Source organism: Haemaphysalis longicornis, unplaced genomic scaffold, assembly GCF_048455015.1.
Source record: "Haemaphysalis longicornis isolate Haplotype H1 unplaced genomic scaffold, Haemaphysalis longicornis Haplotype H1 scaffold_6, whole genome shotgun sequence".
Lineage (NCBI taxonomy): Eukaryota > Metazoa > Arthropoda > Arachnida > Ixodida > Ixodidae > Haemaphysalis > Haemaphysalis longicornis.
The window spans coordinates 126,355,536-126,427,624 of record NW_027526407.1 but is presented as its reverse complement, the minus strand read 5'-3'; positions in this window follow the sequence as shown (position 1 = coordinate 126,427,624).

Here is a 72,089-nt window from a genome sequence, read left to right as displayed (position 1 = left end):
ATGCGTACACCCTTACATATACATTTGCTCACGCGAAACGTTAACAGTGGCAACTCCAGTATTGCAACGAAATGTACTACATATTTTTTTCTATGACCAAGCATTCCAGTCAAAATACAGAATTTGAGGAGGTATGCAGGGTTATTTACACAAGTAGTGATTCAAAATTGTTCCCTTTGATAGCGTTGTCATCGCATGAAAAGAATTCCGGTTTTTTTTAAGGCGTACATAAATAGTGTTCCATTCACTATCAAAAATAAGCTTTTCACAGTTAGTCCAAAACGTCTTGCAATAATGGTGTTTGCTTGTAAAGCCAAAACGTGCTCAAAAACGTTTTGTGGCTTACTTAGCGAAAACTATCCTGGGGTGAGAGGCGTACGGTAGTGGAGGTTTTTAATATTTTATCCACGAAGGGATCACTAACGTGCTCCGAAATTGCGATTCACGGTGGTGTTTCGGTTTTCGCACGCAATTAAAACGCATCCAGCGCGGTCAAATCAAACCCACAACCTTGGGCGCTGCACCAGGACGCGTTTGTATTTGATAGGCACCGTATTTTAATGCCTACAATTTTTTTATTGTATCATTACAGCCACGACTGTATAACGATCCGCTTTTGCGCAAAAATCCAGAATTACAAGATGTGGCAAATGCAATTGTCAAAAGAGCGTAAATAGAAAGATTGGCCGAGCCTACCTTTAAAACTAAAACTTAAGGAAAAACAACCTGTTGACGATAGAAATTCTCAAAAATGATGATGAATAGCAGAAAGAAAAAATTTCCTGAACTCAACTAAGGGCATAAAAACGTACATTTTATGCAATTCTTTATAAACCCTAGAGTGAATTAAATATATCCTGCAAAAAATATTCTCATAGCAAATACAAATATATGAGAAAAAAGTTGCCCGTGTAACACCTTGGCTTTGGACATCTGTGTATAACTGGTGGAACGCCCACATTTATCCTTATAATAGAGTAAACAGCGTTAATTTCTTCAGAAGAATTATAAAAAAACAAATAAACAAATAAACAACAAAACTGTTACAAGGAAACATCAGATGGCTTCAAACTGTCGTTTTATACATATTTAAAAATGCAGACTCAACAAAGAAAACCTTGAAAATAAAGTTGTAAACACCAAAAATTGCCGAGCATTTTCAAAAAGGGTCACGCTCCCATTTCCGATAAAAAAGCATAAGTCGCCGAAATGAGACATTGTGTCTTTAAAACAGTGTCAATCGCGACAATTTAAGGAACAGAATGTGAAAAACCCGAAACAGGAGAAATGAAGAAGTTCAACATATTTCTTGAGTAGAATGACAAAACAAAAATTTTGTAGTTGATGCATCTCTCCCCTAAACGAAAAAAACACACCCTCCCCCCAAAGAATCTTCCAAATAGAGTACGACCTTGCGAAACAGATCAGTAGAACATCCTGAATTTCCAAAAAATGCAGACCTGGCGCAAGTAACACCTATAATAGTTATCATAGTGTCAACAAAATTATTAGTTGAAAGAACTGTGAAAAAGCAAACATGCAAAAAAGCATTCCGAAACAAAAATTGTACAAAAATTATCTGGCGAAATGACACCAAAGCGTCTGATACGTTCATCACAAAAGCGAAGATGAAATTATAAAAAAAGCGTTGAAAAAGCGATAGCAAAATGCTTAAAAAGAGAAAAATGGGCCGACCCTGCTCTACATCGTGCATATGACAGAAATACATAATTGGAGGCGTAACACACCTAATCGGTATTTTGGTATATATTTACATTTTTGGAGAAAAGAAACATAAAAACAAATTAACCCAACACCTTTGGCTACCTATAGCAAAATCAAGTTGAAACATATTCAGCCTTTGGAAACCGGCATCAAACAGATAGGCGTTAGCCACAATTATCTGAATACCTGAATTTTGTATTTTTTGTTAGAGACAGAGAAAGAAAGTGAGAGCACCTAGCCCTTAAAATATGCCCTGGTCCCGGGATCTGCATCGTTACTTCGGAAATCTTTGACCTCGAATGGCTTTAACAGTTCGTTCCACTTTGTGGAGCTGGGTATCAGGATCTGGGCGGGCTGGCAAGCCCTCCACTGTCTCGTTGGTAAACGAGGGAAACTCTTGGGTTTTATATGGTATAGCTTGCCACGCTGGGGAAAGTGAGCGAAGAGGGAAAGCTGCTAGGTGGGGAAGAGAAGTGGTGGCGGGTGCGCTGGGTAACGTATTCATCTGAAGATCCCGCCAAGCTCTACCTTCCTCTCGGAAGAGGGGCCAACGTTGTGGGGGGAGAGTGCGTCCATGCGACTGCGACTGCGACTGCGACTGCAGTTAGCCCTTAACGGGCTGGAAGTTTCGTGTAATATAAGAAGGTGGGGTTGATTTGGAGGAAGAAGAAATTAGCCACCGGCGGCAAGTGCTCGGTCTGTCAAATTGTAACCCGTATCATCATTGCGGATGGCGGCGTGTTCCAGGCCCAGGTGATGCGGTTGTCAAGGACCATCGAGATTTTCAAGGAAAAGTAGGGCTGATAAATATATGTGGATAAATGTGGCCGACCCAGGAGCTGGAAATTGTTTGATCGAATGCTTCGGCACTTTTAGGCCGTACCATACTACCACCTTATAGCTGACACCTAAGACGTTAAAAACATGTGCATTATGTAATTTCTATCGGCAATTTATACCAACCCCCGTAAAGTGTTTCCACATGAGAGCGTAGTATTTTATTACAGAATTTTGGCGGTTGATCCAGCAATAATGGTTTGTCTACAGAATGGGTCTCTGCATAGCACTACAACCTTTTTACTCTCATGTATGCGGAATTGTAGAGCAAACAAAATTAACTCACAAGCCAGCTTGCAAAGAAGAGCCAGTGCCGGAACAAATATCTCTGAGTCCGTGGTCGGCGACCAACATAATTTGTCGTCCCCGAAAACAATAGCACATTACAAATCCTGCCATAGTAAGAATAGTCCCCCTAAATTCAGTGTCTTGCCTGGAGGTTTTCCCAACACAAATACCACAAACCCAAAAAAGAATAACCGCAATAGGGCAAACCCTTTCAATAAATACAGAAAATGGGGTTACTTAGTTTTCAACGAAATTTCAAACACCCCTACAGAAAGAATTTTTCCAAACTTTTCATAAAAATACTGATGAATTCGAGTTTTTTTTGTCTTACTGCTTCTTCAAACACATTACAGAAAAATTTGAGCAGATAAGAAAGGAAGTGCGTGACTCGAAAACAAGCCAATGACGTTATAATTGTTGTAAAAATACAACATTTCTTTATTATGTACAAGCTTATCCTCGTTATTTGAAAACGTTTGGGCATTTGATCTTCTTTGTGTTTCGCGCTTCATCTATTGTGTGCCAAACTAAATGTAGGAAACTTGACGGGGCTTCTGGCCAAACTAACCATTTTAGATTCTTTATAAAAAAGGATGGCTGATTCTTTTCTAAGCAGTTATTATTTTGCAAATGCACAAAAGTAATCGGTCACTGGAACTGTGTGTCCAACGCTTTTAAGGAAGTCAGAATGGTGACGCAAGACCTGCTCTGGCCTATTATCCTATGCAGACAGCGATCACTGCCTGCCGTACAGAATTCTGTCTTGGGATAAATTGTGGCTAGCTTTGTAATTCCTCTGTTGCCAACGATATGTCTTATCAGCCTGTGTGGGCAATCGAAGGCTGCAAAAATAAGTGTAAAGTCGCAATAAAATTGAAAATATGCACCCCACCAAGCATCTCAAAATAATGTAATTTTGACAGGTACCGAACATGAAGCAAAAACATACACAAATTAGTAAACAAGGAAGCTCGGCTCTCAAAAAGCAATATTTCGTTACCACGAAATCCAAATATATTTATGCCATATGAATTTCTTTGGTTCTTCTACGAAAGAAGGGATGATGATAATGATGATTGTTGGGTTTAACGCACTGACGCCAGGCAGGTGATGACACGTACCGTAGTTGGCGGTTCCGGATTAATTTTTATCACGTTAGGATATTCAACGTTCTCCGAAATCTCGAATGGACTTTAAATATCTAAAAAAGTAGAATGTAGACGTAAGAACACCATTTCATTAAAGTGACAAAGTTTCCGGTTCCATTCTGTAGGCTGAAAACAAACCGCACGTGTTGCTCTACATTGAGACATTGGAAAGTGAAATTTCTTGCTCGCTTGGTATAAACCATGCTAAATGCGGGTAGGCCTGTACACATTACAGGGGTGACCTTTGCTCAAATTTCAGTTGCAACAGTGTCCTGTACGTTTTTATATTACGCAGGTACGGTTATTTTTTACTGTTCATTCAATTACTGTGAAGGAAAGTTTGACATCTGCCTAAATGCAGCCATACGGCTACAAAATCTCCTAAAATCTGGTCGATTATCACTTAATTACTTTGTGTCATTTGCCTGACGACAGGGGCTCCAAATCCTATTCGAGAATTTCTAAATTCGACGGGGGGATTTACAGCGTCTGTGAAGGCAGGTATCTGGAATGTTTTGCCTCTAGTTCTCTCTATGATAGCGCTCACAGCCTTGCGAATGCAGCTATCAACACTGTCGAAGCATCCTCTCTCCAAGTGCTATAATCAGTGTGTCAGCCTCTGCTCCTCTATGGCTCATTTTGTTTAGGTTATGCAGATAAGCAAGGCAAAGCACAAACGTTCAAAAAATGATATGTAATGCCCACCCAAATATTTTTATTTGTGCGGAAATGCAACAAGTGGCTTCTAAACATTGGTGCATTTAGAAAATAGCGTCGTAGATTCAGTGGCAATACGCATCAGACGACTTGGAAACAAAAGCAATTTTTGGAAAGTCAAAAGGTGAGCCGCTATGGCTCGATGCCGCTATGACATCCAGCGACTCTTTTATTGTTTTCAATGTTTTATTAACTTTTAATAAAGAAAGCTTTACTAGACAAGCCTTTTTCCTTTGCTGATTTGTTTCGAGTTCCCAATATTTTAGTCATGATGTGTGATGTCGTCATTTATAAAGATTGTCCCGCTGTAATATGTCTTTAGCTCTTTTTCAAAATAATCTATCAAAATGCTAAAGCGATGCAATGCGTGCCTCAATGATTGCGCTCAATGATGACTCAGCACCCTTAAAAAAGCCCATTTCGCACATTGGGTTTCCCGAAAAAATCATGATGATGATAAACGCAGGAATATGAAGCGCACAACATATTTCCGGTTGCGGAATTGAAGTATGGATTCTAGAGCTATGAAGGCGACGTTGATTTGATAGCTCCATTCGGACATGTTTAAAGCAGCATCAAACTTTATTCTTCTTTCTCTTAAAAAGGGCTTTTGCGTTTTGCTCACATGTCACTCTATCTCTGCTCAGTTATTTCAAATTTGGGTATTCCTTTTGGCATTTGTACAAATTTTTCATATTTCTGGGTGTCTATCTTTGTTTTCGGAAGGTATGTGTACTGGTGCCTAATTTTAACGCAAAATATCAGAAATGTCGTAGTGCACAATTTTTCGCAGCAAGTCGGACTGAAAACTAAGTGTCCTTCCGCTCTGCCATGATGGATAACACGCGAAGCGAAGCACAGTCAAAGGAGCGCAGAAAACAAAAGACGTTTGTTGTACTTTGCGATTGAGCAAACGTTCTAGTTAATATAACTTCGAAAGGCTTCAGCTTGTTTTATAAGATCAACATAGTGCTGACTATATTATTTCGTCGTCCTATAAAGCTTACTGTCTGTATAAAAAAAGAACTCAAGCGCGCCTTCGACGACAAGGGATAGGAGACAGCGCAGGGCACATTGGGCAGTGTGGTGCAAGGAAGAAACCTCCAACTAGCTCCATGGGCCCACATCGTCGACGGCATGGAGCCCAACATCGCATGCAGCCCTGCCTTCACCCCCGCCATGCGCGCAAGAATAAAGACAACGATTTTTGGCGTGAACTTGCTGGACGAAGTTGACGCGGTGGAACGTCTGACGAGGGAGGACGCCGGTGCTTGTTCATTGAGCTGAAATGCATGGAGCGAAGTCATGGCACCCGCCTCCGCGCCGCCACTGGCTTGCTCTCAGTGTGGCTAACTGTACCTACTAAACTAAACCTAGTAAACTTAATTGAAGTAAACAGACACAGTAAAGGGGTTTCCGCTTGATTTCTATGTAGTTTGACGGTTAGTCTTGAGTCTCGGGCGTTTTTACAGCTGATACATTGCTTTTCAGTTCTAAAAAGGGCTAAAGGCAGATGATATAAAAACATATGCCCACGAGGCAGGTTCAAGCGAACGTTAGGAGAACATGCCACCGGCCTTTTACCTCAGGCGATCTCAGCAGATGAGGCTTTCGAGCAAAATATCAACAGGAGCTCTAAATGCGTGCGCTGTCTTCTTCTTGTTTTTTTGTTGTATCTGAGAGGCCGTCGCAGTGATACCGCCTGTTCATCGCTTGCCGAACTTGCAGGCGGGACCCGCGGTACTGGTAATATAAGTTATGGAGGCGGATCGCCTTTTTGAAACTACCATAAGCTTTTGCACATGACTATCTCAGGACCGTGTTTCCTTGCCGGCTTGAGCTATGATAATCACGCGGACTTCACTTGTTGCAAATTCATTTTTCTCAAATTGTTACAGATTTATAGTGCTTTTTTTACCTCGAGTAGGCGCGAGCCAAGTGTTCATCTATCGAACTCTTCCAACTCGGCCGTCCGCAGAGGTGCGTACGCGCCGTGGAGAAGAAATCGAAAACGCAGACCGGTTCCTTTGGTTTGCCGCTGTGTCGCCTCTCCGCCGGCGTCCCCTTTTCTGACACAGCTAGATTGGCGGCAGACGACGTTGTTTTTCCGCCACGCGTCAGGCGCGTGCGGCCGGGTGTTGCAGCTTGTCTTTTCGTGGCACATTTTCTCGTTGTATTGTGGTCTTAAATCGGCACCCAGTCATGCACTATGGCTTTGACGTGAAATTCATTGACAAAATGTTGGTCTGAGAGCGCTCAAGCTGATGGTTTTTTATACAGGAGGGAATCAGAACTACCTGGAGAGGTTGAGCATGAGGCAGATCGGCGGACTCGCCAAGTTGTGCCTCAGCAGCTTTTTATTGTTTTCCCGCTCATTTGGGCTTTTGTGGGTGCCGAATCTTTTGCCAATTACCTATCCCATTTCTGCTTACAAAGAATGCGGGTACGTTCTACAGCGAAGTAAGTGTGCAACTGCAGTAAACAGAGCTAGCACCGTTATAAGCAGATAGCAAAACTTGTGAATGAGGCATCGGAGGTGGCGAGGGATATAAAACTTGTGAAAAAGGCGTTGACCGTGTCGAGGGAGAGCGGACAAGTTTTGGCGAGAAACGTCACTGCACCGGAATAAAAAACGGGTGGTTAGCGTTATATAGTGTCGCTGCCAAATAAATACACTGGCGATAAACTGGATGGCATGCCTTGGAAAGAAAATTGCACTATTTCGATGATGAAGATCTGTTTTTAGGTGCTTAGTTCGCGCTGTAGAAAACAAAATAAGAAATGCGCTTAACAACCCCTGTATTCTGTGTTGTTAGGAAATAAAGAAAAAAGCCTGACTAAAAAGTCGAACATTGTCGATTTGTCCTTATGTATTGGGGCGCTGCTTGCGAACAATGCGAGCATGTAATAGATGCTCATTATTGCCGCCTTTTTCGGCAAATTATTTGCATTTCTACGTATATTTTTTTGCTGAGGTATATGTGCGCTTCCACGTAAAAATACACCGCAAGCCATTGTAATCAAAAACAAAAATTTAGCAGCAAAAAATTCAGGGATTAGTGTACCTAGTGTACCCGGTTTTCGTACAAAGTCAAGCAAATTCAAAGTGGCTGTCTATGTCTATCATACATTGCTTTCGTTGATAGGTTCGTGGCGCATTTCATGGCAGGGCGGTTCCCTGTTTATGCACGAATGTGATGTAGGTGAATCAGTGATAGGTGTTATCCCAACAAACACATGTTCAGAGGAATGTCTATTTTTGTGGAAATAACGGTTGGTGATTGCAAAAACTGTGAGTGTGTTTTTACACATTTAGTCTTCATAGTTGTGAACGGGTGGAGCGATCGAGGTATAGGTTTACTGTGGATGTTGTATATTACTCATTGTTAATTATATCAAGCAAGGCGTTAAGGCCTTATTTTAATGTATCAATTATTTGTAGTTAGTACTTGCCCATAATCATTAGAAAACAATACGTGCATTGTCAAAATATAGCAATAATGACGATGTTTCTAAATTTCTGCGTGCCGTCATAAGGCATTGAACAGCATAACAAACCCTGCTGTTTTTTCAGATAGGTATTACAAATTTGCTGCTTGTGAGCTGCGTATTAAAGGCAGTGAAACAGGATTTATATGAAACGAGAAATGCCAAAATGCTTTTAAGGAAATCTGCCTACAAGGACCTGAGTTTGTTTCGATGTACTACAGTCAATGTAAAAGTGACTTTCGCAAATACTCAAACTTTTTGAGAAAGTTTTAAATTATTAGAATGCGCCTTTTCAAAAAAAAAACTTTGTAAAAATATTGAAAATAACTTTATATATATATATTGATCTGAAATATAAATGCAAGTGTTATTGCTTGTTTGTTGTGTACCTACGGGTGACGGAATATTAGCCGCGAAGTTGAGCAAAAATTCAACGGCGGTAACAAATGTGGTTATGAATACCTGGTCTCGCGAGAATCGGTCTTGAACAAATTTCATTTGAGAAGGAAAGTACAGTGAAAAAATAACGATATTCTCTGTAAACAGTAATTGGGAGGATACCTCAGTTCAAGACCATTTGTATTTTTCAAACCTCAAGTGCGCTAAGCACAACACAAGCCGCTTATAATCGAAATTGGAGCTGGTCGGGAAGACGGGATTCATAGTTGTCTTTCCAGGTGCTAAGGGAATTTTAACTGAATAGGTTATATTGATTTTTTGAAGTAACAGAAAAATATTTTTTTTGTGGAAGGAATGATTGTGTGGCAAAGCACAGTGCACACTGCAACGATTGCCTTTTTGCAAAGCTCTCAAAATTAGAAATGTTAATCCTTGTTTCGGCCTAAGTATTTTGACTCCGGAGAAAACGTTCCACTTTTTATGTACCTAGTTGTGTATCTTTTCTGTCACCTGTCCTTTTTTTCACTGCCAGAGCGCTATTTTTTTAATGAACAGACAACTTTCAGTACGGTCTCTTGCATGTTTTTTTTGTTTTGAGGGTCACTTGCGACGATGAGCTCGCAGAATGACTCTCGCATGCAACTGCTGTAATGGCGAGCTGGCCTCAATTTCCCGTAAATATAAGCATTCATGTTATATAGCCTTGTCTTCTGTAGCAAAAGCACACTTTTTATAAAGAACGGAATCACCGTGAGTAGCTCTATTATCACAACCGACGCGTAACCTTGAGTAGTGTAGCGATAGGTATAAGAATAAAATTTTGAATGATGGCTACAGTGGCGTGGTGTCAGGGGAGCCGCCCATGAGGTAACACTGTTATAATACTGGTGCGGCTTGGCTAAGAGAAGGCGTCTTGTGGCAGGTTAGGCAAATGAAGCAAAGGACGCGTTCTTTTTTTTCCAGTAGTAAAACTTTTAAACGTTTTGAGAACCAAGGTATCACAGGGACAGGACGTTGATACCGGTAAACTTTCTTACGTTTTAAACCAACCTTTCTTGAACCAGAATTAGATGGAAAAGACGTTTATGAACGATAAGTTTCACCGCCAGAGCAGACTTTAAGCAGGCCTACTATTACACACTCATCGAAATGAAGCTTGCAGACGCCATAGTATCAAGGTTTACATTAAACAAAGCTTACAAACAGTGTATTGTTTTATTTTAAAGAACACGTGACGTCATAGATACGACCTGGTTACGCTGTGCGCATTGGAAACGTCAGAGATATAACCAAAAGCGATATATTTTTTTTCTTGGTCTCAACATCACGCTTGAATTTAAAACCTGCTGTTGAACCTTTTTGTGTGCATTCCTTTATGTTATATGCTTCTCCTTTGTTTTCGTGTGGCAGCTTCACGCAACATGTTTTGGAAAACTAGGAAAAAAGTGTGCCAAAACTGATAAAACACCGTCTGTTTCCTTCTCTTGAAACGCGTGCCTCTACTTTTTGTGATTTATTCATAAATTTTATTTACAACGATGTTTCCCAGAAACATCCTTGGGTTATTTCAGAGTTCGGGTAAGAAATAAAACTTTAGGTGCTCCGGAGCCATTATTCTTGTAGTTTTCTCACATATGTAACATTCAAACGGCTTTGTTAGATTTCACACAATGTAAGCATTTGTAGAGAATCCAAAAGCAGGGGTTGCCGCCTAACGGGGACAGGAAATTACTTCATTTGGTGTGTTTAAACCTCGTGAAAGTTGTCTGGCGCAAGGCACAATATTTTATGTTTTATTCAAGCGGCAGTTATATGAAGCCGCGTTTTAAAGCTGCGACCGGCCAGTGGCTGAGGTCACCTTGTGTACAATGAGGTGACATTTTGTTCCTTCTCTTGGCGACGGAGAGCGATAGGCTTTGCGACGGTGGCCTTCCAAACCGGAACACCTCGCTGACGTTGGGCTTGGCAGCAAGGACGCGCAAATACGTGAACAGCTTAGAATTTCTATACAGTGCACAGCAGTACTTCAAGCACCGAAACCAAGCATTTCCTACGCGAACATGCAAAGCTTACCAAACGTCGAAATTGCCACTCCCAGAAGTTTTATAACACTTTATAACAATTACAAGCATATCAGACGAATCAATAAATTGAACTGCCTTAGTGCACCGTTGCGCCTTTTTTTCTTTCTTTCACGGAAGGAACTAGCTAGTAGCCGACAATGAGCGTCTACAGCGTAATGCACTGGTTTTTCATGAGCCGTGATGAACAGTAGGGAAGCAATTATCTCTGCTTGGTGAAGGTTCTGGAGTACTAGTGGGCTCAGTTTTGTAACTTCTGTCGTCATCACAACCGTGAAGCTCAGTGCCACTTCTAAGTGGAATAAGTGGTATGCCTGTGTCTCAGTTTCGTTTTCCAACAAAATGGTCTGTCTCTTTTTATTCATAGACCACAATTGATTATCTAGGCCAGAACCTATCCACGGTATTCCACCACAAAATGCATAGTATTCAAAGTACAAGCTCTTGATGCCAAGAAACTGATTATATCTGGCGTCAGTTGCACGCTTTATATTTCATCTCAATACTAAAGCAACTAAAATACTCCAGCAACCTTTTTATGGTGGAAAATGCCAAAAACCGGATTCCAGAAAACATACTTCCGCAAGTTTCACAGTGCATTTGTTGAACCTTGCATGCAAGCTTATCAGTTCAGGGGAATTCGGTACCATGTTACTTCCTTCGCTTTGAGAATAAAACACATTAGAATATTCTTCCAGATTTTTTTATATTTGCTAGTTGTTCAGTAAAAAAATATCGTTTTGCTTACCCCAAAGAATCTGTTGTAACGCCAACCGAAGTTTTGTCGTGAGAACGTCTGTAAACGTCAACCTCCCTGGTTATTCTAGCTAAGCAGGATGTCGGCCACGTGTGATTTATATAACTAAAATGAAAATACTGCGAGCTGTTTTTGTTAAATTTAGCAAAGCCTACCTAAGTTTCGCGCAATTTTTGAAACACAGCCTTCCTTTTATATCCACAATAGTGTTCAGCTTCAATTTAAGGGGTTGAGATGTTTGCCGCGCAGACAAGCATTTTCTGAGCACTGAATAAATGCCACACCATAAAACAAAGTAAAGCTTTCAACGTTTTTTTTGCAAAGATTGTGCATTTTTTGTGTTTTTTAGTCCTTCTGCAATACACCGGGCCAATTTTTTAACTAATTACTGAATGCATTGTGTATCTTAAAAATAGTAAAAAAAGTATTGCATAAGACACCTCACGGTGAAAATGGTGGCACTGCTCTAATATGGCGTTTCGAACTACAAAGGTGGTGGAGGACTACCGTGGGATAGAAGCCAACAAAACCAAAAAAAATTACTCAAACTCAATTTTATTCTTTTTCTTCATGCTGTAGTCACTCAACTGAGACTCAAAAAACTCATCGCTACTCAAAATCACTCGTACTCTAGAACCACAAACACGACACCTGAATATTGTTGCCGCAGAAACCTCACATTAAAGCATTTTTCGATACGTTAAAGCAATGTTCCTGCCTGTTAGACATCGTCCATTCAGAAAAAGTGTAGGTGGGCACGTGTGCATAAAGTTTTGGACGCAAGAAGCGTGAATATGCCGTCTCACCCCGGTAATTATATTGAAATGGTGATTACATTCACATTTGTACTATGTGACACGCACGTAAAGTAAAAACTTGTGCAAACGACTCAGTGACCAACATTTACATAAAACTATCAAGGCTGTTTATTGCACTCAATACTCAGCTCAGAAGCAATTAAACAATTAAACATGCTCACCCTCGACTCCTTAAATGTAACACCCGAGTTCTATGCACCGATGCTCATGCCAGTGTTGAAGGTAGTTACTACAGAAGAGTTGTCAGTGGCGTTCATGTTCAAGGACATTGCTCAAAATGAGCACGATAGAGAAAGGGAAGGCGGAGAACAAAGCGAGTCACCAGAAAAATTAAGCGCGGAAGTCCTAACACCACTGCTTCAATTTCTTCAGCATCAAGTAAGCTTAAGAGAGAAGGCAGAAAAGGAGCAAAGGTCGACCGATCGGGGACTCCGAAACAGACAAGGGAAAGCGCGAGACAGTTTTCATACACATCAAGTTTTTATTGCTCATTTGAGAGAGTGTGCATCTTTTAAAAACAACGCAAACATCCAACAGAGGATTGTTGGTGCAGCTTGCTGATAGATGAGAAAACGGCGGCGCTCACAGCCAGCAGAGCAGGCTTCAGGTGGACGCGGCCAAACCACACAGCAGGTGTTTTGAGAGCAAATGTGCCATTCAAACAATTCAAAAAAGGTACGCGACATGAATGTGTCGGATAAAAGGAGACGTGAAGGCAGAAGAAGCCGTGATGGTTCAACCACAAGAATAGACAAAGTGTAGCATGGATGCCTCTGAACAGCATGAAAACGAAAGTGTGATTCCGCAACCTGCGGAAGCTTGTATAGAAGAATACTCCTTAGGCAACTACGCCCGACTGGTACTTGACAGGGGTAGCCGAAGATCATTCATTACAGCCCCATTGGCGGAATCAATAGGAGCAAAGTTTATCAAAAAAGAATGGTAGACGATTGGCCGGTTCGGCAATAATCAACCAGCGAAGATTTTGAACGTGATACAAGTAAAAGTAGGACCTCAGACCAAAATAGCGAATAACCTTTTTGAAGCCATAAAAGTCGATAGGATAACCCGTAACTGTCAGGCAAGACCAACAAAAGAAAAAAGCTAAAAAATTAAGAAATTACAGTTGGAGATTACGAACAAGACGAACAAAACAAGGACGAAGACTTCGAGTGTGCGTGTGTGTGTGTGTGTGTGTGTGTGTGTGTGTGTGTGTGTGTGTGTGTGTGTGTGTGTGTGTGTGTGTCTGTGCGTGTGTGAGTGTGTGTGTGTGTGTCGTGTGCGTGTGCGCGTGCGTGTGCGTGCGTGTTTGCGTGCGTGCAAGCGCATGGGCGTGTATGCGCTCTTGAACATAGTGCAGCCGTGAAAGTCACTGTGCAGCAACATAAAATTTCGTTAAGTACATTTCACTTGTCTCTGGTTTCCCTCTTTGTACAGCCACGTGTGAGAATTCAAGTGAAGTCACATCGGTAATTGTCGTCTGTGTCGCTCATAGCTATGCAGTCCAACCACATTTATTGTATTGGAGCAACAATATTTTGTATTTTGCCTAATTATATAATTAGAGAAGATTATGTAGCCAACGTCTAAAGCAGCAAACCTAAGCAAAATATTCCAAATAGAAAGTTGCATACGTTTTGCAAAATTTCCGAATAAGTAGTTTTCGTAGTATTTCTATGCTTACTCTTGCATGGCATGCAAAAACACGTCCTGACATGCCTGCTTTGGTATTGTGATTGCAGTGCTCCAAAACGTTCGGTGCACAAACAGCCACAGGCGTGCTGCCGAATAAAAAGCGACAGGTCAGCGACAGAAACGATAACCGTTGCCTTTTCTTATCTTTGTGACGAGCTGTTGCGAGCAGAGAGCATCACTGGCGTAAATGGCACAGCCAACGCCTACATCGGTGAACAGTCATGATTCAAGCGGAAGCGCGCCGATGGCGGTTTTCGGCGAAACATTTGGGAGCACTGCAATCAGGACGCGCAAGCGGGAAGGCTAAGTGGTGTTTTTTTATTGTTTAGTAAGCACAAAAACAGTAATACTGAATAGATAGAGAGACGAAATCTCTTTATTCAGACATTCCGCGAACGGTTCTGCAATTTTCAAATTGAAATTTTTTGCCTAGATTCGTTGCTCCAGATGTTGGCTAATTAAACGGGACAGATTATCTGATTGGGCAAGGTGCACAAAATAGTTTGACAAATTACATATAAAAGATACCAACATACATTTGGTCGCGTCGTGTTAGAGTGCATCGGCATATTTTTCAAACTCTGGCTGAAGCTAGCTGAAACACACTTACATAAAGTACTGGGTTTAACGATGAGATTGTTTAAAGGATTGATTAGAAAGCTGACTGGCCGACTGACTGGTTTGATATAATGAATTTAATAGTAAGTAATAATGCACCGGGAGAATAATTTGTTGTGAATATTACGAACTATTTACCTTTTGTGGTCATCTTTAATTAGCGGCGAAAAGAGCCTTCCGGTATGCCGCCTATTGGGCTTGTTCTATTTGCGAAATGGCGCCGTCCGTATTGTTCGGCATACCGCCGTTGGACGCAAATGTCCAGGATAGCTTCCGCTCTCGGCTGTACGAAAGCATAGCGTCAAAGTCGTCCCAAAATTATAAAAACACGATTTAAAATTATGGTAACACTAAACCGATTCAGGGATGTAAAATTGTACGAAGGAGCAATTGTCGTAGTTAACTGTTCCGGCAATCTTTTTGACTGCCTGAATCTCCCAGATGCTGGAACGAAGAAGTGCAAGTTGGAGCAATCCTCTCCGGATTCCGTGAACATCATTACAGACTCAGAAATGGCATGTTCAGCCGGAATACCTCAACGCTTCGCTAAGATACTACTCCCATCCACAATAAAGAATTTCAGCGTTATCTGGACACCTGGGCAGAAGGGGCTGGAAGAGACCGAGGCACCGACAAAGGTGCGTGTGAACTCAGAAATCGTTCTCCTCGCGAGCACGATTACTGAAATAATTCTGGTCGCGAGGGCATCGCTAATTAATTGAGGAGCCATTTCCGGGAAATATTAAGAAGGTCTCCTCATCCTACTCTAGAAACACGATACTTCATCGGGCCACAAGCGGTTTCAATTTTCACAAATCGCAAACTCTGTAGATTACATACCAACACAAGTATTTACAAATTTACGTGGACGAAGTTCTTTGATGGGAACATAAATAATGAGCTTTAAACACTGCTAACTTAGGGAACACATGCATCCCCTTCCGGGAAACCTAGCCATTTCCAAGTGTATGCTATGGGAAGAACAACTCGAACATTATGCCATAATTGCTGTATTCTAAGCACCCTCTTTTTTCCAATATTGCGATGCCCGAAGTAAAGGGGGTGTTTATATTCGACAAACCTCAATTTCCTCTCCGTCTCCGGCTCCACACCCCCTTGCGCGACCTATTTTCGTGGCCGTATCTCGGCGAGACGGGCAAAAGGAATATTGTTTTATTGGACAAGTACTCCACAGAAAAATATATACTGTGAATCCGCCGCTTTCGTATGATACCCAATCATTTTCATTACCATTATAGTGAGTTGTGCCCCTTGGGCCGCCAGTTTTAGTATCTCCCAGCAAATCGTCTTCTGTTCCGTTTAAGTGGTTGGTATTTGAAAGCTTCCTAAATGACTTGGCCACAATGTCCACTCGGGCCAGCTTCCACTCGTCTGAAATCCGCCTTGCTTTCGGTGCTTAGAAAAGGGGGTGCTTAAATTGGTATGAAATCCTAATTTTCCCTGAAAGTAGGGGACGGTGCTTATAATTCAGAGGTGCTTAGAATCATGTAAATACGGCATACTCCTTTTTTAAGAAAACGTGGAAGGCAGCTGGTGCTATCTCGTGACCTCGAGTTCACCGCGAGGAGATGGAGAGGGCACAAAAGCAGCTTTCGCATATTGTACCCTAGACTTAAGGTTACACCATCAAGCTTTCTACCATCTGTTACCCCATTTTCCTATGCTAGAACAACTCCTTCCACAACCAGCATCTTCACTCTCTCCCTACGCATAACTGCGTCGTTCAGTACAGCCTAAACAATATAGCATACCATTTTAAAACACTGGCACTGTTAATTTCTCGCTAAAAGTGACCACTACCCTATTTGTTTCTTTATATTGACCACCACCCCTCAGCTACAACATTTCCCGATCACACCTTAAAGGAGCCATGAAGAGAAAATGCAAGTTGTTTTTTCAAAAGATTTCTTGTTTTATAGTGCCCCCAGCGCTTGTCCGGATAGAAACGATGCTTTATTCACTGAGAAATTAAACAATTTAAGTTAAAATTTTGATTTTCCCGCTAAATCGTTTGTCTTCGGGGTCTGCAATGACTTCACAGGAACCGACGGCTCTGCAGCCTAGAATACCTTCATTCACGCATCCGCCGTACAGGGTAGAGACACGTATACGCTGGCGCCGCCATTTTGGGTTGCTCGCTCGCTGCCGAAGCAAGTCATTGTGTCAAAAACGCGCTAAAATTATCGCCGCAACGCGGTTTATTGAAGACGGTTGAATCATATTGTCTGTTTCGCGTTGCTAGGTCTCGTGGGAAACGAAAAGAATAACGCGTTGAGCCCGTTGGCCCAACTGCGGCGGCACGGGACCGTTCAAAGGTTGTCTCCACCCTGTACAGCGGTGTTGGTTTGTTCCCCCGTTTCGTTACGTTACCCGAACCTAGATGGCGCCACCATACCGTGGCAAGCGTTTGGTTTGTTTTTGCCCGCATTTAAACTTGGCTTGTTTTTGTTCTGGGAGAAAATATTCCTTCCCTGAAACAGTGCTCGCTCGACAAATGGGGTCACGTAAGACACCGCTGCTTGCGTCAATCGGCCAGTGTCGTCTGAGACAACCCCAAGCCCCGTAGTGCTGTGCAGCTAAACCAAGCATGCTGTGCGCAGTACGAACAGCAGAACGCATCAGTACTTCTATGTTTACATGTGCTTTCGTAACTTCCACTGTTTGTCCCATCATATGCTTTGTAAAGAATTTGCCCTAAATTTAAGCGCAAATCGCTCGTTCGTCTAGTTTGTCAGCTCTACCTAATTTGCGTCTTCTTCTGCCAGCCTCCGCCAATCGCAGAGCTTAGCTCATGTGACATCATAGGTTCTGTTGTGGAAAATGAGCTGGTGGGTCGCATGACCATTCCCTTTTTACCTAATTATGTAGCTTATTTGAGCGAAGTTTACGTTAAAAGTGGTGTCAGTATGATTTTAACGAGACAATCTTTTGAATGAACCAAACTTGTGTTTTCTCTTCATGGCTCCTTTACGCCACATAAGAGTAGAGGGCCTCTGTGTCTCGTTGGGTGCAGTGATTAAAAATCTCGTGCTATCTACACTAACGGGAAATCTGGTGAGGGGCGAAGTATGCAGTGTATAAGCGTATACCCAGGCAGCACAGGACTGTTCGGCCTTACTCAAGCCGGTGTACTTTGGCCGGTGATTTTCTGCCCGGCCTTTCTCCGGCAACCATGTTCGGCCCGTGTCCAAATGTGGGCCTTTTGGCCGTATACGGCCGTACTTCTATCACTGTCCAACAGCCAGTGTCCATCGGCCAGTCGACCGGCTTACGTTTATACCGCGAGATTCCAGCTGTAGGGCTCCGGCCATCCTAAAGCCACCCGTGTGCGGCCGAAGTACTGCCACGGGAGGACAGCCGAGATGCGTTCGTCGGACTGCAGCCGGGCTTAAGTTGCCCGAAATTTGGCCGTGCTACGGGCATTGTAGTTCAGCCACAGTACGTTAACTGTACTGAGGCCTGCATGCAGCGCAAGCCCATGACTCAATCGCACTGTCCCGCAGCACAAACCCATCATTTTGGATCCACTGCACCCACATCAAAGTGAGCCCGCGCGCAACCACCAGCCGCCCAGCCTTCAGCGCAGCCTGGCCTAATTATCAGGGTCAGTTTACACCAAAATTAATTTATTCAACAGTGCTCACAAAGGGTCATTCCTTTATTTGCTGTGCCTCTTTTACTGTCGAATACAGCAAATATTCATTTTTTTGCAGAGCTGGAATAGATGTATTGTCCAGGTCCTGATATCTTCTGTGGGGTGGCTTACCTGTAATAAACAAGGAAGGAGGAGGGAGGGCGAGGCGGAAGGCGCATACTTTAGTGGATTAAATTTTAAAAAGATGAAAGCGCCACTTTTGGGAAATTTCTTTTAAGACAATACTTTTATGCTCTGACTAAATCAACTATTTTTACAACAGCTGCTTGACCAGTTTTTTTGTGTATAAAACCTGTGCGAATGCCTCTACGAAATGGTGCGGTACTGCATAAACACTCAGCAGCATTCAATATAATTTACTTCGCACAAAACGTATGTCCAGTGTTTGCTCATTTTTCTTGCAAAGAACTATTCTACTCAATCAACTTTTCTGATGATCTTTCACAGGGCTGATCCTAGAAGAGATACACCAAACCTTGCATACTGCAACGAATAAAGCCATAAATATTTCACTGGACAAGTTTGAATGCGTAGGGGTCTCAACCCGTCGGAGGTGAACTTGCGGCTCCGCAAGATTTTATTTATTTATTTATTTATTTATTTATTTATTTATTTATTTATTTATTTTTTTATTTATTTATTTATTTATTTATTTATTTATTTATTTATTTATTTATTTATTTTAAATAATTATTTATATATGTATTTATTTATTTATTTTTTTATTTATTTGGTTATTTATTAGGTTGTTCAGTTTTATTTATTTATTTATTTGATACCTGCTTGCCCTTGCATGCATTACAGCAGGGAGATACTAACACTAAGCATCAAATATGAGACCAGATAACAAAATAATACTACACAGCGTGGTAAAAATCGTAATTAAAACAGTGGATAAAATTATATGTGGAAGATATTTACACTGTCAACTTGATCTAAAATAAAATGAATCGCGCAAGGCGTCACCTTAAAGGAAAGTTAATAATTTTCTTGAAGCTAGCGATCCCACTTTGGGATATGTAGAATGGCGTTTGGATATCCTTCTCCCCTTCTATTCCAGTTTTCGAATGATAGATATTACGAAAAAATTTCAACCTCAGGTTTCGTCTATGATCTTTCCCGTCTTACCGGTTAAGTTTACATTTACTTTCCCTTATCTTAAGTTGACACTGCCAATACCTAATACAAATCGCACTTCCCTATTCTGTATGTTTTCGAGTGTATCAACCAGCTCTTTGCTGTAGGGATACCCGAAAACACAAGCGTACTCCTACATTGAGCGCACATGAGTTAAATACGGTTGCTCTTTTAAGCTAGGTAGAGGTGCCCTGAAATTTTATCTTGGAAAGCCAAAAACACGCGCAGCCTTACCTTTTATGTTGTGAACGTGCCTATTTATCTAACAACTCGTTAAATAAACTCCTCGTTATTTATATTCCCCAGCCGTTCTTAAAGCAGTTTAATTTACTCTATACACATTCAATTGGAATGAACGTTTTCTCTTAAAGTTGACGTTAACACACTTTTTAAGATTCAACGACTTTTGTGAACCAGCACGCCAGGATGTTATTATTTGAATCATGCTGCAAGTATTCAGAATCACGTTCATTCGCTATAGTCCTGTAAATTACACAGTCATTCGCGAACATTCTTAACAAAGATTTGAGGCCACACAAACAAAAGAGGGCCGGCAACTGTGCCTTGAGACTTTTTGCCGCACAAGAAAATAGTCAGCTACTTTAAGCATATATACTGCTGGTGACAAATCGTGCGTGAACTCAGTAAGCTGCGTTGAGCAAGAAAAACGCTACGAAATCTGTGTTTGCTAGGATGCTGGCGATTATGTTTAACCAAAAGAGTCATATCCCAAGTGTAGCTAATCTCAATTTCAAACACCGCAACAAAATTAACATCCACGCTTCGTCATTCACAAGGCTCTGTTGTTATGGCAAATTCAAAATAACACTTGTTTCTAGATAGGCAGTCATCAAATCCAATGAAGTAACATAGTGCAGGGCACGAAGTTGAGCCTGCCAATACACGAGCTTAGCCTCTTCTACGTTTATCACAAACAATATAGTGCACATTGTTTTTCGCAATAATATTGTGAGAACAATAGCAGGAAACTTGCGCTTTTGCGCGCCCTTGCCTTTCTTTGGGGGGAGTCCTTGACATGGCGCCGGTTGAGGTCCTGCGTTGTGGCCGCTTGCTCGACACCCTTTAAGGCCACTTATTTTGGTGAACCACCACCATCTCGGGTCAGACATCACTGCCGGGTCATTGTCTCAAATGGTCTCCATTTCTTGAGGGGGCGAATAGCCTCGAGCTGATGCGTCGACGAAGCCGACTGGCAAGGCGTTGTAGCCGCTATGTCTGGCGAGGCTTAGCTCAGCCGTCGGTGTGGCACAATCTTCTTGTGGCTATAAATGGCATTTCAATGGCATAAACGTTTCCCTGGTAATGTACAGTGAGTCCTTGCACCTTGCCCGTTCACCTAGAACACTCATTACTGTTTGACAAACGTAGTTCGTACATTTAAAACGCAGAAACACCGAGCGGATGAAAAACGTGTCTGCGCCATTCGACTCCTCAACGGCTCTTTCGTCACCCATGGAAAAACCAGTCCTACATCGGCGGGTCTTCTTCCAAGCACGTCTGTGCATGAATTCTCGGCGCCCAGACGCGCGCCGTTGTTCGCATAATGACGTATAACCTGATACCTTACGAAGGCCGGTCTCCTCTTGAACACCGGTTGCCAAAAAGTATGCGGCCGTTCGCTTGCCGTAAATCGCCGAGGACCGCTAACCAAATGAAAAACGTACATTTGAGGCCGTAAGTTGACCGGTCTTCTTTCTGGCCGCCGGACGCGCGGCCAGAAAGGAGACCGGTCAGAATATTCTGCCGCCGGACGCGCGGTTCACCATTCAAAGAGCGGATACGCGGCAGCCGCGCTACGGCCGGTCTCCTTTCGAACACGAACTGCCACAAGAATACGGATATCTTGTGGCCGGTCGCTTGCCGTGCTTCGGCTGAGCAGCGCTTCGTGAAGGAAAAACGGATGCCCTAAAGCCGTACTCCGGCCGATTTCTTTCTCAACATCGGCAGCCGAAAGGCAACTGAATATCTGGCAGCCGGGCAGCTGCCGTTGTGCGTCTGAACACGGGCGGCCGGAAAAATTCCGAAGCGCTGGTTGCCGAATATTGGCCGTTCATCGTATGATCAGTGGCTGCCAGAACTTGGATGCTGGTCGGACAAACCAGAAAGCGGCCATAGACGGGCCGGTCTTGAGACACACTTTCTGTGCCGCCTGGGCATTGGCATATCTGCGAACAGACATGATACCGTTGGGGGTAGAGGTGTACAGCTTTGCTATAAAGGACTCTTGAGTTAGAAGCACGAAGCTCTCTTGCCCAAAGTACAAACAAGTGTCCTGCTGTTTTTTGAATAGACCTTACGTTCTAGAAAGAGGCGTAAACGACTTTCCCGATGCTTCAGTAGCGTGACTACATGAGATAATGACTAAAATGACGACAGGAGAAGGCCCAGCCCCCGCCCCTACGACACTTCGCCCCTAAAGCCCTTGCTACTAGTCTTTTTCTTTTGTGACTTAGTGGTCGTGAAGCGCAAGTCCTAAATGCAGTAATAACTATGTTCCAAAATGCTCCCTGAGCGTCAATAAAACTCTATCGCGCCATAGATCTCAAGAAGCGAAATGCCCTCTGCAACCATGCCTTGATATCTTCACATACACGTGCCTTAGCTCTAGTAAGGCTTGGTTATCGGATAAGCGTTGCACTTTCATTAATACACGGTCCCAGACCAGCAGCACCACACAATTACGTTACAACTCTCTCTAAAAACGTCTGATAATATATCATTGACCTGGTTAACCATAGCTATATTTAGGCATTGACCGTTAGGCATTGACCTAACAGTCAATGCGGATAAAGAATTTGGGAAGAAAGAAACACTTTCATCTTTCTTTCCAAATTCTTTATCTGTTTCAATTACCTACCACAACCTCCCCTTTGCTTTCCGGGGTTTTCTTGACTGCCAACCCTTTTTTCGGCTTACTTTCAACAAGCCCCTCATTTCCTCTTCTGATTCGCTACATGCATAGCGAGGGCCTCTGTTCTGGCAGTCTTGGTGCCATAGAGAGCTTAAGAGGGTTCAACGCTGGTGGACCACTCTCGGCATGTCGTAGACACTCGAGTCACATCCCGGGGGTGAAAAAGAAGGTCCCCTTTCCCCGAGTACACAGAGTGGCGCAGGCAAACACCCCCAAGCGCAGGAAACAAAATACCTAACATAAATACCCAGCAAGTGGAGGGAAAATATAGCCCCGCCGGTAGCGTAGTGGTTATCGCACCAGACTGGTATTCTGGAGGTCGTGGGTTCGGATCCCACCTGGCGAGTATTGCTTCTCCACTTTCTTTCTTTCTTTCTTTCCAAATTCTTTGTCGGTTTCAATTAGCTACCACATTCCCCTTTGCTTTCCGAGGTTTTCTTACTTCTGCCGCTACAGCGTTACGTAGCGGCAGAAGTAATGGAGCGATCCATGGTTGATGGGGTGTGGTATATTTACAGAGAGATGCGATGGACGTATTGCAGAATGTACATGGCGGCCATAAGACAGCGCCCGCCTAAGTGTTTCTTGACAATATATATATATATATATATATATATATATATAACACAGAAATAAGGGTTGGCAGTCGAGAAAACCTCGGAAAGCAAAGGGGAGGATGTGGTAGATCATTGAAACAGATTAAGAATTTGGAAAGAAAGAAAGAAAGTGAAGAAAAAAAAAATATATATATATATATATATATATATATATATATATATATATATATATATATATATATATATATATATATATATATAAATATATATATATATATATATAAATATATATATAAATATATATATATATATATATATATATATATATATATATATATATATATATATAACTATATATATAAATATATAGTGTCACGTGACAACGCAGAGATAGGTTGTGAGGAAGAAAGTGTATTTACAAAAGACATCGTAGTCACCGGCACAGAGGCGTGTTCATAGCGCGAACCTAGTCCAGCGGGAACTCGGACTTCTTGCCTTCTTTTCAATCCTTTGTTCATATACCAGCGTCTTTGGGAGTGCCAACGGACGCCCACTCTAACCATAAATCCCAACCATACCTATGAGCAGTGGATGGAGCAGCTGACCAGTTCCGAGCTCTCGGACCAGCACCGACTGGTCGAACGGGCCCGGACGGCCAGCCAGCTCCAAGTCATCTTCGAATAAGGATGCCTCTCACTGGGTGGAGGCCCTAAGAACATCCTCCTGCCCATTAGTACAATAAATGTTTGTCTCTCTCTCTCTCTCTCTCTCTCTCTCCACCGGAGCACATACCCAGATAGGAAGAGATTGGCCACATGGATGTGCGGTTATGATCTGTGTAAGTTTGCCCGGGAGCTGGCCAAAGTCTGTGTCACAACTCACACTCTCCAGAAGCACCGTCCCGGTGCCTGTAATGAAGGAGGAGAGGTAGTTGGTAGATCCCGTCGGTGGTACTTGAGCTGGCTCACGTGAACGAGCTGAGGTGCTGAGTGCCCAGATGAGGTCGGAGGCACTACAGGCACTATATATATATATATATAGAGAGAGAGAGAGAAAGAGAGAGAGAGAAAAAAACAAAACTCACAAAGCGCGCTGAAATAATATAAGTAAACAGTCGGATACACAGCAAGAACAATAACAAACAAGGTTTACTTACGTAGCGGAAACGGGACTTGCCTTCATCAGAGTACATTTACAAAATTTTGGTGTCACAAGCATTTGGAACACATTTCTTATATAGCTTTCCAGAAAACTGTGCGAAGGAACAGAACATGCTTCGAAAATGGACAGTATGCATGCAGTCGGGCTTCGCCTATGTTACAACAACAACAAAAAAAGGGGGGGGAGCGAGAGAGAGAAGGGGGTCGTGTTAACAAAGCAGCGTTCAAGGTTGCACCTTGACGGTTCAAGGTATGCGTCGTGGGCTCCAAGTTCCTACAATGCTGGAAACTGAATACTCGTGGTTTCAAAAGAAAGATAAGAGTATACAGTAAGGTATTCAGTGGCTGGGGAGACTGTTTGGGGCGGACGCGAAGATTGGTGTGCCCCCCGCGGATGAAGAGAATAGATACGAGACACAAAATAGCATTTCACCGAAGCTAGCAACTGAACAGGAAATAGGTAGGTCCACAAATGGTTAAACAAGCATAGATCACAAAGGGTTAAACATTCTTAAGTGACGGTGGGAACGAGGCGTCCTTCCCCAGGACAAATGGCATTGTTGAGCGGCATTAGGCTGATAAAGCTGCTGTATTTGGAGAGTTTCTGCGAATTCTGATGGGAAAATCAACGGTAGGAATAATGAAAATAGGTATAAAAATTATGAGGCTGCCAATTCTAATCGAGGGATAAGCCCGTTAGTTTTCCGTAACTTTCATTAATCCAGAAGTGTGGCTGACCCAAACTTATAAATGAGATAAGATTCCCGAACCCCGCGGTCGTGGTGCGTTTTGAAGGCGAATTCTAAAATCGTTGCTCTAAGATGTTCAAATGCATCCCCGGGACTGTTCACACGTCTTGACAGAGGCAAATAAGGGCAGATTTTTGCACGAGAGCGGTGATTATTGAACCGTATTTGGAATGGCGTTTCAGTTTGGCCGATATATTGTTGCCTACAAACAGTGCACTCTAGAAGGTATACGACATTAGCGGAGTCACAGTTAAAGTTACCTTTTATATTTTCGTAGTATTCTGAAGCCGTGCTGGTGGCGCGCTGTGTAGTGGTCATGTGAGGGCATACTTTACATCGGGGTTTTTTACAGGGCATGCAGCCAGTAGTTTCCGGTCGGTTGATACGAGAGTTAGTAAGAAAGTCGCCTAAATTCTTATTACGGTGGTAGACAACACGTGGTGGTTCGGGGAATATGCTTTTTAAGCGGTCACTTTGATTAAGATATTGTGATGTTTCTTTAGTACGGTTAACACTCTTGGAGCGGACGATGAGTGGGTTTAAATAAAGTTAGTTTGCGGGTTACCGTTCGGGGTTTTTTTCTTACAAATTTCGTTGCGGTCTAATTGGTTGGCTCGCACAATAGCGTCGTCGCTGACTTTTTCCGGGTATGGTTAATTCAGGAGGGCGGTCTTGAGTTCTCGACAGTTTAAGTCAAAGTCGGCTTGGTTTGATCAAATTCTCCTAAAGCGGTTGGCTTGCTGTATTGCTGTGTTGCAGTGTCTGACATGGCTACTTCGAAAGTGCAAATGCTGCTACGTGTCTGTCGGTTTTCTATACAGTTTAGTTTGAAACCGACCTTGGAAGGTAGTAACCGTGACGTCCAGAAAGTTTACACTGTGTTCCGAATAGGAATGAGCAAGGGAAATACTAGGATGGGCTAGGTTAAATGCCTCAATGAAGGTGAGGAGCTCCGCCTCACCTTGTTGCCAGATCATGAATATGTCGTCAATATACCTTTTATAGTACATTGGCTTTAAATTTTGTGTGTCAAGAAAGTTTGATTTGAGGTGAGCCATAAAGATATTGGCGTAGTTAGGTCCGATTCAAGTTCCCATTGACGTTCCGCTTACTTGCACGTAATGAACCCCGTCAAACTCAAAATTGTTAGGTTCAAGAATAAGCCTAAGGAAGGTTTGGAGAGCAGAAGAATCGATAGGTTTGTCGCACGATGACTGCTCATACGCAAGGGATACAGCAGCGATGCCATCTTCATGGGGGATGTTAGTATACAGTGATGCAACATCGAGGGTGACTAGAAAGCAGTTATCAGAAATTTCAATTTTTGAGATGTCTGAGAGAAAGTCATTGGTATCCTTAATGAACGCGGGAAAGCTGGGCGGAATGTCGCAAATGAGATTATCCTCATAACGGGAGAGGTTTTCAGTAACAGTGTTAATGCCAGAAACAATGGGGTGGCATGGGTTGTTTACCTTGTGAATCTTTGGGAGAAGATACAATTTACAGGCTACTGGGCTCAAGGGGATCAGGGAACGAGCCTTAGTTTCATTTATTGTTTTATTTTTAACAAGCTCAGCAAGTTTATCTTTGGCAATTTGCCTATAGTCTTGAGTGGGATCATTGGGTATTGCTTTATAGAACGCCGATACCGATAGTCGCTTATTGGCCTCGTTAAAATAGTCGGTTTTGTCAAGGATTACCATTTCGCCTCCCTTGTCGGCAGGTTTAATAATAATAACTCGCAAGCTGTCCCGAAATACCTAATAAACCTGCCGACGAGGGATGCGCAATCGTAATCCTAGACAAAACCGACTATGTTAACGAGGCCCAATATTCCTCGCGCGAAATGCTCGATGAGAAGCCTATAGTCCTGACCAGTTTACATATGGCGAGTTGGCCTAGGTTGATTGACCTTGTGTAGAGTGGGACAAGACCCATATTCATCGTACATCGAGGATCGTGTATACATAATTAAAAATTTCAGGAGCTTTCCTCCTCCAGAATCGCGCCGCCGTGTCTCGTGTCACCGTGAGGGACGTAAGAAACTTAGATGTTTAAATTATGTACACTTTATGTACAGAAATTTATACATCATATATACAAGACAACTAAGTTACCGCGTAGTGGGCCTTAGAAAGTGCTTGCCATAGTTTAGCTGGTGGCCAGGGACTGTGCCTGCGACATGTAGCAAGTTGGACAGGAAAACCCATCTGGTTCTCAAAGGACGAAACGTCATGCTTAGTCTATCGAGACCAAAAGGAAACAGCCCAATTCAAATAGGCTAAACCCAGTACCAGGCAAGCTGGGGCCCTTTAAAGGGGCCCTTAACATGGTTCCAAAGGTTGCGAATTTACGTGCGCAGTCGTTGGAGTACTATTCAAAGAATGTCCTGCCGCAAAAGTAGTTTAAAATCGTTTAGTATTAGCCGAGTTCTCGTTCATTAAAAAGGGCCCGCCACAAGGCCTGGTGCATTTCCTCTTTCGCCGCGCCTCTAGAGCACTGTGAAAGCGGTGGTGTCACCGAGCAGGCGCAACACAACCTGGAGAAACAGGGTTGCTTCGAGATGCGGGCAGCTATTGGCTCCAGTCGGCGGTACGTCATGCTTCTTTTCTTTAGCAGACGACGGCCAAGCTCCGCCTACTGCATCCGCTACCACTCAGCGGATTCGGTAGCCGGCAAGCATTGAACGGCTCCTCGCGCCGTCTTGCCCGCGTCGGCACGTCAGTTTTATAATAGCGGAAGCAAGCGTTTCAAGGCCAGATAGGGTGCTTACAAACACAACATGCTCGCGAACGACAATATTTGAAGATTGCCACTGACGACTATAGCGGCTGGCTAGAGTTTCGGCGTGCGGCGCTGTCGCGGTGGACTGGTCCCACCGTGGTCTGTGAAAAGGCTTAGCATCGCCGCATTCAGACACTGCTTTGCGAGGCCGCGATGACGACGATCCCCCGCGCATTGTTTCACTGCACTATCACCCCTTTGTGTTTATTTGCAAACTGATTTTGAGCAATAGTCTCGTTCTGGTGGGCGGTGACAAGTTTTTTGCTGCTGCAGTGTATGCCGTATCGTTCATAAAGCGCGCAGTGGGCTGCTTGTCGACCGTGCAGGCAGAAGCTTTTCGCAGTCGCTCGTTTAGCGGGCGTTTGAGCCCGCAGACACGCTGCGTGTTTTTCAGCGTTATTCATACCTTATAAAAGACGCGCTATATCGACAAACTCAACTAAGCTCGTGCAACGGATGGCGAAGATCTACATTCGTCCGTTCCACCGGTGCAAGACGAATACGACGTGCGGCCGGTGCAGGAGCACCGAGCGCAACCACGTTTCCCCTAGAGTTGGGAAAGCTGGTTGGCTACAGCATTTGATGGGGCCCACCAATTGCGCAGCGGTACTGTTAAGAGCTTCGTGCGTCACAGGGTGCGTCACAAGCAGTCTGTCGCATGTCAGAGAGCGGGAGAGTGGCGGCAAGGAAGCGGTAGGTGAGCATGAAAAGAAGGAATATATCTTTGTTGCGTGTTTGCGCGGCACCTGCTTTACGCAGAAGTGTTATATTTGGTATAGCTTGTGTTGAAGGGGGACTCTAGCAACTGCGCGATTGAAATGGCGACCTTCAGAAGCCTATTTAGGACCCCTTTAACATTCTTCTTGCATTTTCTATGCGAGGTTGGCTCTAGTGTGCCCTCTTGCTTTACTTCGTGAAAAAGAATACATGAAAAAATTTCTTCCACCAAAGCAACCGTCTTCAACCGGCCAACAATTCATCGCGACCAAAGCTACAGCTGCCTCATCATTCGCAGTCGGCTGAGCAGGGCTCGACTATCACGTTGCCCCGAAGAAGTCGGCTCTTCTCTCTTTCTACATATGCTTGATATACAAACGTTGACGCTGAAGACGGGAAGATCAAAAACTTAATACTGGCCAAAGCCAGTATTAATGGCCATGAGCCTGAAAGCAGGACATGTTCCTTAGTACCTGTATTGACTTCGCTGGCTCTTCTCCTGCTTTCATGTGGCCTTAGATTTTCCTACTAGCTTACCAGGCAGCGAGTCGTGGCATGTGCGCTTGTGCAGCGCTTGTGTGGAGCGACCTGGACTTGGAGCTTGATACAGTGTACAAACTTACATAGTAAAGAAAGACACATTCTTCCATTCACAAACGTGTCATGGCTTAGTTTCAACTGAGCGAACCAATTGCGACGACCCGACTGGGGCAGGCGGAATAAATGCTGGGCAGACTGACTCTGCCGGAAGGTCAGAGATCCGTGCCGTAGCGCAGTGATACCAAGTCATTTCCACCTGACTTCACACCAAAACACCACAGGAAATGGGCAAAAACGCAGAGGGAAGAAAACATTTTTGAATTCATTTTTAGACTAAATAAAATAGCGTAAATGCATTTAGAGTGGTCGGGACATGGCCTGTAGACTCCGGTCGACAATTTGCGCTAGTAATGCCGCAATGTTTCCAAATCACTTCAACGTCCCTCTACCACCCAAAACCTAGTGAAACCAATATATTGAAGCCATATGTTTTTACTAGTACTTTTCTTTGCGAAGATAACATGATCAGAAAAGTAGCGCAGGACATTTCGGAAATAATCTGGAATCGTGCTGAACAATTGCTGCCCTACAGTTCAGCTTGTTCCTGAGCGCCTGGTGGCCAATGGCTGAACCAGGTGAGCGCTGCAAAGCTGGGAAGGATTTAAACTGTTGCATGCTTCAATTTTTGCACACGTATTTGTTTTCTAAGTCTTGTGGAACTCCAACCTGATATCACACGTATGCCGATGTCAGGCGCTAAAATGCAGAAATTGCTAAAATGGTTAATGGCACTGAGCGTATGGAGGTTGCTCCGAAGTTAAAAACAGCATGACGTCAGTCACGGAAGGGACGCAGAAATTCAAATTAATGCTTGGAAACAAAGTTGAGTTTTGAAACGAGGAGAAGGCGGATAGTGTATGCAGGCTAAACTTCAACCTAACAACAGCAATGAGAGAATTGGCAGCATCTGTAGCAGAAGCAACTTACAAAAAGGGGACTGAAAACTAAGTAAGAAGGTGAAGTACACATGTAAAAGTGTGCAATAGTGTAGATCACACTAATTTTAGCAGAACTCTCTAAACTGATTAACATAGATTTGGGTGAGATTGCAGTCATCGAGGAAATGCTGCAGTCATAAAATTGCAGTCATCGAGGAAACGCTGAAAATAGAAGGAAGCATAAACGCAACAAAGGCTAAGCTGCCTAATGTCGTAGAAACAACGCACGCACTCCTAAACACTCAATATTCATCGCGGATGCCATCGTGAAGCCAGGTTTCAGTTAAGAGTACAATGGTGGGTCATGTGATCAGAAGAATGATCTCTGCTTCGCAGTCTTATTCAGGACGCTGCGTGTATTGATATTAAGCAATCTAATACATTTAGAACGGACTGGTAAGACGCACTTTGATCGTTGGATCCCCTTATATCAACACTCCACGATGCGAGCGCAGGTTCTCGGGCGGAACCTTCAGTATTGACTTGTTTAGAGTGAAGTTTTAATGATTAAAGTCTGTGACGCATATTTGTTGTTTTGTTCCTTCTAAAGTAAAAATCATCAATTTTTAACTTATCGGGAAACTTGCTTATCGTGAAACTTTCTTTCCTTATTACTTATTGGCTTGAGCGCTTTCTCAAAGCAGCTTTCTTTCTGAACTGTGTGCTGAGAGTAGTCTAGTTGTAGAACTATTTTGGTAACTTTGAGCTTGGAGGCATTTTTAAAACTTTACTTTTCTTATTCAAGTTTTCAAAGAACAGCATGACAGGCTTATTACATTTGTGTCTACCTAGTCGGTGCATTCTACCAACTGATGCCTAAATGACGCCTAACGTATACTGAAAAAAATTCCTTATTAACTTTCGTTTTAAATCAGTTAATATTTCAAACTTTACCTGGATCCTAAACCGGATTGGATGTTATTTAATTGGATTGGGTCCAATTGAATTGGATTGGATCGAGATGGATTTTAGGTCGGATATATTCTACTCAAGTTGTGGACAATGTGACCGTTCTGTGGCTGTTCCAGAAAAAATCCCAGGTGAAGCCCAGGCCATTTAAATTTTAATGAATCAGTTTTTATTTCCTATAAAAATTTCAGCCTTTCCTTATCTACACTGTAATGCCGGAATATAAGTGGGTGGTGGCACCTCGTTTTCGCAGTTGGCTTTTTCTAAATATCTGGTATCCGCTACTATTTAATGCTTTCGACGTGTTGATGTAGCCTGTTAAAAATATTTTTCGCGTACAACTGTGTGGAGAAAACCTCAGTGTATAAAATACCAGTAAAAACCAAAACTCAAACAAGTAGTAAAAATCTCGAAATACTGCTCGGACATAGCTGGAACAAACTAATAAAGCTACCTAGAAAACAAATTCTTGTATTTCAACGCCAAAACAAGGCGATACGGTGCACGCAAAAAATGTACCGAGCTAGACCGGTTTTGAGTGTTTGAACCAACTCTAATGGAAGTTAGAAGTACGAGAAAGGCATGGCACAATTTTATGTATGACTTAGCGACACTTTCGTATCTGCCGATTCCAGTATTAAAATTAAGCACTGAAGGGGGCAAGAAAAAGTATCTCTCTCAACAGACCCGCTCCAAGTTAGCTAACACGTGAAGCGCAGCTCAAATGACAATAGTGTTAGGTCGGGTGCTGATCGGGTGCTGATAATGTTTTTTTGCAGCTCAACTCGAGCTCTTTCCTACATAAAATCTGAATATGCTTTTCAGCTCTGCGAAAAATCCTTCTCGTGATGTCCGGATAAATATGCTGTAGAATCCCGCAACAACAATAGACTTGCAATTAAACCTCAGAATGAACTCATGCCCATATTTTATAACAATTATATTTTAATTTTGTAATATTTGTCAGCCAATAACCTAAACTACAGATGTGTTTTGAAGGGATGAATAATGCAATCATTACGTGCGACTAGACCTGCAGCCCAAAAATGTTCATTCGCATTCTTTGTAAGTTCGCTTGCAATGCCAGTAGTGAACCACTTTTTACAAATTCTTACCTCAGAGAAATTGTAACCTGTTAAATCACACGTTGGTATTACATATCGAGGAGAATACAGGTCCTAGAGACACGTTTATGACCGTTGGATGTGTGGAAACTGAAAACTTTCACTTGGGAAAATGCTAAGCCGAGCTCTGGCATCTATCGCAGCCAAAAGCCAACATCGCCATGCAGATGGTACCGTCTAAAATACCCATGCCATTGAACTGTGTCATTACGTAAAATCGTATCGCAACTTCATTCTGGCGAGTAATTTTAGCCGGTTGCAATTGTCTGTTTTGTCTATTATGCATATCTCAACACTGCTTATATTCATTTCAACTGAAGTCAGCACTGTTGGAGGTATTGTAGGTTATATAGCTCGGTATAAAAATGGTGTAGTTGATGTTTCTATTTCTGTTAACTTATTTACTCATGATTATTTATTTGGTGTCTTCGCTTCCATGACAAATTTTTGGACAGTCAGGTACCCGGCCTGCAATATGTATCCTAATTTCCCCGCGAAGGGTTTTTGGTTTATAAGAAATAAAGTCATTTCAAAAATTGCGGTGTGCGCGTTGAATCATGGGTTGCCTTGAAAAGGACGCTACTTGTGCCTGGATTATATTATTCTACAAAACCCTATAAACTCAATGCGCAGTTTTTTGGACGATGTCGACTTCATCGCGGAATAAGCAATCATTGGTTTTGAATAAATACTATGATGATTGCGCTGCACGGAGAGTCAAAAAAGAACAAAACGCAGGCTTTCAACAAAACCAACTTACCAGACCAAGTAACTTGTGAACGTAATACAGATATTTGTACCTAATAGAAAACGTTTTCGAATTTTTGTACACACCCACATCAAGTCGGGAGATTTTCTTTTGTTCAACACCAGGAGTTTCCTGTGTGCACCCAGCACAGCCAACGTATTCTCTTGGAACTCTCATAATTATTTATGGAACAGGTACAAGACCTACGTCGTTCGTCATCAGCAGCCCTTGGGTAGTATAATGGTTTTTTGAACGATAGACTAAGGCTTAGGCCGAAACTACGCCTATATTTTTTAGAGACCCACATTTGTGAAAATATACACTAAGAAAATTTCTGGGAATTATTTTTTTACAAAAGTGCTTGCGTACTTCTTGATCTGTAATATAAGGGGCACCGCATTGCGACGCAAATAATCAAGTTTTACATCCGACCGGAGCGGCCACATTTGTACGAATTTCGGAACTAAGTGTCACCTTGAAGATCCTGTAAGAGTATTTCAAACACTAAAATGAATGCCTGGGCAATAGCTCGTTATTTTTGCAATCCAAAAATAACCCCGTTATTATTTATTGGAGACCAGAATAATTTGTTATTTTTTCTTTTGAATAATGGCACTTCAGCTTATGTTGTGCAGTTTTTTCTGAAGTTTGTGAACATCTATTCCAAACACGCATTACTTCTGGCTGCGTTATTAAAAAAGAGCGGACAAAAACGCTAATCTTCGAAATTTGATGGCCGCAATAATCTTTACAGCTGCGTCATCGCGTAAATGCTACAACTGTTTATGGGATTGTGCTGGCCACAGAATATGCTTTAAATAAGTCGCTTCTTCCTGAAAGAAACTAATAGCGGCAGGCGTCACAGACTTTTTCATAACGTTTTACGCGTATGGATGGCGTCTTTGACAGTAGGCGTAAATTGGCTAGAGCAGTGAATGATATCTGGATTTTATGGAATGGAAAAAATCTCATCCTCCATCTTTTGTTTTCATAAGTATTCTGCGACCATTCTGTTATGTTATGTACGACACTCAGCTGAACATTTCATTCTGTGTATCAGAAAGTCTAGTAAAGCAATAGCTGAAGCACAACGCCTGCTCAAACAAAAAAAATCACATTCATTTTATTAGTTAGAACTGCTAATAACAAATCTTAGTGTGCACGGTGTAAGTAAGCGTAAGTATAGTATCGCAGGCATGCTTATCAGCGTGCTGAGGCTCACTGCAGGATGAAGGAGGTTCTTTACCTCCAACCATTCCGGTCCTGATCTGCTACAGTCGTGAGTTTGCCTGCGATTTTTTTTATTTCACCCGTCTTCGGAAGAATGGCCTTCCTCTTTTTCTAGAGCGATCTCTTAAGTATCCACCCTGTAACCCTGAATGTCCACTGGTTGTCGGTTCTTCTCGCTACATGGCCATGCCGAAACCTGTTTTTTATTTAAACTACAACATCTTCAACTGTAATTTGTTCTATTTGTTCGCTGGTCCAGGTAGCTCGTTTCATGAACCTGAGTGTTATTCCTAAACCTATTTGTTCCCCGGGTGGTTGAGGCGAACTAAATGTGCGTTTACGTTGTTTATTAAGGCGCCACGTTTATGCTCCGTATGTTATCAACGGCAGAATGCACTGGTTGTAGATTTTTCTTTTGAGTGACAGCCGTAGCTTACATTTCATTATCTGGGAGTTAGTGCGTGCCGAGTTCTCCCCAGTCCATACGTATTCTGCGCAGGATTTCTTTCTTGTAGTTTGGGTCAGCACTCACCACCTGTCCTAGGTAGTTAAACGCTGTTTCTTCTATCGTTTTGTGTCCTTCGGTAAACTTGACGTTCTTGGCATGGTAATCATCACTTCTTTAAATTTATTCAATTATAAGTTTGCCCTATGCCAGCGCTTTCTGATTGTAGTTCCTCAAGCATTGTTTGCGTTCGTTTGGCCGTCTCACTCAACAAGACGATGTTATCCGCAAACCTAAGTTGGCTCAAGTAATTCCGCGTCTCATTCTCCTACGTTTTTATGCTGCAAATAGTTTTGTTGACATGGTGTCTCTCTGTATTACTCCCTTTCTTAACGGAAACTTATCCTTTCGCTTTCGGAGGGTATTTTGCCCGTGCATCCCTTATACATGTCTTCTATAAGTCATACATACGTTTCCTGTATTCCTTGGTATTTTAGTGCTTTTTAAACGGTGTCGGAGAGTGCGGATTCAAACGCTTTTCTACAATCTATAAATGCCGTGCAAATAGCTTTAGTGTGCTCTGCGGGTTTTCTATCACTCAGTTGACGACATGAATGTGATGCATAGTTAAGTAACTTTGCCTAAACCAAGCCTGGTACCTGGGTTGAAGGTATCCAGACTGTCACCTTTGTGGCTAACTGTAACTTTGGTAAACAGCTTGTAAACAAATAAGAGTTAGCTAACGGGTCTGTAATTCTTGGGGTCTGTTGGATCTCCTTTCTTATGATTCAGAATTATGTTGGCATTTTCCAGGCTATGTGCGTTTTTTGTGTCTGCAAGCAGGTAGGTATGACCATGAAATTTAAATACGAGAACTAGTGAAAACCAATGTTAACCCAAAGAATTTTTTCAATTTTGGTTACATTAAACGGCGTTGGTTACATTAAACAGCGCACGGTGTATCTCTACTTAGGAGAAGGTTGCTAATTTTCCTACATTACCCTAATTCTTACAACAATATTTTTATACGGCATTTTGTATGTGTGGAAATTATTAGGGGCGTTTCAGGATCTCAGTGAGAAAACATTCTACAATACTTGGTGTAGTTCAGCTGAAAAGAGATTCAGAAAGTTTCATAATTAAGTGTTAAATTTCGGTATTTGCGTGAGTTCTTTTTCTCACTAGGGGTGCTCATATTCAAAAGACTGCGAGTTGGTGTTGAGAAAAACAGCTATCGAAGGTAACCAATAAGAATATAGCGTAAAATGTAGGCTTTTGACCGACATTATGTGAGTTACATTACATAAAAAGATTAGGCTCAAAGGAGCCCTACATTCCGAGAAAGTGAAATTCCTAATCCAAAGGTTGCCTGATATTTTTTATGCCGCTTATCCTCCGTTATCGAAAGGTGTAATCTGATTTCTATATGCGACCTATACTCCCAAGCTCTAATATTGGCACGTTGCCAAAGACGACGCCGTTGTCTTCAAGAAAAACAAGTTTACTAGAGCGAACTTCTGCTCCCCTAACTACTCATACAATACAAGGCGGCAATACAGCAATCAACAAAGTGGCGTGCGGAAATTGGTGTCGGCAATTCGATTACCATGGCGTCTGCTCTGCAGGCTTTTATCGCTCGTCGCGAGTGTTTCTGGAACTGTAGATTTACATCCAGAACATTGTAGACCAAAGAAGATCATCTGAGCTAGTGACGTTAGGGCGAGACAGTCTGCTTATATGAATATGATAGCCCGTGTGACATAAAAATAAAGAATGGAAGACGCACTTCGCTTGGGACGCAGATCTCGCAGCCGGGCATGGCCGGGCAGCAGAAACAAACAATAAACATATACATGGTTCGCGGCATTACCCCCCCCCCCCTCTAAGAGTGCATCGCCCGGATGCTAAAATAAAAGACAGTCCAAACAACCTCAACAAAAATGTCCACCATCTTGCATAGTGGGGTTTCAAGCGAACCACGTAGACGATTTCGGGCCGCGTGAGGTGTCTTGATGTTCCGGAATCACCATCGGGGATCAGCTCGTAGGTAGGTTGGCGACACGCCGTAGAATCTGGTAGGTCCGAAATACCGTCGCAGAAGCTTCTCACTTAGTCCCCATCGTCGGATCGGAGTCCAAACCCAAACACGATCCCCTGGGTGGTAACCGACGTCTCGGCGTCGGAGGTTGTAGCACCTGCATCCACCAGCTGCTGGTCCGGTGTATGAACTCGAGCAAGCTGGCGGGACTCCTGCGCACGCTGAAGGTACCCTTAGACGTCGGCGTTGAGGTCGTCGTCTTTTACATGAGGAAGCATGGCGTCGAGCATCGTAGTCGGCAGTCTTGCGTAGACAAGCTCGAACGGCGTAATCTGCGTAGTTTACTGAATAGCCGTGTTGTACGCAAACGTGGCATATGGGAGCCCTTCGTCCCAAGCCTTATGTAAAATGTCGACGTACATTGACAGCATATCCGCGATCGTCTTGTTCAGATGTTCTATTATTCCGTTCGTTCTGGGGTGGTATGCCGTCGTTCTTCTGTGATCCGTGTTGCTGTAGCGTAATATTCCTTCCATTAGGTCCGCAGTGAAGACCGTTCCGCGGTCCGTGATAAGGACGTAAGGGGCTCCATGTCGCAGCAGAACTTGGTTTATGGAGAACGTGGCGACTTCTTGTGCAGTCCCCCTTGGAAGAGCGGCGGTCTCTGCGTAGCGCGTCAACTAGTCTGTGGCTACAACAATCCACTTGTTCTGTGACCATGACATAGGGAACGGGCCTAGAAGGTCGATTCTAATCTGTTGAAAGGGCCTTGACGGGACTGCGATAGGTTGCAGAACGCCGGCGGGCCTTGACGGCGGCATTTTTCGTCGCTGGCAGTCATGGAAACTCCGTGCGTAGTGGGTGACGTCGGATGCAAGGGGGGTCAGGAGTACTTTGCCTTAATTTTTGCTATAGTGCGAGCTGTGCCTTGATGTCTGGAAGACGGGTCATTGTGGCACACTTCCCAAATTATGCCACGAAGGTCTGCGGGGATGGCAAGTAGATAGTTTGTTCTCGTTCGGGGGTGAAATTCTTCTTTACCAGGACGGAGTTTTTGAGGTTCAATGCTGGTAAGTTCTACTTGAAGTACCTAGGCACGCCGACATTGCGTCCTTCGAGGTAGTCTATCATGACGAGCAAGTCGGGGTCGGCACTCTGCTGGGCGGCTAGGTCGCTCTCAGTCACGACTCCGACGAACCCGCTGTCTTCGTCTGAGTCTTCTGGTGGTGGGTCGACGGGGGCGCGGGACAGGCAGTCAGCGTAGGAGTGTTTCATGCCGGATTTGTAGACGATTGTAACTTTGAACTCTTGCATGCGCAAGCTCCACCACACAAGACGACCAGAGGGGTCCTTCAAAATGGCAAGACAACACAGGGCATGGTGGTCCGTCACAACCTTGAATGGTCTACAATACACGTATGGGGAAAGTTTTGAAATGGGCCATATAATTGCGAGGCATTCTTTTTTAGAGGCTGCGTTTTTTTCTCCTTCGACAGACCACGGCTGGCAAAGGCGATTGCTTTTTCGCAACCGCTTTGCGTTTGTACGACGGCGGCTCCTAAGCCTATATCACTGGCGTCGGTGCGCATTTCTGTTTTGCGGTTTCGTCGAAATGAGCGAGCAGGGTTTTTCAGGCGTTGTTGCAGCTCGCAGAATGCTTTTTTTTGGCGTTTTCTGAGGTGAAAGGGGTACTATTTTTTGTCAGGCGGCTGAGTGGCTCTACAATGCGTGCGAAGTTTGCGACGAAGCGCCGGTAGTATGCGCACAGTCCGATAAATCTTTGCATGGCGGTTTTGTCTTTCGGTCTGGGGAAGTTCGCTATGGCTGATGTTTTCGCCGAGTCAGGCAGGACTCCTGCGGCGCTGACGACGTGTCTCAAAAACGTGAGTTCCTCGTAAGCAAAGCGACAGTTTTCAGGCTTCAGCGTTAACCACAAAATGAAAATAGCCTCGAGTATAAACACCAAACTTTCGAGGTGTTCGTCGAAATTTTGGGCGAATACAACAACGTCGTCAATGTATACGAGACAGGTGTGGCACTTCAGGCCAGCTAACACAGTGTCCATGACTCTTTGAAACGTTGCTGGCGCCATGCGCAGCCCACACTGCATCACCTTGAACTTGTATTGACCATCCGGTGTTATAAATGCAGTCTTCACTCGGTCTCTCTCGTCCACTTCAATTTGCCAGTAGCCGGTCTTCAGATCCATCGATGAGAAGTACTTCGCATGGAAGAGGTGGTCGAGAGCGTCGTCGATTCGTGGCAGGGAGTCCACGTCCTTTTTGGTGATTTTGTTTAGTCACTGGTAGTCAACGCAGAACTTTAAAGTGCCGTCTTTTTTCTTCACGAGTACGTCCAGAGGCAGCACACGGATTTTTTTATGGCTGTATAATATCGTCGGTGAGCATGTTGTCGACTTGAGTCTGCATGGCTTTGCACGCGTGTGAAGAGACGAAGTACGGTGACTGTCGAGTAGGTCGAGCTCCATCTTCGGTTATTATCCGGTGCTTCGCCAGAGGTGTCTGGCGTAATATTGGGTTCAACGAAAAACACTCGCTGTACCGCCGCAGAAAATCCAATGATTTTTTCCGTTGTTCTTGCGGTAACGCGGGAATCACGTGGAAGAGATTCGGAAGCTTGAAGGTATCTTCGGGTTAGCGTTTAAGTCGGCGACCGCGGTCACGTCATTTGTGTCTTGCGTTTCTTCGAGGAACGCACTTGCAGCGCCCCTGTTTAAATAGTGGTATTCCTCGCTGAAATTAGTGACCCAAAACCTGGGATTGCCGTTGCCTAAAGCGCGCAATGCCTATTGCGACGGAGACACCGCGGGCGAGGAGCAACGTTTGATCACTCTCTACGATAGCGTCGACGTCAGCAACAGCATCTTCACAGTAAACCGTTATCATCAGGCTTGCGTGGGGTGGCAGAGTGACATGACCATCGGCGATCCCTACAGCAGCACGGTGTTCGGGGTTTGGTTCCGGCGTCACAGATTGATCGGAGGAAAAAGTTACGGACTTTGCCTGTAGATCAATTATTGCGCCGTTGTCCTTCAAAATTCCATTCCAAGGATGTCGTCGCGGGACCAGTTAGGCGAAATGACGAACGCCGCAGGGTACATTTTGCCGTCTATGGTAACACGCGATTTGCACGTTCCACTTGGCGTCACGAGGTAGCCTCCTGCTCTGCGAATGTGGGGAACATCCCATCTGATCATAACTGTATTGACCTTAGACGCAAATGGTGCGCTCATTACTGAGTAGTCGGCTGACGTGTCCAGGAGGGGGACTAAATCAAAGCCGTTGATGGACACCTTGACGTCAGATGCCGCCTTCCTCGAGTTCCGGGTGCGTCGTGGCGTCGCATCTCGGCGTGTGCTTGTTGACGGTCGCGCACTGTGCGTCGTAGTTGTCGTCATCTTCCCAGCGGCAGACTCCTTCATTTCGGGTACGCGTCGCGCCGTGTGGCTGTCGTCGTGTTCGAGAGTCATGTCAGGGTTAGGTGGGGTCATCTGAATGAGGGCATGTCGTGAATCACTGTCTTCAGCGAGTCGCTGCGTCATTGGAGGGTTTTCATTTTTCCGTCGTTGTGCACTTTTACCTCCCGAAGTTGCTGCTTTTAGATTCCCCCTGCCTGGGCTGGGGGAACTTCCACGTGAGAAGTCAGCATTGCTACGCCGGCTCGGTGATTGGCATGGGTAGGGCGACGGCGAACGGTTGAAACGGGCTGCACCACGGCTGGTTTGAGAAAGGTAGTCGTCGATCTCACATGGTCGTTGCAGAGGGAGAGGGTGAGGTGCGTCACGGAGAAAACACGCAGTTCGAGTCTCTTCTAATGGCAACGACGGTGGATGTGATCGGACTATACGCAGTTTTAGCACAGCGGACGATTGTCGGCGGTTCGCCAAACGCCGGTCTTTCACGGCGTCTGGTTTTGGGCTTTGGATGGCGGTACGGTGGATGGTGGTGATAGTGGGGACGGCGGCGAGAGTGGACGGCGGTACGGCGAAGCTTCTTGTAGACTGGCTGTAGCAGGGCGGGTTCAACGAACAGCCGTGGAGTAGTTCATCGCCGTGGCTCGTGGGGGCCTCGGATCGCATAGAAGTGCCCAAAGCGTGTTGTATCTCTTCGCGAATAACGTCAGTCAGTAAAGCCAGTTAAGGTTGCCGCACGTCGGAAAAAGCTTCCGAAGCTCCTCCCAGACCACTGCTCGGATGGTCTCACGCAGAAATGTTAGGTTCAACAGTTGCACACCCGCAGTACTTTTTGCAATAGGATTAGATATGCCTATATGCACCAAGTAAAATATGATATAATTGCGGTTTTCGGTTTCGTGGACGTAACCGAAGAATACAAAATATATCTTAGTTAGACATCAACCTTATCAAAAAGACAATTGCTTTGTGTAGAACAAGCATCCATTTTGCAGCCATAAAAAATGAGCTGATTTTGTCATCTCGTGTTCTATATGCAAATTAAATCTTGGCTCAGCTTGGCTAACTCTTGGTTTCACTTAGTTGACCTTTTATTAAGCTGGAACTATGATACTATATGCCTAAAGTCTGTTTTGGTCTATGGCTGCGGGCCCGATTCCGGCGTTTCCAGCTCCAACTGGTCATGCGCCGTTACCTACCGCAGCTCGAAGCCTCCGACTGCTGTGCACCGCTATTACAACACGTTCCCGCCTCACTCACTTCATAAAAAAGCACGGGAGGCTATGGCAGGTCACGTCGTCAGGCGTAAACCAACTTAGGAGTTCGCTTGCGCCAAGCCGAGAGGAGCAGCGGCAACGCGAATGCGGCCGTCAGCTGGGCTCGGACGGCAGAGCGCGGCCAGGCGAGTCACGAAGCGTTGTCACGGTTACAGCTCAGGTGCCATCAAATGCAGGCCAACTATATTGCAATGGCGAAACTGCTCCACGAGATGAGTGAAGTTGTGCTGTGAAAATTACCGCAAAAGCACGAAACAACCGGAGGGCCTAGCCCGAACGGGTCACGCAAGCACCAACTTTAACTCGGAAGCTGTGCCTAGCAACCAGGAAAACAAAATTGGATCTAATGCACGCCCTGAAGGTGGTTTTAAAAGTTTGAAAGCAAAGTTTTAAACGACAGCCAGAACAATTGCCCATGCAACGTCACTTGAATTTACATCGTGTTTCCACAAAACGTGAAAGCAGAGATTCTGCCAGCCGTTACCTGGAAGTCGTTGAGGCGGTGTCCCAAACGCGGCAGCGTAGGCAACGGCCGGGCAACAGCGGTGGACGACGTCACCGCTATAGGCCGGCCGTGAGTGACAAGTGAGGGAAAACGGAGAGGAGCATCTTTCGGAGGGTGAGACAGCGGAACCTAGCCTTTCTGTGGTGCTTGCTAAGGTTACATTACCGCGCGACGCAAGCTCAGACACCGAAACAATTAGGCATGTGAACTTAGTGATTCTCACTTATACCGATTTTAACTAGTTAGCCTAATAGGTTTGAGAATTGCGAGAAAGCTGATGGAACTTTTATAATCCCTATTGATCAGAACCGGTTGCTCCTTTCTCCTCAAAGCACAACCGAATTGGTATTCACCAATTGAGAAAACGCAGTCCTATTCGTGGCAAGCAGTGATCAAACGTTAGTGTTTCTCTAGCAGCCAGATGTCCGTATGTGGTCGATAGATTTTGTTTTTCCGCCCTGCTAAAGAATCATTACGTATGTTTGCCGCACGACCACTTATTTGCGGAGGATTCGGGTTACCAAGAAGGTGCTGTCGAACATGTTATTCAGGCTGTGCCATGGAAGCGCGCAATAGAAGCGAAGCACGCCCAAACGCCTAAAAGACCCGTTGCTAAAGCAGACGAAAAGGCCGTCCCTCCAACGTGCCCGTCTGTCCGAGCAGGCAGCTGCGTGCGGGGAACGGGGTTAGGTAATAGCGTCCTATCTCCGCGACATCTACAATGTGATCCGGGTTTAAAAGCCGTCCTCACCCTTCCCATCTGCGTTCGGAGTTTCTCTTCCTGCACGATACGAAAGAAGTGTTGGCTGGCAGATGTAGAAAGCTTCGTTTTAAAACGACACAAGAATAAACACGGCACAAAGCAGAGATTTCAAAATCGCGGCGCTGCTAAAAATGAGTTCATTGCTTTCACATGTAATTTTTGTGCAAACATACACAACCTCAAGAAAAAGAAAGAAATAAAAATACATCAATTTAGCCAGTGATTACATGACACGGTACATACACCACGTGAAAATGACTTCGCGCTTTCTTTACGCGTAAACGTAGTATAATATTACAGCAAAAACTACAACACGTACAGCGAAAAATAAATTTTACATGGCGCAGGAGCTCATGAACGCTACGAGACTGTGTGCCAGAAGATCAAATTGGCATGCCACTAAACTATTTCATTACCATGCGTGGAATAGCTGTGTCCAAAAGCCACTCTCATTTTCTTGGAAGGCAACATAAAGGGTACGTACACATCGATTGCCTAACATATTTATTTCTGTAGCCACTCTGATGTTCCGCACAATTTTGTTGTGCTTTCCTATCTCAAATATCTGGCGAACGAGCGGCTGACATTTGCTATCAGAATGGTGGCAATGCTGGGCGAGGTGACTTAACGTTTTTAAAATGTCTTAGTGGTCCCGCGCAGCCTCTCCTTGAAACACCAACCAGCTTGACCAACGTAAAGCGTGCTGCAGGTTAGGAGCATAGAATATACAGTTCCTTAAGCGCAGGCAAAGAGGCAATTCTGGTGAATGGGTAAGACTTGAAGGTAGCGAAGCGGTCTGCAATAGTAGCGTTTTTTGTCTTTTTCGCCTTACGGAGTTGTATAAGCCCCGCCGCTGTAGGAGGTACCGCAGCTGGATGTTCGTCTCCCTTTATCGCACACGGTTGTGCTGCGCGCGTGGCCTCGGGACCTTCCTTCGTAATGCGCGCTTATCGTTGTGAAGGCGGCCTCCTGGCCTTCGTCCACCACATGCCGCGCACGGGTTCCAAGCACGTCTCTTCTGCCTTCTTTCATGCCCCTCCCTGCCGCCTACTTCTCCACGTTACCGGGCTGCTGCTCCGGGCCAGGCGCTTGCGGAAGGGGATGTGGCTTGCCCTCTAGCGCTCAAGGCCACAACTGGTCACCCCGCGAAGACTGCCCGAGGTAGCGTAATGTAGCTAGCGCTACAAAAAAGTGCCTTGCTGGTATAGCAATTCCACCATCTAAATCGAAGAGTGCTAGGGCATGCACCGTTGGTCGTCCCGTATCCAGGCTCGTTGCTTTTTGTAAGCTGTTGCGCATTTTCAAATAAAATGCAGGATATACTAACGGTACTCCTTGATACCATAGTAGATAACTTTGAAACGTAAAGAAAACCTAAGTCATTTAGAGCCATGTTTACAGCCACTTTTGTGATAAATTGCCAGACAAGCTTTTCGTCTTCGTTTTTGTTTTCCAGTTGGTTTCAAGATTTGTAGAAAGACGGCTGGCAAACGCAATAAAAACCAGTGGTTAGTCAGTTCCGTGTTTTGCAATCGTTTGTTCTTGAGTCACATTTGCGTTGTTACAAAGCATGATGTACGAACAAGCCCGATCGTCTGTTTTATCATTATTCCTGAAGCATTTATGTCATCACCATTGTACTTATCGACTGCCGGCAGCTTGAATACCGCCTGTTTTATGTTTTTGCGAACGTCCTCAAACGAGTTTTTTGGCTAACAATCCCTTTTCTTCCATCCATGCTTGAATTTTATATTTTCTCGCCTGTAATACGAATCCAATCACAATAACGTTACTGTGAGTGTCCTTTATGCATCAATACTGGCTTTGTTGCCTCTACCTTTATATATTAGATACATCGCGCTTTCTAGCCACTCTTTTGGTACTTGTTTGCTTTGTATCACCTTATCTATTTCCCTCATTAACGATGCGTCACCTTTTCCTCCAAGCAGGTTTATCATCTGCACTGGTACTCCGTAAGGGCCCACTTCTATTTGCGGCGAAATGTTTTGTGCTGCTTTTTTCAATCAAGATGGCTGAAATTTGTTTCCCTTACCGCTGTCTCTTCTGGCGCAGTTTTTCTTGCTGTAACCTTCACTTCCTCTAGTTCCCTAAACTTCTCACTAATCACGGCATGAATATGCGCCAACGCGTTCTCTACTAAGTGTTTCACCTCCTTATTGGTAAAGACTTTTTAATTGATATATTTATTTACGCTAAGTAATTTTGCATGGTCCCAAATCTTCTTTATGCGATTTTGTCCTTGTTTATTTTGGCAACCCACTGTTCCGTTTTTGTTATTTTATGTTTCCCGGCATGATTTTCTGCACTTCTAGTTTTTTATACCAGTAGATATCCTATTTTGTCTCCCCTACCTCTGGTTTCATTTCTGATCTTTTTGCCTCTTTACGTTCTCTCGACGCCTTTCTATGGCGGTCAATAACCCCTCCTATTTCCTCATTTCACAGGCTTCTCAGCTGTCTCTTTCCTTTCCATCGGTTCTGTCGCCCGGCTTCATTCCTATTCTGCTTTATGAACCCGATAGTTTTGATGTAATGCCAATTTTTTGGGTACTCATTCATTTCGTCTTCCACCGTACAATCAAAGACCTTTCACCTTTCACTCTCCAAACTAGTTCCTCCGGCTGTACCGATGTCTAAATTTGTCCCCTCTGCCCCTCCAAAGTGCAAGGAAAGCAGTTGGGGTCACTTTTTAAGCTTTCTGTTACCACTTCCTCTTTCTTCATTTCCCGCAACTTTTTGTATACTCTCTCGATGACGAGACTATAGCCTATGCTGGACTTTGTTTACCGCTTTCTCCTGTTATTCTTTTGTCACACTCGTTTTTTTTTGTTAAATCGTCGAAGCCGGATTTACTCACATATACCTACCGCTAGAGAACCCCTGTGATCTGTATCCAAATAATCTATGTGGGTATTCATATCACCAAGTAGGATTATTTAAACTGGATCTTTACACTCGTTTATATCTCTTCTAAGACAGAATATTTCTAATTGTCGTACGCATTCTTTTTTGTTTTTATTTCTCAACAGTGGTGCCAGCAACACCAGGACGAAAAACAAAAAACGCCTTGCGTGGTTCCGGCCCCCTTCCCGCGGTAATAAATCAATTCAGTTATAAATTAGGCAGGTATCTCACAACAACTGACAGTATATTGCAGAAAGGAAACATTTAAGGTGCGCACTTATCCGTTTCAACAAAGTAACACCGAATATTTCTGGCTATGAAGATAAAAACAAGAACATGAGCACTTCCTAGATTAAACATGATGAGTCTTACTCTTGCAAAAATTTTCATTATCTTACACGTACCAACATAAAAGCAGATAAACCCACACACACACTGAGTAAATATTTTGTGCTGAGGTTTATTCTAAGGGATGCATGTCCGCACAAAAGAAAGTATTTTAAATTTGTTTTGATCCCATTTTTTCAACTCTATAAAACACCCCAAGTACATCATAGAGAGACACTGGTTACGGAATTATGCTACAAACATTTGTCTTTACTAAAAGCGTCCTGCACTTTTTTTCAAACTTGTATGGGACGCAATAAAAACGCACACTTATTTCTTGCATATTTACCACTTTCACTGACTAAAAATCTGTGGTTTTACTGCCGAAATTCGTCCTTATAGGCAATGGCCTTCATTTTGGATTCCGGATATTCTATTCGCCAGCACTTTCAGACGGTAATTTAACAAACCCACTTCTGTAAACCAACTGTGGAAGCTTAACATCTACACGTCATCGGTTTTCAGGATGTTGTAAATAAAGAAGAGTGGTCGTGTTCTTATATCCCACCTATCCCCTTTAAAATCCTCGCACATTCGCAGATTTTTTTTGGCAGAATAATTCAATTTGTGTGGTCATGCACAGTTGTGGTGCCCCAGACATAGACTCCGTGACTTAGCCTGAAATAGTAAAGGGTATAACATAATGTCTGTTTCGGCCAGTTGGGTATCAGGGTGTGTATTAGAGAAATCGGCCTGGTAACTCAATATAAATCGAATCTAAGGCCATTCACACAGGACAGTTCATTTAACTTCGCAAACCAGATATCTAAGAATTTCTGCTGAAGTACTCGGTTTATTGTTGGTTTTAATGATCTGGTAAGAATCTCTTTTATTTATTGTAGAATATACTGTACTGTTTCACTTGTATTTACACCTAATTCATTTTAGGGATTTCATTCCACTGCTATTTTCACACATACATAACTCTAACTATATATTTTCCCCGTATGCTGTCTCTAAACCACGGTGACAACAAACACCTGCTCCTTCACGCCTTCCATAATTTTCACACATACTCCACTAAGCTACATGTCTGTCGTACCTGCTGCACATATAAAAAATTGCGCCCTTCACTGCATCTTTATATCGCCTACCTCACAAACCCACACCAATCCTGCTCTTAAACTGCTCTTTCTTCTCTCACTCTTTTTGTCTCCTGGGGACCTACGTCCACATAGGGTGTGGAAAGTAGGAGTGTATTTGCCCCGAGGAAGACGAAGTGCTTTGCTAAAACGTCGGCAACAATCAAGGAAGCTACGTTGTTCAGTGTATTATTTTCATCTTGTATTGACAACCTCCAAATTTCTGATGTTCCATAGAATTCATGTTTGACGGTGACCAAACGAGGTAAATGCCTGTTCACCGTATTCTTGATAGGGTGCGGTGTTAAGGAGATACGGCGAGTCAAATGGTGCCAAATAGCAACCCCGCCAAACTTCAGGGCCCCGACGATGAGGAGGCGGCCATATGTAGTATCGTGGTTGCCGATACGACAGAAAAGATTGTTATACAGCCTTTATTAAAAAAAAGAGCAAAAGTGGCTTATGTTTCAAGAGGGCAGTAGCTGGGGAGGCATTGGAGTATTAATAATGAAGGGAGGTAACTAAAACGGTACAACTGCGAGGGTTAAGTCTAGGTTTAAGAATGATACAAGCAATGCTAACAATGAATATGACAAAATAGAGGAGTTACCTCGGAGAAAAAGTTTGATGGTTATGCGTGACAAGTTCGCGCAATTTTTGCCGACCAGGACGGACGATGCACCGTTGTTCGGAGGGTGATTTTGGCTACCTAAACACGCTGCTGCGACGTAGGCTACGCCGACCGATGGAAAACATGACTTTTCACTAACCGGAAGCAAGTTGGATCCCCCGAGACACGGGTCGCCGATGGCGATGCACACACTGGCAGGAGCCCTTGCGACATTCTGACCTCCAAACGAAACTGCTTCGTCTTAGTACCAACGGCTTTTTTAGCCGTGTGGTAACCGGAAAAAGATAACATGGAAAGTGGCTGCAGCCAACGAGCGCGCAATTTCACTCTGTCTACCTTCTCTGATGATCGGCGCAATTTACCACTGGCAACAATATGACTGCTTCGCCATAGCTCGGAACGTTCGACGAAAACTGAGCGCATAATTTCGTTTGTAAATTTTATTGGCTTCCTGACATGCGTGAATTGCATACGTCGACCAGCTGTCGACGTATGCTGTCGACCATGCGTCGACCATGTCGACCATGCGTCGACCATGCTGTCGACCATGCTGTCGACCATGCATGCTGTCGACCGGCATGCTGTCGACCATGCCGTCGACCATGCTGTCGACCAGCCCATGGCTCATAGATGCTCTGTTTCTGAAACTTCTTGTAGGTTTCATGGGGAATTGAAAAGCAAAATGGCATGGAGAGTGTCTGTAGGAGAATTATAATAAAGATACTGTATAATGATACAAAAATGTCTTCAAGAATATATTGCGGTTTACGCAGAAGTTTGTGACTTTCTGTTTCTCTTCATTACACTCGCAGGTTTAATCGGGGAGGGCCGCATTGGTACATTCAGGAACGTTTCCCTTCCAAAGAACACCGAGCCTCCATCAGCTTTCATAGCAGTGTCACAACTGATGGCATCAAGAATGCCATAGGCTCCGCTCCCCGCAACATCAAGAACCGACCTTCAATTTGGCACTAACGATAGAAAGGGAAGCTCCGGTGAAAGCACTTTCGAGTTCGTGAAAATTCTTCGGCACGGCGTTCAAACCAACAGGCCCGAAGCGAAAATAACGCTCACAAGTGTACTTCACAAGAACGCAAAACAAACAAGCCCAACACACCTCACAAGCTCAGATGTATAGCTAACACTCGAAGAACAGGTAAGCTGAACAACTTTTAAACGCGTAAGCTAAACAGGTAAGCTGAACAACTTTTAAACGCGTAAGCTAAAGAGGTAAGCCAAACGGCAAAACAGCAAAGCTTAAAGGTCACCTAGAAAGAACCACGCCCCAACCTTCGAGGCGTTTTATTTCCCCAAACATCATGTAAGGGCTGATTCATTCAGTTAAGGTGACGCTCCCCACTGCATTTATAAAATTCGCGTCTTGGACCACCACAGAACAACAAAAAGAACCTAACATTTACAAACATTCTCTTCCGACTAAGTGTAGCAGACGTGACGCAAGGACCTAGACAAGGGATAAGGCTACAGCACCAGCTCGCAGGCGGAAAACATGCAGATACATAACAAACATCACACTCAATGTTCGCGCAGACACCATCCCATCTTATAACGCAAACAAGCACTCCCATAGACAATGATGTGGACGTTGGCTCTAGTAGCCCCCCCTAACAAACCCCCTCCAAGCAACAAAGTACAATCCGTGAGGTTTTTTTTCAGAATGGGCAAATTGTTAACACGAAGTATATCGGATACTGCAGCACTTCAATCCCGTACTTTTTTTAAATTTTGAAGGCTCTCCGGCAAACAAACCACAGCATCATTCTCAAACTTATTCCTCGCACCTTCAGAGCAACAAGATTCTAAAAAGCCTAGGTCTTCAAGCCAGTTTTTTTCTTGTTGTGTTTCCCCAGAAATAGCAGCGAGGTGGCGGGCTGTTCCTAGCAATGCTTAGCTATCCCTCTTAGAAACTCATAGAGATCATTGTAAAAACCACCTTAGCCCTCAAATACACGATTGAAACTATTTTCTCAACTGACTTCAACAACATACATCGCAATATTTTTAGAAACCGCAAAAAATTACAAACTGTGCACGAAGCAGAGCTGAGCTTCAACATTGCCCGTTTTTGTCACCAGACGCCGGTTGGGCTGTAGAAAATCAGCTTCCAGATAGTCTCGACAATCGACTCTACAGTATTAGTATTGTGATGTCTCTACTCGACACAAAATGTAGTAGAGTAGAATTTCCTACCACAGCTAATATTCAAAATATTCAATACAGCTTTTCTGTGCAAGTAAGCACAGCGATATATGCATTACCAAAACAATATCGAAGGGTAAAAAAGTATCCTACAAAGAGATCAAACGTTCTGTCACAAAATAACCGCTTGAATGAATACGAGTTACAGAGGGATGTGGGTAAATTTTCTCGGAGAGTGAGACACAGGGAATTCTTTCTGATAAAGTGCACCAAACAATGCTAATGAGCACGCAATTCATGCTCCTAACACCTGTACTCTAGGGGCAAATAAATCTAAGAAAAATATATCTGTGCCTAAAATCAGTTAGAAAACAAGTATTCACGACAAAGCAACCCAGCAAGCGGAACAACCTAACTCCACCGGATGAAGTTATTCAGAATAGTCGAAATCCCAGAATTGTCTTACTCCTTAAACCTGTAGACGAAAGCAATTGCGTAGTCTTCTTAATTATAAGAAATATACAAAGATCAAGCTTATAAGCTGACAAGAAGACGCTGCCCTTCAAGGACAACAGGCGGCTTTATTGAGCATCTCGCAGACCACCCTCAGTCCGCCTCCATGACCGAACATGAAGAGGACGAAGACGAAGTGCACGAGCCGGGCCCATACCCCAAGCATGCAATGCAGGCCCAGCGCCACCATTCAATGTCACTTCTTTTTCCTCTAACAACAAAGTTCCAACAACCTGCCCCCCACCAAATTGGCAGGGCGGGGTTTATGAGTTTTCCTCAGAACGCACTTCATAGGGGTACAGCATCCGAATGGAACGCTGTAACTGCGATCCATCAGCGAGTGTGACGGAGCAGGCTTTAATCTTTCCGTCGCGTCCAACGTGAAGATCTGTGATGCGCGCCAGTCTCCAGGTTTGGCGAGGCCTGAGAGGATCATCGACTAATACGATGTCTCCGACTCTGACAGCTGCTGTTGACTTGATGGGGCGAGACGATAGCTCCAGCAGGGTACTCGGTTGCCCATCTTCGCCAGAAGGTTTCCAGGAGATCTTGCCTTTTTGCCCACAGGTTATGAAGATGCGGATGTTGGAAACGACAGAGTTCTGATGATGTCGGGCAAGGAACAGAGGTCAGCCGGTTCCCTGTTAGAAAGTTGGCTTGAGTCTGTGGCTCGGGTTCCTGGCTATCGTTGAGAACGTTCGTGAGTAGCCTAGAGTTTATAACGGCCTTCACTTCGGTGAGGAGGGTAACAAGTTCATCTCTTGTCACACATTGTTGTCCCAAAGTCTTTTTCAGTGCTAGCTTCACCGAACGGATGAGGCGCTCGTAAAATCCTCCCCACCATGGTGCCCGCTGCAAGATGAATTTCCATTCAATCTTGTGGTTGGCAAAGGTGTTTTTCACTTGTGGATCACGGATTGTCTCTCAAAGTTGTGTGACTTCCTCTTTGCTGCGTTTGAAGGTGAGGGCGTTATCGGTGTACACCACCGAGGGAAAACCTCTGCGTGAAACAAAGCGACGAAACGCATTCAAGAAAGATGGCGCTGTCTGGTCGTCGATGAGTTCGAGATGTATAGCCCTGATTACAGCGCAAGTAAACAGCACCAGGTACACCTTTGTGAACTTTCGTGCCGTGCGTACAAACAACGGTCCCGCGAAGTCGATTCCGACAACAGTTAACGGGTCGGTTTCTGTGACTCTGTCCTTTGGCAAAGGGGGAACCACTTCCACCGGGGGTTTTGCATGGTGCCGTCGACAAACAGTACATTCAGAAATAACTTTCTTCACAAGCTGTCGTCCCTGAAGAATCCAGTACCGCTGTCAAAGTTTTACGAGATTGTCTCTCTCACCAGCGTGTAGAAGCTTACGATGATGTTTCTGCACAAGAAGCTTAGAGTAGAAGTGTTGCTTCGGTTAAATAATGGGATGGCGCTCCCAATACAACCGCTGACTCTGGTGTATTCTTCCAGACACGCGCAGCAGAGCCTCGTCATCGATAAATATGGTAGTGTTTCTGGCAATTGTCCTTTTTGTACCGCTATGATGTCGTCGTGGAAAGCTTCTGCTTGAACGGTACGAAGCCAGAACTTCTCCGCGTTATCGATCTCATTTGGAGTAAGGGGTCCTTTCAGCACGCTTTTGTGACGTAGCTTGTCGAGAAAGCGGAGAATCCATGCCGTCGTTCGGATTAAACGAACGATGGAGCTGAAACGTGATATGTCGATGACCGGCGGGTGTGTCTGAGATGTAGGAACGAGCACTTGTAGTGCATCGTTCAAAACCGCTTCCCTTTTCGCTTCGGCCGTGTAGTCTGTATCGCAGATTGGTTGTGGCGGCCACTCTTCGGTACCTTTTAACCACCGGGGTCCATGCCACCATAAGTCCGATGAAATTAGCTGTTGTGACGTGATGCCTCTCGTCACCATATCGGCCGGGTTCTCCTTTCCTGGTTAATGTTTCCACCAGAATGTTTTTGTCTTGGCGTGGAAATCGGTGACTCTGTTTCTCACGAATTGTTTCCATCGGTTTACATCTCCCTTTATCCAGTGAAGCGCAATCATGGAGTCAGTCAATAACTGTACGTCACTGAAGGCATCAGGAAGGTGAGCCTTTATAAATGCATACAGTCGTGCTGCCCCGAAGCAAGCCAGCAGCTCCAATCTCGCCAGGTTTATCTCCTTGACAGGAGCGATCCGAGACTTGCTGAGCAGGAGTGTTGAGAAGGATTCTCCATGCTGGTCGAAAGTAAACAAATACGCTTCGGCTCGATAAGCTAGGGGGCTGGCATCTGCGAATATATGAAGAGCTCATCTTGTGCTTCCTGGTAAAAGGTTGTGTCGGTAAAACCGTGGAACCACGATTGTGCTCAATGCGGGAAGCTCGTTGCACCAGTTCTGCCACTCTGACAATATTTCTCGTGGTACCGCTGTGTCCCAATCCGTTTTCAATTTCCAAATTCGTTGGAAACAATGTTTGTCTCTGATAGTGAAAAGTGCCAGAAATCCCAGCGGGTCATACAACCTGCTTGTTGCTTGTAGCACGAACCGCTTGGTGTCGTTTTGACGCTGAACGAAATCGGTCACGCGTTCAGGAGAAAAGGCCAGTTCGTCAGTGTCTGCATGCCAAACTAAGCCGAGAACCTTGATTAGGCCGAGAGCTTGTCCGAGGGGAAGCTCTTGGCAGGTTTGCTTTAGTCGAAGGTTTTCAAGGACGGCTTTGTCATTTGATGCCCACTTGTGGAATTTCATTGAAGCGGTTGCGAAAAGTGTTGTAGCTTCGGTGGAAAGTTTCAGTGCCTCGGAAATGGTTTCGGCTCCTGTTAAAATGTCATCCACGTAAAATACAGCCTAGTAACCGAGCAACAGTGTCTGAAAACTGCGGTGACATTTTGTGGAGGTGGTAGTTAATTGTGGTGGCAAGGAAGAAAGGACTTGAAGTTGTACGAAAGGGCACCGGTTTCATTCGCCACTCCATTATTCTCGGAAGGGGTTCGTTTGCGCTCTCTGGAACCAGAGGTAACGCAGAGCGTCTCTGTCACTATTGTGAATGGCGATTTGCAAAAAAGCCTTTTCTATGTCTGCCACCAATGCTATACGGTGCTTGCGAAACTTGAGTAGCTGACCTAATAGGTCTGCATTCAGGTTGGGACCGCTGTAGAGGCTTTCGTTTAGAGATGCATGACCACGTGCGTGCCCCAATGCGTCAAACACAACGCGAGATTTTTTCGTCCGCTCCTCCCTGATTACTGCGTGGTGAGGCATGTAAAAAACTGGGCCTTGAGTGCTGCCCATAGCCACCCTCTCAGCCATGTCATCGTTGGCGTATTTCGAGGTCGCTGTGTGATACGCACTCAAGAGGACGGGACTTTGACGAAGTCTTCGCACAAGTTGAGTCAGCCGTCGTTCATTGTTCACCTTGTTATTGTCCAGCTCGACCGATGGCTTCCAGGGAAGTCGTACTTCGTACCGATCATCGATTTTCTGTATAGAGTTGTTGAACTGAGCCAGTGTTGCCTCGTCTTGCGGTTGATCACACACCTCCGAGGGAATTCCGATAGTGTCGAGGTCCGAGACCCGTTCTAGAAAACGTTCGGCGGTGGCCGCATGAGATTTAAGTACTACGGTTTGTGAACAAAGTGCTGCGGTTGTTGACTCAGAAGTAGGTCCGTGTAGAGTCCACCCAAAAACTGTCTCCATGGCTTTCAGGCCATTTCTCAAGGTGTTTGTTCGGCCTGTGATGAAGTCCCAATAATGCTCAGTGCCCACCAGAATATCGATTTCATCTGAAACCACATTACCGGTGTGTAAATCTATTGCTGCTAGAGTGCAACCACATTCGCGTAGCTCTTTCAAGGCATTTTCGGTAGGTACAGGAATAGGCAGGTCACACATTTGTTCAGTAACAAGGGCGTCAATCTTAATAAGAGGGCCTTCGTTGATTCCACGTAGAGCTATCTCAACTCTACGGAACATCTTCGGTTTGTCGTACCCGCCGAAGAAACCCGCGGAAAGCTTTTCACGGTCCGCTGTGGGGCAGGCTAGCAGCAATAGATTTACACACCGGTAATGCGGTTTCAGATGAAATCGAAATCCTGGTCGGCACTGAGCAATATTGGGACTTCATCACAGGCCGAACAAAGACTTTCAGAAATGGCCTGAAAGCCATGGATACAGTTTTTGGGTGGACTCTACACGGACCTACTTCTTAGTCAACAACCGCAGCACTTTGTTCACAAACCGTAGTACTGAAATCTTGTACGGCCACCGCTGAACGTTTCCTAGAACGGTTCTGGGACCTCGACACTATCGGAATTCGCTCGGAGGTGTGTGAACAACCGCAAGACGAGGCAACACTGGCTCAGTTCAACAACTCTATACGGAAAATCGATGGTCGGTACGAAGTACGACTTCCCTGGAAGCCATCGTTCGAGCTGGACAATAACAAGGCGAACGCTGAACGACGGCCGATTCAACTTGTGCGAAGACTTCGACAAAGTCCCGACTTCTTGAGTGCGTATCACACAGCGATCTCGAAATACGCCAACGATGACATGGCTGAGAGTGTGGCTCTGGGCAGAACTGAAGGCCCAGTTTATTACATGCCAGTTTCGCCACGTGGTGCCGAAATCCGTGAGAACCACGAACCAGTGACGGCATTCACATCACCGAAGGGCGGACGACCGTTTCAAGGACACCGCAACCGTGCCAGCGAGACCTTCCGAACACCTCGGCCGGCACCATCATGGATCAGCTTAAAAGCAAGCGAAAGTCGCAACGCTCTCTACTAACGAAGCTGATTTCTGAAACCGAGGCTGCCTTGGACCGAGACGGGGTGAGTCTGAAGGACTACGTTACCTTCCATGACCGCGTTACTGCAATGTCTACCAAGCTGAAGCAGACCGACCGCGAGATCTTGCCTCATTTGACGGGACAAGATATGAAGCAAGAATATCTTCGCACCGCAGAGTACAACGACAAAACCGGCACGGCTTTGTCTAAGCTAAGCCTACGCATCAATGAGTTGAGAGCCGCAGCCGCTGTGTCTTCGGCAGCATCGACAAAACCAGTTCCGCCGCGTGGGGCCAGCCACGGTACAAAGCTTCCATGCATCCACGTACCCAAATTTGATGGCCGTCCGCGCAACTGGAACCCATTCTAGGAGCAATTTGAGTCCACTGTCCAAAACAACCCGACGCTAACCGACAGTGACAAGTTCGCGTACCTCAGGTCATCGCTTGTAGGAACCGCATCGGCTGCCATCGCAGGCCTTACGCAACGTCTCGATGTTACAAAGACGCAACAGACATACTTGTCGACAGATTTGCGAAGTCCCTATTGATCTGCAGCCCGTCCGCTCATCGGAGGACGTCCTTGGTCTGCGTCGTTTTTATGACACACTTCAGGCACATATTCGTGGACTAAAGGCCTTATACGTCGCAGAGGACTTTTTCTCTACTGTGCTCCACACCTTGATTTTTCGGAGACTTCCAAAAGACCTCATTTTGGAGTTCAATCGTTGCTCGGCCCATGAGTACAACGCCGCTACTTCTGGTGATGCAACTGCTTTCAATCCTGTGAGTTTGGCTCCTCTGCTTGATTTCCTCGAAGCAGAGGTAGAGTCGAGAGAACGCACGGATGGTTGCTTGCGTGCTTACGAACCAAAACGTCCGGGTCGTCGCGAGAAACCTCAGAATTTGCAGAACAGTATTCGACCTTCCACTACTCGAGAATTCGCTTAGGTGACATCCGGAAGTCGCAAAACTTTTCCTTGTTTCTTCAGCAAATCAAAGGATCACTGTACCGACAGTTGCGACGCTCCCATTACAGTTCGGGACAAAAAGACAAAGCTTCAGCAAGATGGCCGATGTTTCCGCTGCACCGCCCGGAATCATATAGCCAGAACCTGCAGGAAAAAGGTCAACTGCACCAAATGCCACCGCCGGCATGCTTCGACGATGAGCGAGCCCTACGTAACTTCTAGTTCAAGGCATAAAGGACGACAGGGTACTGCCGTTCAACTAAAAGCAGACGCATCCCCAACCGTCGCCATAAGGAAAATCATTTAATTACAAACTGCCGTGGTATACGCGTCTTCACAGAGGAAAGAAATTATGGCACGAATCCTCTTCGACGGTGGCAGCCAACGAACCTTTGTTATGGTTGGATTAGCCAGAAGATTAGCCTGCCCCACAGCGGACCGTGAAAAGCTTTCCGAGGGTTTCTTCGGCGGACACGACAAACCGAAGACGTTCCGTAGAGTTGAGATTGCTCTACGTGGAATCAACGAAGGCCCTCCTTTTAAGATCGACGCCCTTGTTACTGAACAAATCTGCGACCGGCCTATTCCTGTACCTACCGAAAATGCCTTGAAAGAGCTACGCGAATGTGTTGCCCTTCAGCAGCAATAGATTTACACACCGGTAATGCGGTTTCAGATGAAATGGATATCCTGGTCGGCACTGAGCATTATTAGGACTTCATCACACCCCGAACAAAGACCTTGAGAAATGGCCTGAAAGCCATCGAGACAGTTTTTGGGTGGACTCTACACGAACCTACTTCTGAGTCAACAACCGCAGCACTTTGTTCACAAACCGTTGTACTGAAATCTCATGCGGCCACCGCCGAACGTTTCCTAAAACGGTTCTGGGACATCGACACTATCGGAATTCGCTCGGAGGTGTGTGAGCAACTGGAAGACGAGGCAACACTGGCTCAGTTCAACAACTCTATACGGAAAATTGATGGTCGATACGAAGTACGACTTCCCTGGAAGCCATAGGTCGAGCTGGACAATACCAAGGCGAACACTGAACGACGGCTGACTCAACTTGTGCGAAGACTTCGACAAAGTCCCGACCTCTTGAGTGCGTATCACACAGCGATCTCGAAATACGCCAACGATGACTTGGCTGAGAGGGTGGCTATGGGCAGCCCTGAAGGCCCAGTTTATTACATGCCTCACCACGCAGTCATCAGGGAGGAGCGGACGACAACAACTCGCGTTGTGTTTGACGCATCGGGTCACGCACGTGGTCATGGATCTCTAAACGAAAACCTCTACAGTGGTCCCAACCTAAATGCAGACCTATTAGGTCTGCTACTCAAGTTTCGCACGCACCGATTACCATTGGAGGCAGACATAGAAAAGGCTTTTTTTGCAAATCGCCATTCACAAATGTGACAGAGACGCTCTGCGTTACCTCTGGTTCGAGAGAGCGTCTGTTCCAAACGAACCCCTTCCGAGAGTAATGGAGTTGCGAATGAAACGGGTGCCCTTTGGTACAACTTCAAGTCTGTTCTTACTTGCAACCACAATAACTACCACCTCCACAAAATGCCATCGCTGTTTCCAGACACTGTTCCTCGGTTACAAGGCTGCATTTACGTGGATGACATTTTAACAGCAGCCGAAACCATTTCCGAGGCCCTGAAACTTTCCACCGAAGCTACAACACTTTTCGCAACCGCTTCAATGAAATTGCACAATTGGGCATCAACTGACAAAGCCGTCCTTGAAAACCTTCGACTAAAGCAAACCTGCGAAGAGCTTCCCCTCGGATAAGCTCTCGGCCTAATCAACGTTCTCGGCTTCGTTTGGCATGCAGACACCGACGAACTGGCCTTTTCTCCTGAAAGCGTGACCGATTTCGTTCAGCGTCGGAACGACACCAAGCGGTTCGTGCTGCAAGCAACAAGCAGGTTGTATGACCCGCTGGGATTTCTGGAACCTTTCACTATCAGAGCCAAACTTTGGTTCCAACGAATTTGGAAATTAAAAAGGAATTGGGACACAGCAGTACCACGAGAAATATTGTCAGAGTGGCAGAACTGGTGCAACGAGCTTCCCGCATTGAGCACAATCATGGTGCCACGGTATTACCGACACAACCTTTTACCAGGAAGCACAAGAGGAGCTATTCATATATTCGCAGATGCCAGCCCCCTAGCTTATGGAGCCGCAGCGTATTTGTGTACTTTCGACCAGCATGAAGAATCCTTTTCAACACTCCTGCTCAGCAAGTCTCGGATCGCTCCTACCGAGGAGAGAAGCCTGGGGAGATTGGAGCTGCTCGCTTGTCTCATGGCAGCACGCCTCTATGCATTTATAAAGGCTCACCTTCCTGACGCCTCTAGTGACGTACATTTATGGACTGACTCCATGATTGCGCTTCACTGGATAAAGGGAGATGTAAACCGATGGAAACAATTCGTGAGAAACAGAGTCACCGAAATCCACGCCAAGACCAAAATATTCTGGTGGAAACATTTCCCGCGAAAGGAGAACCCGGCCGATATGGTGACGAGAGGCATCAAGTCACAACAGCTAATTTGATCAGACTTATGGTGGCATGGACCCCGGTGGTTAAAAGGTACCGAAGAGTGGCCGCCACAACCAATGAGCGATACAGACTTCACGGCCGCTGCGAAAAGGGAAGCAGTTTTGAACGATGATCTACAAGTGCTCGTGCCTACATCTCAGACACACCCGCCGGTCATCGACTTAGCACGTTTCAGCTACATCGTTCGTTTAATCCGAACGACGGCATGGATTCTCCGCTTTCCCGACAAGCTACGTCACAAAAGCGTGCTCAAAGGACCCCTTACTCCAAATGAGATCGATAACTCGGAGAAGTCCTGGCTTCGAACCGTTTAAGCAGAAGCTTTCAACGACGACATCATAGCGGTACAAAAAGGAGAATTGCCATCTCGAGCTTCTCCCCTTGGAAACACTACCAAATTTATCGATGACGAGGCACTGCTGCGCGTGATTAGAAGAATACACCACAGTCAGCGGTTGTATTGGGAGCGCCATCCCATTATTTTACCGAAGCAACACTTCTACTCTAAGCTTCTTGTGCAGAAACATCATCGTAAGCTTCTACACGCTGGTGAGAGAGACAAGCTCGTAAAACTTTGACAGCGGTACTGGATTCTTCAGGGACGACAGCTTGTGAAGAAAGTTATTTCTGAATGTACTGTTTGTCGACGGCACCATGCAAAACCCATGGAGGAAGTGGTTCCCACTTTGCCAAAGGACAGAGTCACAGAAACCGACCCGTTCATTGTTGTCGGAATCGACTTCGCGGGACCGTTGTTTGTACGCACGGCACGAAAGTTCACAAAGGTGTACCTGGTGCTGTTTACTTGCGCTGTAATCAGGGCTATACATCTCGAACTCATAGACGACCAGACAGCGTCATCCTTCTTGAATGCGTTTCGTCGCTTTGTTTCACGCATAGGTTTTCCCTCGGTGGTGTACACCGATAACGGCCTCACCTTCAAACGCAGCAAAAAGGAAGTCACACAACTTTGGGAGACAATCCGTGATCCACAAGTGAAAAACACCTTTGCCAACCACAATATTGAATGGAAATTCATCTTGCAGCGGGCGCCATGGTGGGGAGGTTTTTACGAGCGCCTCATCCGTTCGGTGAAGCTAGCACTGAAAAAGACTCTGGGACAACAATGTGTGACAAGAGATGAACGTGTTACCCTCCTCACCGAAGTGGAGGCCGTTATAAACTCCAGGCCACTCACGTACGTTTTCAACGATAGCCAGGAACCCGAGCCACAGACTCAAGCCAACTTTCTAACAGGGAACCGGCTGACCTCTGTTCCTTGCCCGACATCATCAGAACTCTGTCGTTTCCAACATCCGCATCTTCATAACCTGTGGGCAAAAAGGCAAGATCTCCTGGAAACCTTCTGGCGAAGATGGGCAACCGAGTACCTGCTGGAGCTGTCGTCTCGCCCCATCAAGTCAACAGCAGCTGTCAGAGTAGGAGACATCGTATTAGTCGATGATCCTCCCAGGCCTCGCCAAACTTGGAGACTGGCGCGCATCACAGAACTTCCCGTTGGACGCGACGGAAAGATTAGAGCCTGCTCAGTCACACTCGTTGATGGATCGCAGTTACAGCGTTCCATTCGGATGCTGTACCCCTTAGAAGTGCGTTCTGAGGAAAACTCATACACCCCGACCTGCCAATTTCGTGGGGGGCAAGCTAACCTTCTGGCTAATCCAGCCGTAACAAAGGTTCGTTGGCTGCCCCCGTCGAATAGGATTCGTGCTAAAATTTTTTTCCTCTGTGAAGACGCGTATAAAACGGCAGTTTGTAAGTAAATGATTTTCCTTGTGGCGACGGTTGGGGATGCGTCTGCCTTTAGTTGAACGGGAGTAGCCTGCAGTCCTTGATGCATTGAACTACAAGTTACGTCGGGCTCGCACATCGTCGCAGCATGCCGGCGGTGGCATTTGGTGCAGTTGACCTTTTTCCAGCAGGTTCTGGCCATATGATTCCGGTCTGTGCAGCGGAAACATCGACCATCTTGCGGAAGCATTGTCTTTTGGTCCCGAACTGTAATGGGAGCGTCGCAACTGTCGGTACAGTGATCCTTCGATTTGCAGAAGAAACAATGAAAGGTTTCACGACTTCCGGATGTCACTGAAGCGAATTCTCGAGTAGTGGAAGGTCGAAACCTCTTCTGCACATTCTGAGGTTCTTCGCGACGACCCGGACGTTTTGGTTTGTTCGCACGCAAGCAACCGTCCGTGCGTTCTCTCGACTCTACCTCTGCTTTGAGTAAATCAAGCAGAGGAGCCAAACTCACAGGATTGGAAGCAGTTGCATCACCAGAAGTAGCTGCGTTGTCCTGATGGGCCGAGCGACGATTGAACTCCAAAATGAGGTCTTTTGGAAGTCTCCGAAAACTCAAGGGGCGGAGCAAAGTAGAGAAAGAGAACTCTGCGATGTGTAAGGCCTTTAGTCCACGGATACGTGCCTGAAGTGTGTCATAGAGACGACGCAGACCAAGGACGTCCTCCGATGAGTGGACGGGCTGCATATCAACAAGGTTCTCGATGTGATATTGCACGACAGGTCCGACTTCGCAAATCAGTCGACAAGCATGTCTCTTGCGTCTTTGTAGCATCGAGACGTTGCGGTAAGGCCTGCGATGGCAGCCGATGCGGTTCCTACAAGCGATGACCTGAGGTACGCGAACTTGTCACTGTCGGTTAGCGTCGGGTTGTTGTGGACAGTAGACTCAAATTGCTCCCAGAATGGGTTCCAGTTGCGCGGACGGCCATCAAATTTCGGTAAGTCGATGCATGGAAGCTTGATACCGTGGCTGGCCCCACGCGACGGAACTGGTTTTTTCGAGGCGGCCGAAGACACAGCGGCTGCGGCTCTCAACTCATTGATGCGTAGGCTTAGCTTAGACAAGGACGTGACGGTTTTGTCGTTGTACTCTATTTATTTATCTAATACCCACAGCGCCAGGGGCATTACAGTGGGGGGGAAGAACACAACCAAATAACACAGGGTTGCAGTTCGCCGCACACCGGCTTAACAGTATTGCAAGCGCACAAAACATCTGTACAATGCAGATATACACCACAAATAAGCACCTATAAACTCGTTAGGTTTATACAACGCAAATAGAAAAACACTCAAAACAACCAAACGCGTTACACCAACTTCGAAAAGAACGAATCATTTGGTATAACCGATACAATGTCATAGGGCAACTTGTTCCAGTCGCGAATAGTCTGGGGGAAAAAAGACGACCGAAACGATTGAGTTTTGCAAAAATATTCCCTTACCTTAAATGGGTGATCGGTACGTTTTGATGTATAATGGGGAGGCAAGAGATAGTTTTCACGTACTATGCCTGTTTGGCAATGATAAATTGCATGAAAAAGTTTTAATCGAAATTTTTTGCGGCGGGTTTCCAACAAATCCCAGTTTAGCTGGTCTTTCGCTACGGTCGCACTAAATCCAACACCCGATCTGCCGGAAACAAAGCGCGCAGCTATATTTTGTAACCTTTCCAGTTTCTGTTTATCGCGGACTGTCGGCGGATCCCATACTGTGCATGCATATTCCATGATGGACCTTACGTTTGCCTTGTAGAGCAGGTCTTTAGATTCCAAGGGGAAGTCTTTTGCATTCCTACGAAGGAAACCCAATGCCCTACCCGCCCGAGCTGCCACATAGTCAACCTGGCGCTGCCAGGCAAGGTTGCACGTAAAATAAACACCCAAGTATTTGTACTCCGTTACTTGACATAAGGGTTCGTTGTTCATAACATAAGAGATTTCATTTAGGCTTCTTTTCCTTGTAAACCTCATATGAACTGTTTTACGTAAATTCAAAGTCATGTTCCATTTTAAACACCACTGACCGATTTTGTCAAGATCACATTGAAGGGCATGTAAATCTTCATCTGCTTTGATTTCTCTGTACAGCACGCAGTCGTCTGCAAAAAGCCTTATACTAGAATTAATTTCGCAGGTCATATCATTTATGAAAATTAAGAATAAGAGCGGAGCCAAAACTGAACCCTGTGGCACGCCTGATGTAACGTACGCCAAGTTTGACTGTACTCCATTTAGTACGACAAATTGCCTCCTTGAGTCAAGATACGCTCTTACCCAGTTTACTATCTGCGGATTAATATTATATGCAGTCATTTTGTCAATAAGCAAACTATGGGACACAGTGTCGAAAGCTTTCTTAAAGTCCAAGAACACGCAGTCTACAGTTGATTTATTATCTAAAGCTTGAGCTATATCGTGAGCGAATTCGGTCAGTTTAGTTACACAGGAGAAACCTTTGCGAAAACCATGTTGTGCAGGGTTAAGCAGGGAGTTATCGTTTAGGTGCTGTACAATGTTCTTATATAAGATATGTTCAAGAATTTTAGAGGCAACGCACGTCAAAGATACCGGTCGATAATTCTCAACATTGTCTCGAGGACCCGATTTATGAATTGGGACTATACAGTTAAGCTTCCAGTCGTGTGGGATTGAGGACTCAGCTAGCGATTTTTCAAAGATAATTTTCAAGTATGGGGCAAGTGATCGCGTGCAAAGTTTCAGATAGCTATTGGATAAGCCATCAGGGCCACCCGATTTGGAAATATTTAACCCTTCTAATAATTTTTCGATACCACAGGTGCTGATCTCGATGTCACCCATTTCACTTAGACCACTATAATGAGCATGCCTATTTTTACCGCCGGTTGATAACGGGTGACTGAAAACAGAGCTGAAGTACTGATTAAGACACTGTGCCTTTCCTACATCGTCATGTACGGCAATACCATTTACAGATAAGGACGGAATGGACACAATGTCTTTCCCATTTCTTTTTACGTGTTTCCAAAAATCCTTTGGGTTTTGTATTAATCGCGATTGCATCGTCCTGAAAAAGGACTCTTTGGCAGAGCGAATGGCCACTTTGGCCTCCTGCGTTATTTTTGCCAATTTTATGCGATTTTCCTTTGTAGGTGCCCTTTTAAACGTACCATACGCCTTTTGCCTTTTATTTGATAGGTTTCGTAATGATTTTGAGAACCAAGGCTTGCTTCTATTTCGTCTCGGCGTTAGTACCCATGAGGGCACAAACTGCTGACGCAGTTCAAACAGTTTCTCCTTAAGCAATAGCCACATCTCATTTACTGTTTTACATTCTGCTTCGGTTTCAAATACTACGAAGTACGCATCTAGTGCTTCACTGATGGCGGCTAGATTCGCTTTTTCGTAATTGTAAATCGGTCTGCTAGAACCAGTTGTAGTTTTCACATATTGGATGCTCAATTCGCACAAAACAGCACTGTGATCGCTCAAACCCGGGATAACTAGAGTAGTCTCGACAAGCTCCGGTTGGTTAGTCAAGATGAGATCCAAAGTATGGCCTCCACGCGTGGGCGCAAGCACCATTTGACGAAAAGCGAAGATTTCTACTATATTTTTCATTTCCCGATTCAGACTACCGGTCGAACCACTGAGGTTAGCCCAGTCAAAGTGCGGCAAATTAAAGTCTCCGCCTATTATCGTAGTGTCCGTCATCGCAACGTCGATCAGTTCGCAAGACGTGCCAACACTTGTACAGACGAGTCTGGAGGACGATAAAAACTGCATGCTGTTAGTACCTTTTGATTTGTTAGTTTAATCTGGCACCAAACAGCCTCACAGTCGCCCACGTCAATATTAAGTCTCCAGGACGAAACGCTATTGTGTACTAAAATGAACACTCCTCCTCCATGGCTGTTTCTATCTTTCCGATAGCATGTAAACCCGTCCGGAAATACCTCAGCATCCGTAATGCTATCATTTAACCACGACTCTCTTCCAAGAATAACAGTTGGTTTTACCATTTGCACAAACGCGTGGAAGTCTTCTACTTTATTTTTAATGCTCCTGCAATTGATAACAAGGAACGATGAATTAACGCGATTGGTTCCACACTGTCACTTTTGCTGTACGACTTGGTTCACATCCTCGTCGTATACGTACTTGATGTCGTTAAGCCACAGAACGTCGCATTTTAAAAAATATTTGTCGCCGTCCTTTTTCCGTGATTGTACAAATTCCCACAGAAATTTGTTTTTTCGTCTCACGCTTTCTGAGTAGTCTTCAGAGAGACTAATCTTCGTCCCCTTTAGGTTCTTTGCGTTTATTAAAACATGCTGCTTCTCTTTAAATTGTGCAAATTTCGCCATCAAGGGACGGTTCTTCCCATCTTGGAACTTTCCTAATCTGTAAGCTTGTTCAAGTATTACAGAATCAATGCCAAAATGGGACTTGCAGATATCAGAAACAAGTTTCTCAGACTCGACGCTTGACTCTTGAGCATGCGCATCTTTCACACCATAAAAGATCAGGTTGCAGCGTCTGCTTCTGTTTTCCAGTTCATCAACCGTTGCGCGCAGCGTCCGGAGCATGCGTGTTTGAGTTTCATTATCTTTTTTACACTCAGAAACGGCCTCCTTTACTTGCTCAAGACTTGCAATTTTTGATTCAAGCGACGAGATGCGATTACTAAAATCGGCAATGGCTTGTGTGTGCTGGTCCTGTGTTTGCTTTACGATAGCCAGCTTTTCCATCATCGCACTCTGTCCCTGCAAAAGCTGCTGAAACATTTCTTCTACTTCAGGACCTGGGTTCAATTCTACATCTCCGGACAAGAGCAAGAGCATTAGATAAAATGAAATCCGGCGAAGGAGACGGAAACGGCAACGATCGCGTAACTAGTGCTCCGGCCTCGAATGCTTTTTCACAGAGTCAAACAGGGCTGGGGGTGGTACCGGCAAAACAAAGACAGAAAAGGTGCTAGGAGAGTCATAGCCACCAACCTGCAAAAGCAGTAACAATGGCGTGAGCGACATTGCTTCCGCAACGCCGGTTCCACGCCCCGCTGAGGCACTGGCAGCGCTCGGATTTTGTAGCTCGATGACCCATCCGTAGGTTGCCCAAGGTTCGTAGTCGGTAACAGCACATACACCAAAGTCAGCAGGGTTGCACGTCGGCCAGCTGTCGTCGTTTCTTTCCCTTTGGGTGATAATCCGTTGACTGTTGAGGCATGCGCAGTCCGAGAGGAACGTCGATGCCTTTTCTTCATCGCAATGCTGCCGTGGTGCCGAAGTGCCCGTCCGGAGCGGTGCGAAGATATTCTTGCTCTATATCTTGTCCCGTCAAATGAGGCTCGATGTCGCGGTCGGTCTGCTTCCGCTCGGTAGACATTACAGTAACGCGGTCATGAAAGGTAACGTAGTTCTTCAGACTCACCCCGTCTCGGTCCAAGGCAGCCTCGGTTTCAGAAATCAGCTTCGTTAGTAGAGAGCGTTGCGACTTTCGCTTGCTTTTCAGGTGATCCATGATGGTGCCGGCCGTGGGGTTCGGAAGGTCTCGCTGGCACGGTTGCGGTGTCCTTAAATGGTCGTCCGCCCTTCGGTGATGTGAATGCCGTCGCTGGTCCCTGGTTCGTTCCCGGGTTTCGGCACCACGCTTGAAAAGAAGACGGCGCCCTTCAAGGCCAACCGGCGGCTTTATTCAGCGTCTCGCAGACCACCCTCAGCCCGCCTCCATGACCCAACATGAAGAGGACGAAGACGAAGTGCACGAGCCGGGCTCATACCCCAAGCATGCAATGCAGGCCCTGCGCCAACATTCAATGTCACTTCTTTTTCCTCTAACAACAAAGTTCCAACATAAGGAGCTGAGGTACACTCGTCACTACAACCATTAGATTACGACAGGAGCCAGGAGTAGACCCTAACAATCCCTCGCAACCTCACACATCTGCCGTGGAGAATTACTCACAATCACCGATGTAAACGTCGTGGGACTGATTAATCAGCAAGCAGGAGGTTTTTGCCATGTTCCGAAACCTAATAAAGTCCTGTAGAATATTTTTTCAAGCCCGCTCACCCTGCAGGAACGTAAGTTCAAAAAAGAACACTCCAACAGAACCATTACCGGTGTTTATCTATCGTTACCTCTGGATATCTATCAATACAACCCTCTGGAACTTATTCCTTTGTTTATTGAGGACGCCCCACCGCTTTTACCGCATAGTAGAAGAGATAACAGGGGCTCGATGCCTACCCCGTGACACCCTCTTTCATACCGGTGATGTTTCCCCCCTGAACACAAACATTTTTCTTGTCAAGGAAACCGAATCTTTTAAAACGAATAAATGTTTCATATATTATATTTTATGAATATTTTCGTAATTCTAGGACACGTGAATAAAAATTACGTAAATCCGAGCAATATTATTTTGTTTGTGCACATGCAGGTTATTGTAAGCAAGTAAGCATTGCTTTCTATGCAGTTTTTGAGCAGTAACCTACTGCTATGTATAAAAAATAACTAGCATCAAATTTGTTTGTCCTCCCGACACAACTTGTTCGCTAAGTCCCTCAGGAACATATATCACATGTTGCTACTTCTCACACGCATTATACTTTTTGTCGACCGGAGTGTATCTTTGCTCACATTTCGCTCTTCATTTAGGTGTTTTTTTGGCCGAGCGTTAAGTATTTTTTGTTTATTCTGGCTACCCCAATCGAATCATGAGTCAAAATCGTGAGCACGTCTTAAAACTACCATAGAGATCAAAATGTTGTTTCTTTTAAATAAATAAACAATTTTTATATTTTCGTAAAATTGAAATATGAATGGTTTTACCTTTAAAATTATAAGTTCTCTGACCTGGCTTTTTCCTTTGTTGACATCTTCTTGTTCTGCCTAAGTTTGCAGTGTACGAACGAGGGGAAGCCGTGCTGTCCGGGCTTGGAGTGCAAGCGTGTCCCCAACTGGCGAGCGCCACGCTGCATGCGCAACGGTATTTCTGAAGCAGGCATTTTTGTCCCGAAATATTTTCTAATTTTACCTTGCGTTTCCCTGGCATATTTCTCTCGCGCGTACTAATTTTAGAGCACTGATTCACTGAGTGTTGCCGCATTGGCGCAATATCAACGCCATGCTCGCCCCAAGTTTTTTGGTTTACAGGCGTGTTATTTTGGACATTATATTTTGAAGTATAATAATAGATGACATGCATTACGCCATGCTTGTTAAATTGTGTAATTTAGTAGGCTTGAGCTCAAACAAAAAAAAGAGCACTCAACGATGTGGTTAATAGTTTACACTCCGTAAATACCCCCCCGTTTGCTACAAACATTCTATTCGAAATGGATTGCTTAGATCGAGGTATATACCCCTTTACTCTTGCTTTTATGTTTGCATAAGTAATGTATGGTGCACTAATGAAGGAAAAGTCGCTGCTGCGTGAATATTTGGCGAAAATTTTAAAATACACAGGTTATTTTAGCAAGGCAAACCGTATTACCACCGCAATTGATGGCTAGGTACTATGGGAAATTTTGCAAAAGCACGTACGCGTTCTTAGTCCAATAGAGTGTGGCTCGAAATAACCTGGCTGCATCGACCTACAACCTCGTGACCATTGATACCTGTTTAGTGACAATGGGGGTGCCATTGAGCCCGAAGTAATAAATAGATTCTCTATGGAAGGTTCCTCTGCGTTAAAGTAAAAAGCTCTTCATATTTAGCTTTCCACTAGAAGAGCCCCACTATCGAGGAAGAGAAGCAACTCAAATGTCTGTACACTGGTGTTTCCCGCTATGTTTTAAGGCGCACAGGTAATTATCCGACAAACACGGCTTTTGCCGTAAACAATGATCTCCAAAGCGCTCCGCTCAGAAAGAATTTGTATTTAAAGAAAAATAGAAGAATAAAAATTGGGCGTCGCCTTTCTCAACATTGGTATTAAAAAGACTAATGAGAACACAATTTGAAAGAAGGTGAAGAGAATTGTACGATGTATTTTTTTATTATTGCTTGCAGAAATCTTTTTTACGCACAATGTCTTTGCAGCGTGCCTGGAGATTAACGAATGGGCGAGTAATACGTCTTTTTTTTTCTTATTGGCCTACAGAAAGCCAGTGGCGCTTATGGAAGTTGTAGAGCAACCGAAATGCTTAAATGCACTCCATTATAACGAACCTCACTGTAAAGTTGACAAAACCAGTAGTAGTTGTCATAAACAAATCCCATTATGTCCACTTAGCTAGAAGAAAGCTTCTGTTTCTAAAATCCGTGTATCCGTGCCTTCTGACGGTGGCCAATATGTGGGAGCAGAGGAAACAAATGCAAATCGATTCTTAGTGCAGAATTTTTAGGGTAAGAAATAGCTCTTTAGTCAAACGGAGGGAGTTCTCTGCAATGGTGCTTCATAAAATCCGACTGGCCATTAAGGTTTACATGATCAGGGGCAGGCGATTAGGCTCCCCACCCAGTGATATATTTGGAAGCACCCCAGAAGGACGTATTATTGCATAATTTTTATAACCAACGTTATCATCGCTGTGGTTATGTTCACTGTATTGCGAAGTGGGTTAATGAGTCAAAAAGTCTAAACGGTCTAATTAGCAACGTCTATGAGTGGTAGCTAAGTGAACCCCTTACCCCAAATTTTCGTAGTGCGTCCCTTCATTGCATCCTTTTTGAACAGTGTTTTAGATCTATCGGCATCCACTCCGTTACACGGGCAATCCACCTGTTGTCACCCATCTGCAACAGGTGTCGAACCCATGCCCAAAATTTCGGAAAATTTTATCCGTGCCCCCGGTACTTTTTTTATTTCGCTTAGTGAGAACCAAAGTTTCGTCCCCATACGTCCTTACTGGAATAACAAATTGGCTGTATGTACACGAGAATTTTGTGTAGCAGGGAAAGCTTAGCATAAAGGATATGTGAATTTCTACGGGAAACTGCCCACACAAGTCTTTTTAGGACGCTAATTTCTAGATTATAACTAGGAACAGCAGTTTTGACTGTCCAAAGAAGGACGGAATTGCTTACTGTTACCAAGAATTTTTACCTACTTTGAAGTCACTTTGCTTGGAATGCCTATTTAGGATATCTTTGAGTTTTAGTATTTTTAGATCATGCAACTTATGTTTCCAAGCAAATTTTGCAGACCTTGCTCTATAAAGGCTTCCTCAAAGTATCACACGTAACTTCTTAAAGGCGTTGCTTGAGGCTGGGTTCGTGGCATAGACCGCAATCGGTCGCTACACTATAACAACGGTTGAGTTTGCCATATTGCCTGGATGAATAAGGAGAATATTTTTACTGGGCTAACGACCTACCACACTATGTATAGACACCTTTAATGACACATTGCAAGAACAAAAAAAGTGATCGAAATAAATGCGGTAATTGCTGAAGATCATCCAACGCCTGAAAAAATAAAACACGAAACTACCGGCCTTTAGACCTAGTTGCAGCCCTAGTGAGCTGGAGTGCACCCCTATGGGACAAAGATACTGAGCATACGGAGGTTGACGTTCCACTCTCCGTGCAGCTTTATATTTCGGAATGTCTGCAAGCAGATATACGTATCACGTGCAACTTTCTTCCCTCATATTAACCTACTTTCTGCAAGAGTTTACCCAACGGGCATAATTATCTTACTCTGCTTTTTGGAATAGCAAAAAGTCTTCACGATTTCTTTCCCTTGGACCATTGCTCGTAAATAAAATCAACCCGAATATATCAACACGAATGCTTCGTTTCCGGGAAATTATATTCCTCCACCCACGGCACATTGCTTTCCCTTAAATAGTGCTAGTTTTAAATTATACATATTGCACTTGTATTTATTTCTACTTTCCTTTCTGATGTATGCCTTTTTTCGATATTTTCAGTGTTACAATCATTCTCGGCCATGCTGCCCGGTTTTGGTATGCACCGTGCCTGAATCTCTTCGTCCGCATAGCTGCCATATAAATCTTACTAAGGAAGAGTACATTGATTTTTAATGAATAATTTACGCTACAAGCGCTATGTTTTAAAAATTCTGAAGCAATGCTTCAAAAAAAAAGGTTATATGGTGGGCCGTTCAAGCACGCCTAAAAAAGTGCCACAAACACTTGTCACTTTTCTGTAAAAACCTTATGTTGCATTCCAGTTGTTTTTATTGGTTGCACAATATTTATGTTTGTTGCATTACTATTTATTATTACCTTTTTTTAGCTTTCAGTGTGCCACAATCGGAATTTAGGGAGTCGATATTTACTCCTAGAAAAAGCGTTATCACGATAGGTGAATTTATTTTTTGTATCAACAATGCATCCAATACTTATTGCTGACACAGGGTGAAGAGGTCTATGAAGAAGGGTATTTCCAGTACCTGTACAAACGTTGCCGTTCACAGAAAGCCCGTAGAATAAACCGCTGTTCAAGGAAAAGTCCGACCTACACGCGCTTTACCGTCCTCGAGCTCTTTATCTTTCCTCCTTGATGATGAGCACATTTGGACATAGCGGTACCTAGTGCACTCTTTACAGCAAATGTATCAAATGTCTCGCAACAATACAACGTACATTGTCTCCGTAAATAAATACGATATTTTGCATATAAGCCCATTCCTCTGTTTGCATGTTTGATGATACGATAGTGGGAGAACGGATAGATGGAAGAATGAAACGATGCCCGCACAGATGGTCGGACGAATGAACTGGCGGAGGAATTTAGGAATGCATTTAGAAATGGATGCAGTAGTTGATGCGAGGATTTACGGTCTTATATGAAGACAGACCGGCGGGTGCATGAATGGGTAGATTGATGGATGGATGTACGGATTGAGGAGGGATACGAGGATGATTTGATGGATGGAGTAATGAACGGACGGGTATTAAAAGGGAGGCACGGTCGGGTATTTATTCATCAGAATACTGTACAAGATACATTTCGAGAGCGAACAGCAAAAAATGAAGGACGCTCAAAACAATGCGTGGGACATGATATTACAGCAGTTGTAGGAAACAGCTGTGTTTTTCATCTTTTTTGACTAAGGACTTTGTTTAAGCCGGGCCGCGGTACGAGAGATCACACTGGATATTTGCCTTTCTCTATCGCACATGGATCGGGCCTCATGGCCTTTCGTGGCACGCACATATCGCTGCGGTGGTAGCCTATTCGCCATCCTGCTCCACGTACGGCAAACGTGTCCTTTTTCTCCTCGCCTATCTCTCCTCTGCAGCCTACTTCTCCCCGCGGTCCGGCCTCTGCTACGAGCCGGGCGCCTGCGGAGGGCGTTGTGGTTTCACCTCTAGCACTGAAGAGAAATAACTGGTCATCGTGAATTTGTTAGCCTCACTTGGAGAGAGAACGTGGACGCGATCTGGACCGTTTAAGCTGTCATGAAGCGGTCTTCCGTTAACAGTATTTATTTTGCTTCTTCTTCGCCTTTCGCAACTGTTTTCGGCAGCTTTTTCTGCCTCTTCGAGTCTGTGTCGTAGTTTGACGAGGTATGTGTAGGTGGTCCGTACGTCTTCCTCCTAGGCCTTACCTGTCTATAGTTTTTTCAGGACTATCATAGGCCTCCGAACAGGTCAGCCATATATTAATCCGAAAAGCGAGAACGCGAGACTAGATAGGGGTACGAGTCTAGTTCGGGGTACGCCATAGATACTTGGCAACGCGACAGCGTCAGCCTAGCGCGTAACGACGTCTACCACAGTTAGGATAAATTTGTTTCTTTAGCAGGAAGCAGATAAGATGAGGCCGATAAAAACAGCTGCTTCTCGCCTGAACGGCCTGTCGCTTTATAATGGTGCGATGCCCACTTTTCATTTCGGTGAAGTGCTTGGTGTATGTCGCTGGACTTTACGAACAATTCACGTCGGTATGTACGCTCGGCCAGCGAAATTTGTCCTGGATATTGTTCGTTGTTTTTTGTTTGCCTTGGTGTCTGGTCATGATAGCTTCATGTGC